This window comes from Falco cherrug, unplaced genomic scaffold (assembly GCF_023634085.1).
Source record: "Falco cherrug isolate bFalChe1 unplaced genomic scaffold, bFalChe1.pri scaffold_35, whole genome shotgun sequence".
Lineage (NCBI taxonomy): Eukaryota > Metazoa > Chordata > Aves > Falconiformes > Falconidae > Falco > Falco cherrug.
In genome coordinates, this window is record NW_026599480.1 from 1196807 (window position 1) to 1257754 (window position 60948).

Below are 60948 nucleotides of genomic sequence, written 5' to 3' on the forward strand. Positions count from 1 at the left end.
GTGCAAAGTCTGAAAACTACAGGACATTCTCTTCCTAGCACAAAATAATCAACTTTTTCCCACTTCTCTGCAAACCCCAACCCCGGTGTTTTGTGTTTTTCACACTGCAGCACAGAAAGCCAGTACCCACAGCTGCACAAGGACTTCCAGTGCCAGTGTGCAAAGCATCGAGGAGTCTGGGCTCAGTCTTGGCAGTACAGGAGCGATCCACCTCAAACGCACTGCACAGTCTGCACCTGGGGGTATCACAGGTCAATAGTTAATCACTGCTTTTCCTCCCAGTAACAATAAGGAGAGAAAAAAAGAAAATCTCCTTACATCCATGGCTCTTCTTTACAGGCTAGAGGTTTATGGAAGTGATGACCCATTTCACCCAACATTCAAGACACCTTCTGAACAATTTTCAGAACTGTCCCAAAACCCCCAGATCTTACACAACAATCAGTCCAAAGAAAGTACAGAGGTCTCTGCGCTACTGGACACATGCAGGAACACTTGTGTTTACTGGACACCTTTGTAAAGGGAAAAGGCATTACACCAGCGTACCAGATCCTTGCCCAAAAGACTTTTCAAACCACCTGTTTGTTGACGCAGTCACTGCACTTCAACCCTTCCACCCACGACAACATCCTCTCAGGGGGCAGACTTGCCTGCTCTTGATCACAGAATCAGTCAGCAGAGCTCATATTGAACCAAGCTAAAAACTGGGCCCAGCCTCTACGTTCACGGTTGGGATACACGGCTCCTATCACAGGGCTCACATGGCAGTCCCACCTGGCTTACGTATCTGAAGTTGCATTTCCCACGGGTCAAATATTCCTCTTCACATCTGCCTTGAAACTGAGGGCTCATGGTCAGCGAGAGAAGGGAGTTCCTTGCCTCCTGTGCAGTCAGGTCACGTTCCCCTGCTAAAGGCAGCCTGCTCAGGCCTCCCATTTGTGTACAATCTGTTAAAAGAGTAAAATCAAGTCTGAAGGTTATTCATTTGCTTCCTTAAACATTCTACCATTTGCAGCATTCGGCCCCCAGAAGATGACTTCTGACATAGCAACTTCAACCAAGCAACTGGCAGTTCAACAGAATCACCAACAGCCAGGTCTGTACCCTTGGGGAGACACTTTCAAAGCTCTTTGGAGGATCGCACTGGATCTGTGTGCTTTAGACCCCACTGCGTGGATTTACTGTTTTACTGGCAAAGGTTTTATGTACCACACGTGAACATCTTCAAAACACCTGCTGTAATGGTCTCATGCGTAAACAGACACAATGATCCTCTAATATCACACACGAAGAACTCAATGGATGCCCCTACCAAGGCAGTGGTTCCCTTCTGTAGCCACTGAACAAGCAAAAGGATGGATCAGAACGACATTATCAAGCTCTGAAGCAAAATTTCTGTCCTCCTTTAGCTGTAATTTAGAGCTTCATTGAGTGCTGAAGAGTGTCAGCCTGACAGCTCTGAAGCAGGAAGCGCTTGATCCTCTGTGCCAGAACCACACCGGCACTGGCCACACAAGCTGCCTGCGTACTCGCAGGGTCAGGGTCAGGGTCCGGGTCCGGGTCAGGGTCTGTACTGCCCTGCCACCGCAACACAGAAGTGAGGAAAGTGAAATGGAGATAGAAGTGTTCATTTTCCACGTAGTTGATGCTGGCAGCTTCTTGCCTCCAGATTCCTGCACCTCAGGAGCCTGGGAAATGACAACAAATGTGAAAGTTCCTAAAAATAATTTGCCTAACACACCACAGCGTAGCACTTCCATATGCCCACACCACACTTCTGGCTCCCAGCTGCTCTCCTGTGCTTCCCTTTAGCTACCTGGGAGGCACCTTTTCCATCTCCTCAGATCTCAGAACACCCAACTCATGGCTCTAACATTCTTCCCCTTCCTCTCAACATCTTCCTGGTGGTCTCCGCTTTCTGCCCTCCAGATTAGGGCCTTATCATAACAGGACAAGGATAGCACTGGGGGTTTTTTCTGTAAGGAAGCCAAATACTTAAAACTCTTAATTAAAATATAAATTTTAAAGAGGAAGGGAAAAGCCAAAATGACAGCCAAGTGGAAGTTTCATTTGGTGCTCAAACCACCTGAACACTTCTGCTGCAGCTGCAGCCGAGAGCTGGCCCTTAGATGCCTGATCAGGATAAAGCCCCAAATCCTGCCACTAAGGTTTCAAATGACAAAATAACATCATCTAAGGGAAGGCAAAATGGATAAACACAAACATCGCCGTATGTTTACAGGGCCTTCACAGCACAGTGGTTCTCTGATGGCACCCAGAACTTAGCAGTATGAAGAATTACAAAGGTCAAGTGCTCTTTATAAGCGATGCACCCTTAAATCAACACTAGTGACAAAAGAGCCAAGCACTTGACTTGCAGAACGGCAGACGATTCCTGACTTTCTCCACAGCTTCTACTACTGATGAAGCTTACAACCACCTCACCATTTGGGAACAACATCCGTTGCTAGTGTTGCTCTGGTTGGAAACTCAGCAGGCTGGCACGTTCCTTCCTTCAGAGCCAGAAGGAATTTGTCGTTACAGGAATTCTCATGCCACTGAACTGGCAGCAAGGTACACAAGCCTCTTAATCCCTTTTTATACTTCTGCGCTTGTGCCATATAACCATTCTCCACTCTCCATCTCACCACCTCTCCAAGCAGAAAAGTCCCATCTGCCACACACTTGTCACAAACTACGTAGGATATGACACAGGTTTCAAATACATCAGAAAGTATCAAATCAGACACTTTAAAACATAAAAGAAAATTAAAAAAAGGTGGCAGTGGGAAATTATTTTCTACCTTGACTGTTAGGTTCACAAGCTGCTAGTAGTTAACATTAATGGTGCACTATTTCAAGGTCGCTGCTAGTAGTTAACATTAATGGTGCACTATTTCAAGGTCGTGATGGCAACCTGCAATGTGTGGGTATCAGCGAGAGAATTGCTGCCTTGCACCAGTTCAGGTGCTCCACCTATACCTTGTCACAGATTTGAATTTTTTGTTTGCTTGTTTTAAATGCTTATCAGGGTAGGATTTGCCTACCAAGACCAGATTTTAAGTGAAGTTACATTAAGCTGCTCTTGCTTTAAATACAGCAAGATAGCTCCACTGCTACATTCAGCCACAAGAACGTAAACACCTCCAGCTTCATAGACACCCATACATTATTTTTGTAAGGAACAAATGACTAAACATGGAACAACACTATGGAAAAAGCAAAAGAATGCACACAATCAGCATTTCCCTATTTGGACCAAAACCCAAACATCTCTAACAGCAGATAAGTCTGAATTAAAAATCAACCACATCCAGATCCCAAACGGGGTAGGGGTTATTGTATGCCACAGACCTGGACTTGACTGTTGAAGGAAATCACGCGCTACGGAAAATTTGAGGTGGTTCTGCGGAAGGTTAACTACAGCCTTGGCAACTTCCTTGGGACATGAAAGGTACGTGCGCTACAGTACCACCCGCAATAAAGGAAACCAGTCTCGCAGTTTGAGTTCAATACCACATCCGCAAACCAAATGAGGCTGCTACGTTTGAGGAACACTGATGGAAACCTCACCTGCCATCCCAAAGTTATGCTACGGCATTTCTTCCCTTTTTGCCACTTTCCTCAGCCTTGGTACATCTTTTGCAGAATCTGAAGCAAGGGCCCATAGCTTCTTCCTGTTTCTAACAGTGAATGTCTGGGTTTCACACGTTGGTTTCTTGTGCGGCGCCAATAAGACCCAACACTCGCCTTCAGAAATGCATCCGTACACTAGGCAAGAAAAGGAAAATTACCAGTCACGACATTGTACTGCCCACAGGGCAACAGAGTGCCCCACTCGTAAGAGGATTTAAGGCAGTAAATAACCCTCAAATATCTTCATGAACAAGCACAGTTTAATCATGTGCTTTTAATCTGACTACCGACACAATCTAACAAGAAGACACATTAAGGGAAGCAGAGCTGTAGTTAAAAAAGTGGGGCTTCTCTTTCCTCTCCTGAGGGTTTACCATCCAGAGCTGGCTGAAGTTCTGAACCTGCAAACCGCTCCCCCATGCTTGTATGCTCGCTCTGGGAAACAAAGACGGCTGTTTGAATTCTTTTGCAGGTACAATCTTTCTTTACTTTTGAGTTGGAATGAAATGAAAAGCTGCCATCAGTCCCACTTACGGCACAGAGACACCCCTATGTTCCACGCACACGCCTGCCCAGAAACGCATGCAGAGGGAAGCCATCCCTTGGGTATCAAACACAGAAACAGCACTGAAAACCTTGACTTCTGAGAGTCCCTGCAGCGTTCTCCCAGGCCAATACACAGCATGCTTGTGGCAGGATCACCACTGCGTGTGCGTCACTTGCTTTCATTTCCATCTTCATCTCTAACCTGGCACTTGCCACCTCCAGAATGCAGCATGCATAAAAGCAATTCCGTTTACTACAAGCACAGCACCGTGTGAACCTTCTGCATGAAGCCCGGTATTTAAAGGAATTGCTATAAAGAATAAAAATCTGCCGGCACCACTGACACACAGACACGCTGTGTTTTCTGAAGAGGGCCGATACATGAAACCTGCAAACTAAGGACTGCGACAAACTAAGCTCGCTCCTTGCCCCTCTTCTTTTGCCCTCAGGCTGGTGCAGGAGCTCCTTTCACCAGAGCAGGCACACCACAGACACAGCCTCACCGAGGGGAAGGGTGGGGAGGGGATAAGGGCAGAGGGGGAAAGGAAAGACCCACAGAAGCAGCTTTGCTGCCCACTGCCAAAGTCACAAGCCGCTCACGGATCCTGTCCCCTCGCCCTGCCTCTGCTGGTCTGTGCCTCCGTCCCCCTTCCCGCCCCTCCGCTCCTCTCCCTAGCCCTCTCTCCTGCTGCTGATCCTGCATCCCTTGCAGCACCCCCCTGCCCCTCTGTCTCTGTCCCGCTGCATCCCTCTGCCCGCTCCTCGTCAGTCCCTGTCCTTTCTCCATCCCTGCCCAGCCCCCCCCGCTCTCCCTGCCCCTCTCCGGCCACCCCTCCGCCTTGACCCACCTCTCCCTGCCGCTCAGTGCCTCCCTTCCCCTCGTCTCTGCCCACGGGGGCTCCGGGGCCGGGGCCTGTGCTCGGGCAGTCCCGGGAAGGGGCCATGGCGCCTACAGGGCCCGGGCTGGGGGCTGGTGTCCTCCCAGGGCCTGACTGCTGGGCAGGGATGTCCCATGGCCTGCTGGGAGAAGGCGTGCCCCGGGGCATGCTGGGAGCTGTAGGCCCGGGGCCGCCCCATGGCCAGGTTGTTCCCGGGGCATGCTGGGAGCTGTAGGCCCGGGGCCACCCCATGGCCAGGCCGTTCCCGGGGCATACTGGGAGCTGCCACTGCCCACCCTCAGCCTCCTGGCAGCCATGTTGGGCTGGGCAGGCACAGCCTGTGCTGGGGCTGTGGCCCGGCTGAGGGGACCTGTGGCCGGCCGTGGGGTGAGGGATGCCCCTTGGGCTGGCACAGGGGTGTCTGCTGCCTGCTGGCTGCCCGGGGGTTCTGTGGGGAGGTTCCAGCCCCCCGCTGTGCCAGGCCCCGGGGCAGCTGGAGTCAGGGTTGGCCGGGGCAGCCCTGGGGGGGAGCTGAGAGCTAAGGAGGGAAAGAGGCGCCGGCAGGTGCCCCGGGCACGGGCACCGGGCACCCCGACTTGCAGAGCCCCCTGGAGCCGCCCCGGCGTCTGTAGGTCCTGCAGGAATAGGGCTAGCGTGTTTTTCTGCTGACTCCGACGGGGCTCTGGCTACACCTGTCCTGCTGAGGGACTGGGAACATGCAGCTGCCTGGGAGGGTCACCAGCCAGAGTATGAGTGCTCAAGCCTTGTTTCCCTTGCTGGAAAACACTTCATTTTTAAATACAGCCTCTCAGCGGCGAGATCCAGGCAGTCGGGATTGCTTCCTGTAGGGAGCAGCCTGGTGACTCGAGGCTGCTGCCTTCAGTGGCAGAGCTGGACGCTTCTCCTCGCTGACAGGATTAAGTTATAAAGAATCACTCGGAGAGGCTGCAGCTAAAGCAGTGCACTCAGCCAGAGCCAAAATGCTCCATGGCACCACCCATACACAGCTCCACCAGAGAAGGTGCCAGGAAGGACTTCTGTTTGTGGTTCTCACTTCATGTTGTTTACAGGCCTGGCTGTAGGCGATGGATACGCAGCCTCCCAGCGGGGTGCCAGGGCTGACGGGCTGGGAGACGGCATGGGTAGGTGATGGCTTTATACTTGGAGAGCTGCCCGCTCAAAGCCCAAATGTGAGCGAGGGCTCTCTTGCAGATGGGGGAGTATAGACCCTCTTCACAACTTCCTCACATGCTCTCACCCATAATTTCAATACAATGGGTGTGGGGAGCATGTCTGACTGGCCTGTCAGAAACCCCATGCCTCAGCCCAGACTACAGCCCACAACTTGCAAGTTCCTGCTTTTGTTGTTGTTAAGACCGAGGCAATTGTGCTACTGCTCTGTGTTTATTTTTGTGCTGTTCTTCAGCAATACATGGTTGACCACTGAAGCCTGGTGGCTGTGCTGAACTGGTAGGGGGCCAGTTCCCTGGTACTCTGTGGCAGATGGTCCAGTTTTCCAGGCATGGATGATGGGTGCTGGTGCCGGGTCTGGCTCTCAGTACATGCTGGGATGTGCAGGACGGCTGTCTGAGCGCAAGGGTCAGCTGCTGCTGTTGGCCTGTTTTCTCGCAGCGAGGCGCCTGTGGAGAGAGGAGGCTGCTGAGACCCTACGGCAGCTGTGGTGCTGTATGGGGGTTAGGGTGGGGGCAGTACCCGGGGCACTGTGGGGTGCACATGGGAGCTGTGGGCACAGAGAGCTCTCTTCAAAAAGTGGGCTCCCTGCACCCGTCGGCTGGGGCTCTGCTCGCCTGCCCATGGCTTGTCTCCTCTCGGCCCTGACCATCCTGACCTGCCTGCTCTGCCCACGCTGGAAAGGAGACCTGACTCCAGCAGACTGAGGGGAGCAAAGCTGGGCACGGCACTGCAGGGCTAGGAGAGCCTCCTGTTCTCTCTCTCAGCATGCTTGTGGAGTCCAGCACTCAGCTCCCCTGTCCATCCCTGACCAGACAAGGGGACAGCCTCGGCTCTCTGTTCGGTGGGGTGCTCTGAAGAGAGGATGCTCTCTGCAGAATACGTATCCAGAGCCCTGCGCAGGCAAAACCCCTGCCCGTGCTGACAACACGCACACTGGCAGTGCTGGAAAGCACATGGGACAGATTGACTCTCTTTCTCCAAAGAAAACTTGACAGCTTCCTCACCAATCCCAGTTGCTTGGACATCTTGGCTGAGGTGAACACCTGGGATCTAAGGCATCACCTAGCAGGGTGATTTCTTCTCCTAGGCTCACTGGTAGGGAGAGAGATGCCGCTCTGGCATTTCTCCCTTTCTGGGGCAGCCTCATCCCTCGTTGTTTTGACTTTCTGACCTTGCTCTGCCCATATCTGTCACCTGGTCTGCTCTTGTCGAGGCAGGGTTGCTTCTAGCAAACACTTGCTTAGCAAGTTAGCAAGGTAACACGTAGCTAACCCAAGAATTGAGAGGCCCGGTCAAACACCTCACCGCAGAATTCTCAGCGGACTTTGGCCAGTAACTAACTCGGCATTCCAGAAGACCCTACCACGAAATGCTTCATGGCTTAAAGCAGCCAGCTAATATGGAAGTCTGGGGAAAAAAACCCCAACAACTCACCGTCTCCTCTTCCTCCACACAATGATGACACAACACAACACCATCCCATATAGGACGGAGCCCAAAACTGCCACAGCACCTTCAATGCAGTACTTCCGGAAACTTTTATGATCCTCAGCATCTGAGCTGCTCTGGCCTTCTACTCCTGTCGAAAAAATCTGCACGTTAGTGAGTCCTGCACAGTCACGGCAATCTCACAGGAGGTTAGAAATGTCCAAAAAATGATCAATCCCTTTCTGCTTGTGGAGGCTACGGCTTCTCCACACATGCCTCTGCCCTCAGCTTCCCAACTTCTCTGGTTCAGAGGGACGTATACCCACCTGGTGCTGCTTTATACAGCTCTTTTATGAATTCATCTAGGTCTGGCGATGACACGTGGGGAGGCTTCTCTGCATTGTCCGCAGGTTTTCTTCCTTGAGGCACGTGAAAGAAAGTATCAAGTTAAAGCTCTCACTAATAAGATACTTAGCAGGAGTGCTTCGTCTGTGAACTCAGCCAGGACTGACGATGCGCCCCTGGCATACCAGGTGAGCTCCAGCACAGGATCCAGAGCAGGAGCTGGAGCCACAGCTGCAACCAAACACCCATGAGAAGTTTGTGACATGCACTGTGACAGACGCTGGCACAACGGAAGAGCAGAACCTTTGAGGGGATCATGTCATGACATGGCACACGCAATGACAAAGGTCTATACTGCCACACCTGCAAGGGACGCCTCGCTCACATTTGGGCTTGGAGCGGGCAGCTCTCCAAGTAAGAAGCCATCACGTACCCATGCCGTCTCCCAGCCCGTCAGCCCTGGCACCCCGCTGGGAAGCTGCATATCCATCGCCTGCAGCCAGGCCTGTAAACAAACAGAACAGAGAAGCTCCCATGAAATCACACACCTCCGCCCCAAAGTCACCCGCCTCCCAGGTACTGCCACACCTCACAGGGCACGCAATACCAATAGTGACTACAATGGGTAGGGCTGGAGTCACTCAGGCTCCACCTGAGTGTCAAGAAAACGCACTGGTCTGGGACCAAAATAAGCCCAAAAGGGGGAAGTTGTTGTCTCAACTCCCAAATTACTACACTCTGGTTTAGAGGGTAACTACACGTGAAACAAATCTGTGCACAAAGTTCAGGTCAAGCTGACCCACTCTCTGAAGCAGTTATGCATGAAGGGACTTCTCATGAAGGGAGGCAGCCTTAGGAAAGCCGGGAAACAAAGACCAGAGAGCAGTAAGAACACCATTATCTAAGCAATGCAGAACAGAGCCTTCAAGTGAGGAAAGTTTTGGTCGCGAGAGAATGCAAGCTGACAAGACCTTGCCATCCGCTGACATCAACAGAAAATTAGGTGAAAATAGGACAAAGACAAATGTGGCAGTGGGAGGTCACGACCTCCCACCCAAATAGGTCCCTCCAGAAGAGGGCAAAACCCTGCCTGGGAAGCACGCGTATTTAGTAAAGTCCTTCACCAGTGTTAGCTGAGGCATAGAAGAGCCCACGGTCTCCCAAAACAAGAGGAAAAGCATGACCAAGGTACCAGAACCACAACTAGAAAGAGGTAAAGCACCACTGACTCAATGCACAGCCCTTCAGTTTAGCTGCCTTCAAGTCAGGCGTCCTGCCTGAAGCTGGGTGTCCAGCCCCCACCTCTCCCTGCCCCCAAGGTGTCACGGAGAGTCTTCTACCCGTCAGGGACAACAACGGGCATGAACCAGGCTGTGAAGCTGGGGCTGCTGCGATCCTGGCCAGGGCATGCCTACAGACGCAGCAAAGGCTGCCAGGCTCAGTGACCCCAAGCTGCCTGTGCATCCTCTCGGCCACCCACGGGCAGTCTCCCCTCCGGCAACTGGCAGCAAGGCACGAGCATCTCCAGTTCCTGCCAGCTGGGTACCAACAGCTGCCCACAACAGCTCTGGCCGGGAACGGTGTCACCAGGGCCGCAGCTGTGCCTGGGACTCAGCCTGAACCACAAGCCGCAGCAGAGACTCCGGACCATCTCTGCAGCTCACCAGTGCTTGCAAGGCATGAAATCCAGCATCAGTGCAGCAAGGCTCTGATCGATCCCTTTCTGCTTGTGGAGGCTACGGCTTCTCCACACATGCCTCTGCCCTCAGCTTCCCAACTTCTCTGGTTCAGAGGGACGTATACCCACCTGGTGCTGCTTTATCCAGATCTTTCATGATTTCCTCTAGGTCTGGCGATGACACGTGGGGAGGCTTCTCTGTATTGCCAACACGTTTTCTTCCTTGAGGCACGTGAAAGAAAGTATCAAGTTAAAGCTCTCACTAATAAGATACTTAGCAGGAGTGCTTCGTCTGTGAACTCAGCCAGGACTGACGATGCGCCCCTGGCATACCAGGTGAGCTCCAGCACAGGATCCAGAGCAGGAGCTGGAGCCACAGCTGCAACCAAACACCCATGAGAAGTTTGTGACATGCACTGTGACAGACGCTGGCACAACGGAAGAGCAGAACCTTTGAGGGGATCATGTCATGACATGGCACACGCAATGACAAAGGTCTATACTGCCACACCTGCAAGGGACGCCTCGCTCACATTTGGGCTTGGAGCGGGCAGCTCTCCAAGTAAGAAGCCGTCACGTACCCATGCCGTCTCCCAGCCCGTCAGCCCTGGCACCCCGCTGGGAAGCTGCATATCCATCGCCTGCAGCCAGGCCTGTAAACAAACAGAACAGAGAAGCTCCCATGAAATCACACACCTCCGCCCCAAAGTCACCCGCCTCCCAGGTACTGCCACACCTCACAGGGCACGCAATACCAATAGTAACTACAATGGGTAGGGCTGGAGTCACTCAGGCTCCACCTGAGTGTCAAGAAAACGCACTGGTCTGGGACCAAAATAAGCCCAAAAGGGGGAAGTTGTTGTCTCAACTCCCAAATTACTACACTCTGGTTTAGAGGGTAACTACACGTGAAACAAATCTGTGCACAAAGTTCCGGTCAAGCTGACCCACTCTCTGAAGCAGTTATGCATGAAGGGACTTCTCATGAAGGGAGGCAGCCTTAGGAAAGCCGGGAAACAAAGACCAGAGAGCAGTAAGAACACCATTATCTAAGCAATGCAGAACAGAGCCTTCAAGTGAGGAAAGTTTTGGTCGCGAGAGAATGCAAGCTGACAAGACCTTGCCATCCGCTGACATCAACAGAAAATTAGGTGAAAATAGGACAAAGACAAATGTGGCAGTGGGAGGTCACGACCTCCAACCCAAATAGGTCCCTCCAGAAGAGGGCAAAACCCTGCCTGGGAAGCACGCGTATTTAGTAAAGTCCTTCACCAGTGTTAGCTGAGGCATAGAAGAGCCCACGGTCTCCCAAAACAAGAGGAAAAGCATGACCAAGGTACCAGAACCACAACTAGAAAGAGGTAAAGCACCACTGACTCAATGCACAGCCCTTCAGTTTAGCTGCCTTCAAGTCAGGCGTCCTGCCTGAAGCTGGGTGTCCAGCCCCCACCTCTCCCTGCCCCCAAGGTGTCACGGAGAGTCTTCTACCCGTCAGGGACAACAACGGGCATGAACCAGGCTGTGAAGCTGGGGCTGCTGCGATCCTGGCCAGGGCATGCCTACAGACGCAGCAAAGGCTGCCAGGCTCAGTGACCCCAAGCTGCCTGTGCATCCTCTCGGCCACCCACGGGCAGTCTCCCCTCCGGCAACTGGCAGCAAGGCACGAGCATCTCCAGTTCCTGCCAGCTGGGTACCAACAGCTGCCCACAACAGCTCTGGCCGGGAACGGTGTCACCAGGGCCGCAGCTGTGCCTGGGACTCAGCCTGAACCACAAGCCGCAGCAGAGACTCCGGACCATCTCTGCAGCTCACCAGTGCTTGCAAGGCATGAAATCCAGCATCAGTGCAGCAAGGCTCTGATCGATCCCTTTCTGCTTGTGGAGGCTATGGCTTCTCCACACATGCCTCTGCCCTCAGCTTCCCAACTTCTCTGGTTCAGAGGGACGTATACCCACCTGGTGCTGCTTTATCCAGATCTTTCATGATTTCCTCTAGGTCTGGCGATGACACGTGGGGAGGCTTCTCTGTATTGCCAACACGTTTTCTTCCTTGAGGCACGTGAAAGAAAGTATCAAGTTAAAGCTCTCACTAATAAGATACTTAGCAGGAGTGCTTCGTCTGTGAACTCAGCCAGGACTGACGATGCGCCCCTGGCATACCAGGTGAGCTCCAGCACAGGATCCAGACCAGGAGCTGGAGCCACAGCTGCAACCAAACACCCATGAGAAGTTTGTGACATGCACTGTGACAGACGCTGGCACAACGGAAGCGCAGAACCTTTGAGGGGATCATGTCATGACATGGCACACGCAATGACAAAGGTCTATACTGCCACACCTGCAAGGGACGCCTCGCTCACATTTGGGCTTGGAGCGGGCAGCTCTCCAAGTAAGAAGCCGTCACGTACCCATGCCGTCTCCCAGCCCGTCAGCCCTGGCACCCCGCTGGGAAGCTGCATATCCATCGCCTGCAGCCAGGCCTGTAAACAAACAGAACAGAGAAGCTCCCATGAAATCACACACCTCCGCCCCAAAGTCACCCGCCTCCCAGGTACTGCCACACCTCACAGGGCACGCAATACCAATAGTAACTACAACGTGTAGGGCTGGAGTCACTCAGGCTCCACCTGAGTGTCAAGAAAACGCACTGGTCTGGGACCAAAATAAGCCCAAAAGGGGGAAGTTGTTGTCTCAACTCCCAAATTACTACACTCTGGTTTAGAGGGTAACTACACGTGAAACAAATCTGTGCACAAAGTTCAGGTCAAGCTGACCCACTCTCTGAAGCAGTTATGCATGAAGGGACTTCTCATGAAGGGAGGCAGCCTTAGGAAAGCCGGGAAACAAAGACCAGAGAGCAGTAAGAACACCATTATCTAAGCAATGCAGAACAGAGCCTTCAAGTGAGGAAAGTTTTGGTCGCGAGAGAATACAAGCTGACAAGACCTTGCCATCCGCTGACATCAACAGAAAATTAGGTGAAAATAGGACAAAGACAAATGTGGCAGTGGGAGGTCACGACCTCCCACCCAAATAGGTCCCTCCAGAAGAGGGCAAAACCCTGCCTGGGAAGCACGCGTATTTAGTAAAGTCCTTCACCAGTGTTAGCTGAGGCATAGAAGAGCCCACGGTCTCCCAAAACAAGAGGAAAAGCATGACCAAGGTACCAAAACCACAACTAGAAAGAGGTAAAGCACCACTGACTCAATGCACAGCCCTTCAGTTTAGCTGCCTTCAAGTCAGGCGTCCTGCCTGAAGCTGGGTGTCCAGCCCCCACCTCTCCCTGCCCCCAAGGTGTCACGGAGAGTCTTCTACCCGTCAGGGACAACAACGGGCATGAACCAGGCTGTGAAGCTGGGGCTGCTGCGATCCTGGCCAGGGCATGCCTACAGACGCAGCAAAGGCTGCCAGGCTCAGTGACCCCAAGCTGCCTGTGCATCCTCTCGGCCACCCACGGGCAGTCTCCCCTCCGGCAACTGGCAGCAAGGCACGAGCATCTCCAGTTCCTGCCAGCTGGGTACCAACAGCTGCCCACAACAGCTCTGGCCGGGAACGGTGTCACCAGGGCCGCAGCTGTGCCTGGGACTCAGCCTGAACCACAAGCCGCAGCAGAGACTCCGGACCATCTCTGCAGCTCACCAGTGCTTGCAAGGCATGAAATCCAGCATCAGTGCAGCAAGGCTCTGATCGATCCCTTTCTGCTTGTGGAGGCTACGGCTTCTCCACACATGCCTCTGCCCTCAGCTTCCCAACTTCTCTGGTTCAGAGGGACGTATACCCACCTGGTGCTGCTTTATCCAGATCTTTCATGATTTCCTCTAGGTCTGGCGATGACACGTGGGGAGGCTTCTCTGTATTGCCAACAGGTTTTCTTCCTTGAGGCACGTGAAAGAAAGTATCAAGTTAAAGCTCTCACTAATAAGATACTTAGCAGGAGTGCTTCGTCTGTGAACTCAGCCAGGACTGACGATGCGCCCCTGGCATACCAGGTGAGCTCCAGCACAGGATCCAGAGCAGGAGCTGGAGCCACAGCTGCAACCAAACACCCATGAGAAGTTTGTGACATGCACTGTGACAGACGCTGGCACAACGGAAGAGCAGAACCTTTGAGGGGATCATGTCATGGCATGGCACACGCAATGACAAAGGTCTATACTGCCACACCTGCAAGGGATGCCTCGCTCACATTTGGGCTTGGAGCGGGCAGCTCTCCAAGTAAGAAGCCGTCACGTACCCATGCCGTCTCCCAGCCCGTCAGCCCTGGCACCCCGCTGGGAAGCTGCATATCCATCGCCTGCAGCCAGGCCTGTAAACAAACAGAACAGAGAAGCTCCCATGAAATCACACACCTCCGCCCCAAAGTCACCCGCCTCCCAGGTACTGCCACACCTCACAGGGCACGCAATACCAATAGTAACTACAATGGGTAGGGCTGGAGTCACTCAGGCTCCACCTGAGTGTCAAGAAAACGCACTGGTCTGGGACCAAAATAAGCCCAAAAGGGGGAAGTTGTTGTCTCAACTCCCAAATTACTACACTCTGGTTTAGAGGGTAACTACACGTGAAACAAATCTGTGCACAAAGTTCAGGTCAAGCTGACCCACTCTCTGAAGCAGTTATGCATGAAGGGACTTCTCATGAAGGGAGGCAGCCTTAGGAAAGCCGGGAAACAAAGACCAGAGAGCAGTAAGAACACCATTATCTAAGCAATGCAGAACAGAGCCTTCAAGTGAGGAAAGTTTTGGTCGCGAGAGAATGCAAGCTGACAAGACCTTGCCATCCGCTGACATCAACAGAAAATTAGGTGAAAATAGGACAAAGACAAATGTGGCAGTGGGAGGTCACGACCTCCAACCCAAATAGGTCCCTCCAGAAGAGGGCAAAACCCTGCCTGGGAAGCACGCGTATTTAGTAAAGTCCTTCACCAGTGTTAGCTGAGGCATAGAAGAGCCCACGGTCTCCCAAAACAAGAGGAAAAGCATGACCAAGGTACCAGAACCACAACTAGAAAGAGGTAAAGCACCACTGACTCAATGCACAGCCCTTCAGTTTAGCTGCCTTCAAGTCAGGCGTCCTGCCTGAAGCTGGGTGTCCAGCCCCCACCTCTCCCTGCCCCCAAGGTGTCACGGAGAGTCTTCTACCCGTCAGGGACAACAACGGGCATGAAGGAGGCTGTGAAGCTGGGGCTGCTGCGATCCTGGCCAGGGCATGCCTACAGACGCAGCAAAGGCTGCCAGGCTCAGTGACCCCAAGCTGCCTGTGCATCCTCTCGGCCACCCACGGGCAGTCTCCCCTCCGGCAACTGGCAGCAAGGCACGAGCATCTCCAGTTCCTGCCAGCTGGGTACCAACAGCTGCCCACAACAGCTCTGGCCGGGAACGGTGTCACCAGGGCCGCAGCTGTGCCTGGGACTCAGCCTGAACCACAAGCCGCAGCAGAGACTCCGGACCATCTCTGCAGCTCACCAGTGCTTGCAAGGCATGAAATCCAGCATCAGTGCAGCAAGGCTCTGATCGATCCCTTTCTGCTTGTGGAGGCTACGGCTTCTCCACACATGCCTCTGCCCTCAGCTTCCCAACTTCTCTGGTTCAGAGGGACGTATACCCACCTGGTGCTGCTTTATCCAGATCTTTCATGATTTCCTCTAGGTCTGGCGATGACACGTGGGGAGGCTTCTCTGTATTGCCAACAGGTTTTCTTCCTTGAGGCACGTGAAAGAAAGTATCAAGTTAAAGCTCTCACTAATAAGATACTTAGCAGGAGTGCTTCGTCTGTGAACTCAGCCAGGACTGACGATGCGCCCCTGGCATACCAGGTGAGCTCCAGCACAGGATCCAGAGCAGGAGCTGGAGCCACAGCTGCAACCAAACACCCATGAGAAGTTTGTGACATGCACTGTGACAGACGCTGGCACAACGGAAGAGCAGAACCTTTGAGGGGATCATGTCATGACATGGCACACGCAATGACAAAGGTCTATACTGCCACACCTGCAAGGGACGCCTCGCTCACATTTGGGCTTGGAGCGGGCAGCTCTCCAAGTAAGAAGCCGTCACGTACCCATGCCGTCTCCCAGCCCGTCAGCCCTGGCACCCCGCTGGGAAGCTGCATATCCATCGCCTGCAGCCAGGCCTGTAAACAAACAGAACAGAGAAGCTCCCATGAAATCACACACCTCCGCCCCAAAGTCACCCGCCTCCCAGGTACTGCCACACCTCACAGGGCACGCAATACCAATAGTAACTACAATGGGTAGGGCTGGAGTCACTCAGGCTCCACCTGAGTGTCAAGAAAACGCACTGGTCTGGGACCAAAATAAGCCCAAAAGGGGGAAGTTGTTGTCTCAACTCCCAAATTACTACACTCTGGTTTAGAGGGTAACTACACGTGAAACAAATCTGTGCACAAAGTTCAGGTCAAGCTGACCCACTCTCTGAAGCAGTTATGCATGAAGGGACTTCTCATGAAGGGAGGCAGCCTTAGGAAAGCCGGGAAACAAAGACCAGAGAGCAGTAAGAACACCATTATCTAAGCAATGCAGAACAGAGCCTTCAAGTGAGGAAAGTTTTGGTCGCGAGAGAATGCAAGCTGACAAGACCTTGCCATCCGCTGACATCAACAGAAAATTAGGTGAAAATAGGACAAAGACAAATGTGGCAGTGGGAGGTCACGACCTCCAACCCAAATAGGTCCCTCCAGAAGAGGGCAAAACCCTGCCTGGGAAGCACGCGTATTTAGTAAAGTCCTTCACCAGTGTTAGCTGAGGCATAGAAGAGCCCACGGTCTCCCAAAACAAGAGGAAAAGCATGACCAAGGTACCAGAACCACAACTAGAAAGAGGTAAAGCACCACTGACTCAATGCACAGCCCTTCAGTTTAGCTGCCTTCAAGTCAGGCGTCCTGCCTGAAGCTGGGTGTCCAGCCCCCACCTCTCCCTGCCCCCAAGGTGTCACGGAGAGTCTTCTACCCGTCAGGGACAACAACGGGCATGAAGGAGGCTGTGAAGCTGGGGCTGCTGCGATCCTGGCCAGGGCATGCCTACAGACGCAGCAAAGGCTGCCAGGCTCAGTGACCCCAAGCTGCCTGTGCATCCTCTCGGCCACCCACGGGCAGTCTCCCCTCCGGCAACTGGCAGCAAGGCACGAGCATCTCCAGTTCCTGCCAGCTGGGTACCAACAGCTGCCCACAACAGCTCTGGCCGGGAACGGTGTCACCAGGGCCGCAGCTGTGCCTGGGACTCAGCCTGAACCACAAGCCGCAGCAGAGACTCCGGACCATCTCTGCAGCTCACCAGTGCTTGCAAGGCATGAAATCCAGCATCAGTGCAGCAAGGCTCTGATCGATCCCTTTCTGCTTGTGGAGGCTACGGCTTCTCCACACATGCCTCTGCCCTCAGCTTCCCAACTTCTCTGGTTCAGAGGGACGTATACCCACCTGGTGCTGCTTTATCCAGATCTTTCATGATTTCCTCTAGGTCTGGCGATGACACGTGGGGAGGCTTCTCTGTATTGCCAACAGGTTTTCTTCCTTGAGGCACGTGAAAGAAAGTATCAAGTTAAAGCTCTCACTAATAAGATACTTAGCAGGAGTGCTTCGTCTGTGAACTCAGCCAGGACTGACGATGCGCCCCTGGCATACCAGGTGAGCTCCAGCACAGGATCCAGACCAGGAGCTGGAGCCACAGCTGCAACCAAACACCCATGAGAAGTTTGTGACATGCACTGTGACAGACGCTGGCACAACGGAAGAGCAGAACCTTTGAGGGGATCATGTCATGACATGGCACACGCAATGACAAAGGTCTATACTGCCACACCTGCAAGGGACGCCTCGCTCACATTTGGGCTTGGAGCGGGCAGCTCTCCAAGTAAGAAGCCATCACGTACCCATGCCGTCTCCCAGCCCGTCAGCCCTGGCACCCCGCTGGGAAGCTGCATATCCATCGCTTGCAGCCAGGCCTATAAACAAACAGAACAGAGAAGCTCCCATGAAATCACACACCTCCGCCCCAAAGTCACCCGCCTCCCAGGTACTGCCACACCTCACAGGGCACGCAATACCAATAGTAACTACAATGGGTAGGGCTGGAGTCACTCAGGCTCCACCTGAGTGTCAAGAAAACGCACTGGTCTGGGACCAAAATAAGCCCAAAAGGGGGAAGTTGTTGTCTCAACTCCCAAATTACTACACTCTGGTTTAGAGGGTAACTACACGTGAAACAAATCTGTGCACAAAGTTCAGGTCAAGCTGACCCACTCTCTGAAGCAGTTATGCATGAAGGGACTTCTCATGAAGGGAGGCAGCCTTAGGAAAGCCGGGAAACAAAGACCAGAGAGCAGTAAGAACACCATTATCTAAGCAATGCAGAGCGAAGCCTTCAAGTGAGGAAAGTTTTGGTCGCGAGAGAATGCAAGCTGACAAGACCTTGCCATCCGCTGACATCAACAGAAAATTAGGTGAAAATAGGACAAAGACAAATGTGGCAGTGGGAGGTCACGACCTCCCACCCAAATAGGTCCCTCCAGAAGAGGGCAAAACCCTGCCTGGGAAGCACGCGTATTTAGTAAAGTCCTTCACCAGTGTTAGCTGAGGCATAGAAGAGCCCACGGTCTCCCAAAACAAGAGGAAAAGCATGACCAAGGTACCAAAACCACAACTAGAAAGAGGTAAAGCACCACTGACTCAATGCACAGCCCTTCAGTTTAGCTGCCTTCAAGTCAGGCGTCCTGCCTGAAGCTGGGTGTCCAGCCCCCACCTCTCCCTGCCCCCAAGGTGTCACGGAGAGTCTTCTACCCGTCAGGGACAACAACGGGCATGAACCAGGCTGTGAAGCTGGGGCTGCTGCGATCCTGGCCAGGGCATGCCTACAGACGCAGCAAAGGCTGCCAGGCTCAGTGACCCCAAGCTGCCTGTGCATCCTCTCGGCCACCCACGGGCAGTCTCCCCTCCGGCAACTGGCAGCAAGGCACGAGCATCTCCAGTTCCTGCCAGCTGGGTACCAACAGCTGCCCACAACAGCTCTGGCTGGGAACGGTGTCACCAGGGCCGCAGCTGTGCCTGGGACTCAGCCTGAACCACAAGCCGCAGCAGAGACTCCGGACCATCTCTGCAGCTCACCAGTGCTTGCAAGGCATGAAATCCAGCATCAGTGCAGCAAGGCTCTGATCGATCCCTTTCTGCTTGTGGAGGCTACGGCTTCTCCACACATGCCTCTGCCCTCAGCTTCCCAACTTCTCTGGTTCAGAGGGACGTATACCCACCTGGTGCTGCTTTATCCAGATCTTTCATGATTTCCTCTAGGTCTGGCGATGACACGTGGTGAGGCTTCTCTGTATTGCCAACACGTTTTCTTCCTTGAGGCACGTGAAAGAAAGTATCAAGTTAAAGCTCTCACTAATAAGATACTTAGCAGGAGTGCTTCGTCTGTGAACTCAGCCAGGACTGACGATGCGCCCCTGGCATACCAGGTGAGCTCCAGCACAGGATCCAGAGCAGGAGCTGGAGCCACAGCTGCAACCAAACACCCATGAGAAGTTTGTGACATGCACTGTGACAGACGCTGGCACAACGGAAGAGCAGAACCTTTGAGGGGATCATGTCATGACATGGCACACGCAATGACAAAGGTCTATACTCCCACACCTGCAAGGGACGCCTCGCTCACATTTGGGCTTGGAGCGGGCAGCTCTCCAAGTAAGAAGCCGTCACGTACCCATGCCGTCTCCCAGCCCATCAGCCCTGGCAACCCGCTGGGAAGCTGCATATCCATCGCCTGCAGCCAGGCCTGTAAACAAACAGAACAGAGAAGCTCCCATGAAATCACACACCTCCGCCCCAAAGTCACCCGCCTCCCAGGTACTGCCACACCTCACAGGGCACGCAATACCAATAGTGACTACAACGTGTAGGGCTGGAGTCACTCAGGCTCCACCTGAGTGTCAAGAAAACGCACTGGTCTGGGACCAAAATAAGCCCAAAAGGGGGAAGTTGTTGTCTCAACTCCCAAATTACTACACTCTGGTTTAGAGGGTAACTACACGTGAAACAAATCTGTGCACAAAGTTCAGGTCAAGCTGACCCACTCTCTGAAGCAGTTATGCATGAAGGGACTTCTCATGAAGGGAGGCAGCCTTAGGAAAGCCGGGAAACAAAGACCAGAGAGCAGTAAGAACACCATTATCTAAGCAATGCAGAACAGAGCCTTCAAGTGAGGAAAGTTTTGGTCGCGAGAGAATACAAGCTGACAAGACCTTGCCATCCGCTGACATCAACAGAAAATTAGGTGAAAATAGGACAAAGACAAATGTGGCAGTGGGAGGTCACGACCTCCAACCCAAATAGGTCCCTCCAGAAGAGGGCAAAACCCTGCCTGGGAAGCACGCGTATTTAGTAAAGTCCTTCACCAGTGTTAGCTGAGGCATAGAAGAGCCCACGGTCTCCCAAAACAAGAGGAAAAGCATGACCAAGGTACCAGAACCACAACTAGAAAGAGGTAAAGCACCACTGACTCAATGCACAGCCCTTCAGTTTAGCTGCCTTCAAGTCAGGCGTCCTGCCTGAAGCTGGGTGTCCAGCCCCCACCTCTCCCTGCCCCCAAGGTGTCACGGAGAGTCTTCTACCCGTCAGGGACAACAACGGGCATGAAGGAGGCTGTGAAGCTGGGGCTGCTGCGATCCTGGCCAGGGCATGCCTACAGACGCAGCAAAGGCTGCCAGGCTCAGTGACCCCAAGCTGCCTGTGCATCCTCTCGGCCACCCACGGGCAGTCTCCCCTCCGGCAACTGGCAGCAAGGCACGAGCATCTCCAGTTCCTGCCAGCTGGGTACCAACAGCTGCCCACAACAGCTCTGGCCGGGAACGGTGTCACCAGGGCCGCAGCTGTGCCTGGGACTCAGCCTGAACCACAAGCCGCAGCAGAGACTCCGGACCATCTCTGCAGCTCACCAGTGCTTGCAAGGCATGAAATCCAGCATCAGTGCAGCAAGGCTCTGATCGATCCCTTTCTGCTTGTGGAGGCTACGGCTTCTCCACACATGCCTCTGCCCTCAGCTTCCCAACTTCTCTGGTTCAGAGGGACGTATACCCACCTGGTGCTGCTTTATACAGATCTTTCATGATTTCCTCTAGGTCTGGCGATGACACGTGGGGAGGCTTCTCTGTATTGCCAACAGGTTTTCTTCCTTGAGGCACGTGAAAGAAAGTATCAAGTTAAAGCTCTCACTAATAAGATACTTAGCAGGAGTGCTTCGTCTGTGAACTCAGCCAGGACTGACGATGCGCCCCTGGCATACCAGGTGAGCTCCAGCACAGGATCCAGACCAGGAGCTGGAGCCACAGCTGCAACCAAACACCCATGAGAAGTTTGTGACATGCACTGTGACAGACGCTGGCACAACGGAAGAGCAGAACCTTTGAGGGGATCATGTCATGACATGGCACACGCAATGACAAAGGTCTATACTGCCACACCTGCAAGGGACGCCTCGCTCACATTTGGGCTTGGAGCGGGCAGCTCTCCAAGTAAGAAGCCATCACGTACCCATGCCGTCTCCCAGCCCGTCAGCCCTGGCACCCCGCTGGGAAGCTGCATATCCATCGCTTGCAGCCAGGCCTATAAACAAACAGAACAGAGAAGCTCCCATGAAATCACACACCTCCGCCCCAAAGTCACCCGCCTCCCAGGTACTGCCACACCTCACAGGGCACGCAATACCAATAGTAACTACAACGTGTAGGGCTGGAGTCACTCAGGCTCCACCTGAGTGTCAAGAAAACGCACTGGTCTGGGACCAAAATAAGCCCAAAAGGGGGAAGTTGTTGTCTCAACTCCCAAATTACTACACTCTGGTTTAGAGGGTAACTACACGTGAAACAAATCTGTGCACAAAGTTCAGGTCAAGCTGACCCACTCTCTGAAGCAGTTATGCATGAAGGGACTTCTCATGAAGGGAGGCAGCCTTAGGAAAGCCGGGAAACAAAGACCAGAGAGCAGTAAGAACACCATTATCTAAGCAATGCAGAGCGAAGCCTTCAAGTGAGGAAAGTTTTGGTCGCGAGAGAATGCAAGCTGACAAGACCTTGCCATCCGCTGACATCAACAGAAAATTAGGTGAAAATAGGACAAAGACAAATGTGGCAGTGGGAGGTCACGACCTCCCACCCAAATAGGTCCCTCCAGAAGAGGGCAAAACCCTGCCTGGGAAGCACGCGTATTTAGTAAAGTCCTTCACCAGTGTTAGCTGAGGCATAGAAGAGCCCACGGTCTCCCAAAACAAGAGGAAAAGCATGACCAAGGTACCAAAACCACAACTAGAAAGAGGTAAAGCACCACTGACTCAATGCACAGCCCTTCAGTTTAGCTGCCTTCAAGTCAGGCGTCCTGCCTGAAGCTGGGTGTCCAGCCCCCACCTCTCCCTGCCCCCAAGGTGTCACGGAGAGTCTTCTACCCGTCAGGGACAACAACGGGCATGAACCAGGCTGTGAAGCTGGGGCTGCTGCGATCCTGGCCAGGGCATGCCTACAGACGCAGCAAAGGCTGCCAGGCTCAGTGACCCCAAGCTGCCTGTGCATCCTCTCGGCCACCCACGGGCAGTCTCCCCTCCGGCAACTGGCAGCAAGGCACGAGCATCTCCAGTTCCTGCCAGCTGGGTACCAACAGCTGCCCACAACAGCTCTGGCTGGGAACGGTGTCACCAGGGCCGCAGCTGTGCCTGGGACTCAGCCTGAACCACAAGCCGCAGCAGAGACTCCGGACCATCTCTGCAGCTCACCAGTGCTTGCAAGGCATGAAATCCAGCATCAGTGCAGCAAGGCTCTGATCGATCCCTTTCTGCTTGTGGAGGCTACGGCTTCTCCACACATGCCTCTGCCCTCAGCTTCCCAACTTCTCTGGTTCAGAGGGACGTATACCCACCTGGTGCTGCTTTATCCAGATCTTTCATGATTTCCTCTAGGTCTGGCGATGACACGTGGGGAGGCTTCTCTGTATTGCCAACACGTTTTCTTCCTTGAGGCACGTGAAAGAAAGTATCAAGTTAAAGCTCTCACTAATAAGATACTTAGCAGGAGTGCTTCGTCTGTGAACTCAGCCAGGACTGACGATGCGCCCCTGGCATACCAGGTGAGCTCCAGCACAGGATCCAGAGCAGGAGCTGGAGCCACAGCTGCAACCAAACACCCATGAGAAGTTTGTGACATGCACTGTGACAGACGCTGGCACAACGGAAGCGCAGAACCTTTGAGGGGATCATGTCATGACATGGCACACGCAATGACAAAGGTCTATACTGCCACACCTGCAAGGGACGCCTCGCTCACATTTGGGCTTGGAGCGGGCAGCTCTCCAAGTAAGAAGCCGTCACGTACCCATGCCGTCTCCCAGCCCGTCAGCCCTGGCAACCCGCTGGGAAGCTGCATATCCATCGCCTGCAGCCAGGCCTGTAAACAAACAGAACAGAGAAGCTCCCATGAAATCACACACCTCCGCCCCAAAGTCACCCGCCTCCCAGGTACTGCCACACCTCACAGGGCACGCAATACCAATAGTAACTACAATGGGTAGGGCTGGAGTCACTCAGGCTCCACCTGAGTGTCAAGAAAACGCACTGGTCTGGGACCAAAATAAGCCCAAAAGGGGGAAGTTGTTGTCTCAACTCCCAAATTACTACACTCTGGTTTAGAGGGTAACTACACGTGAAACAAATCTGTGCACAAAGTTCCGGTCAAGCTGACCCACTCTCTGAAGCAGTTATGCATGAAGGGACTTCTCATGAAGGGAGGCAGCCTTAGGAAAGCCGGGAAACAAAGACCAGAGAGCAGTAAGAACACCATTATCTAAGCAATGCAGATCGAAGCCTTCAAGTGAGGAAAGTTTTGGTCGCGAGAGAGAATACAAGCTGACAAGACCTTGCCATCCGCTGACATCAACAGAAAATTAGGTGAAAATAGGACAAAGACAAATGTGGCAGTGGGAGGTCACGACCTCCAACCCAAATAGGTCCCTCCAGAAGAGGGCAAAACCCTGCCCGGAGAGCATGCATAAAGACCTTCAGCACTGCTGTCTCAGGATGGGTACAATTTTGCTGTAGAAGCAAGAAACATGTAATCAGTCCTGTGTATGATAAGGAAGGTTCAATATACTATGAGGTATAAGAAGTGTGCACTGGACGGGGGAAGGGAGGGAAGATTCCATCGTATCTTCGGGGATCTGTCGACAGGCTGAACCTGTCTTCTCCCACATAGAGATGCCAACTGGGTAAGAACTATATTCAGTGACTATCTCATACCAGCTTTTATTAGGTGCGTTGTTTTAAGCTTGATTTGCAGTTACTATATTATCACCAGCAGTCTTTGAACCTTATCCTTTCATAAACTAGCAGTTTGTATAATAAAAATCTTGAGCTTGTGTAAGTCTCTGGAGATCTGAATAACTGATATAAGGATCTGGCTCAGTGACGTTGAATAGGTTAGTTGAATCACTCTCGTCTACAGTGGGCTGTCAAAACGCAGGTAGCGGGCTAGCTGGTCGGCCATGAGGGTATCGTCTGTCTGGGGAAATTGACAGGTTGATCAAATATGAAGGGTTTGAGGAATCCCCCTTCTTAATGTGACACACCTGTTGGCTGGGACCGGAAAGCTTTCAAAGTACTGTTTCCAGGCCACGTGCAACACCCTTCAAAGACCAGGTGGACAAACATACAGCCTCTTAGGAATTCTTACTGGGACAACTCTACTGGGCACTAAAGAAGCCCACAGGAAAGGACTGGAGGGAAAAAAAAAATCACCTTTTTTTTTGTCTCATGGAGAAGTGCCTACTTCTGAGACTACTGAGAGTCTGCTGCACCACAGCTGCCCTGTTACTTCCCCTGGCCTGCGAGATGGGGCTGTGTGTTGGGGACCTGGGGTTGCCCAAGGAGAGCACTGCAGGGCTAGAGCAGGAATGCTCCCGCCTTCCTGAATGGACATCTCCCAAGGACAGATGTCCCCAAAGCTGATAGCCAGAGCGCAGCCCAGGAGCAGTGGAGTCACGGCACCAGGCACGGCTGTGACCCAGCCAGAGGACAAGCACTCCCGTGGACTAATGCCTGGCCCTGCTGTGCAGCTCTGGCCCCGACTCGCAGGCCGGGGAAGGCTGCCACACCACACTGCCCAGGGTTGGGTTCCAGCCCTCACCCGCCAACCTACCTAATCGCCACGGAGCAGCCCAAGTGTCCTGGGCTTGCAGGGCCACCAGGAGGAAGAGGATAAGGATGCAGGAGAGGGACACAGCCCCCTGTGCCTGCACCATGCTGCTGCTGCTGCTGCTGCTGCTGCTGCTGCTGCAGTCACCACTGCTGCTGCTGCTGCTGGCACTGATGGACCACGCCCACGGCACAACGTATCATGGTGTGGAACACTGGGGCTTGTGACCTCACAGCCCAGCCTCCTCAGGGCAGCCATGCCCCCGGCATGCTGCCACCCACCCAAGCACCCCCCTGGCACACCCCACCCCAGGAAGGCAGGGCTTCCAGTGGAGACCGAGACTGACACTGCGCTAAGGAGTGTTTTGACTGTCTAGAGCTTGATGATAGTGATGAAAGGGCCGAGTGTTTATGGGTACGAACGAGGGGAAAGGCCAGCAATGCAGATGTCATGGTGGGAGGCTCTTAAGACCACCACAGCAGGATGAAGAGGCAGATGAAATATTCTATCAATCAGCAGCTGGGAGAAATCTCACCATCGCTACCCTTGTTCTCATGAGGGAATTGAGCTTCCCAGATGTCTGCTGGAAATACAGTACAGCAGAGAGGAAAGGCTCTAGGAGCTTCCTGAGCTGTGCGGACGAGACCTTCCTGACCCAGCTGGTGAGGGAGCCTGCTAGGGAAGGAGCACCCTGCAGCTGTTGTTTGCTAACAGAGAAGGACTTGTGGGTGATGTGATGGCTGGAGGCCATCTGGGCCATGGCCATCGTGACATGTTAAGAGGTTTGATTCTTGAGAAGTAAGGAGGGGGGGCAGCAGAACTGCTCCCTTGGACTTCCAGAGAGCAGACTGCATCTGTCCTCTTTTTGAATAAAAATGCCGCGGTTTAGATATACGACTTATTTATAGAATTACAAGCATGGAAAACCAGTCTTTTCCATAAGAAAGCAACTACGGAACCTCTTCACTGACAGTAAATACCTCAATACGTGAGTACCCCATGCCACATGCCAATACCAACTCCAATGCAACATAACTGAAATACCTCCACTGGAGATACCAGTTCTGCAATTAAGTCTTGAGCTTTCCTCACAGAGCCTGCCACACCACCCGCTAGCATGTTCCGTTAACCTCCCAAACACTGGCCTTGAGAACCTGAGCGTGAAGCTGTTCTCAAGCACAAGCATGGAAATCCAACCATCAGTGGTCCGAGAGGTACGCAAAGATGAACATCTATGTCTCCCCTGTTGACACTCCTGAGGATAGGAAGCCAGAAGAGCTGTTCAGTTACCCAAGTCTAAATAGGTTTAGTATCTTTACTGAAAGCTGGCGAGACACAAGCCTAAGAAATCTTTGCTCCATATCTAACCATCGCTGAAACACTGAATCGAAAGGAAGCAAAGGAAGACAGAAGACACGCCAGGTCTGCCAAGCAAAGAACATGAGGAAGTTTCTCACCGCACAGAAGCACAGCTGCAGACAGAGTTCCTGCTGACAAGCAGGCAGCAGGAGTGAACTTTATCCATTTGGGACCCTTTGAGAACACCAGGCACCCAGATAGTGCTGAAGGATGCTTTGTACATAGCGGACCCTCGGAGAGAAGCAGACATGTCCAGTTTTATGCCCTGGGGAAGTGCCCTGACACTGTCCTGCCCCTCGGGTGGCGTAGGATAATTAAAATACAGGAACTTATTAGTAAGCATGGGCTAATTCCTGGCCCACTGTGATGCTAACAGTAGCCCACAAATCTCTCAACTAGTTTTGCTCAGCCTGTATTTATGACAGTTACATTGCTCTATGTTGTGGGGGAAAGCAGGTGACACAGCTTGCCCCCTTGATGCACAGGGCTGTGTTTCAAAGGACTACGACAAGCCCAGAAGATCACAGCATAGAACAGCTTATACGTAATTGAGTATCACATCACAAAACATACTGCATGCATCTATCCATGAAAATGGGGTTTATGTAGGCACATGCAAAATGGGTCTCCTGCTCAAAACCCAGCAAATCCTGATTTTAAAAAATCATATACTGAAATGTAAGACGACATACCTTTGGGTTTGTTGCTAAATCCCCATGTCGATGTAATTCCTTCACTGCCATCTGAAATCGTTCAGCTTAAGGCACTTTCCACGCCAAGCAAAGAAAGCTCAACTCAGAAGGGAAAGATCCTTCTTGATGGGACGCATCATCTGTGACAACCGGACACCTTCCCGCCCACTGAAACATAGCAGCAGAGTTAAAAGCAGCTTTTAAATTCCAAGTGGAGAGGTGCAAAGTCTGAAAACTACAGGACATTCTCTTCCTAGCACAAAATAATCAACTTTTTCCCACTTCTCTGCAAACCCCAACCCCGGTGTTTTGTGTTTTTCACACTGCAGCACAGAAAGCCAGTACCCACAGCTGCACAAGGACTTCCAGTGCCAGTGTGCAAAGCATCGAGGAGTCTGGGCTCAGTCTTGGCAGTACAGGAGCGATCCACCTCAAACGCACTGCACAGTCTGCACCTGGGGGTATCACAGGTCAATAGTTAATCACTGCTTTTCCTCCCAGTAACAATAAGGAGAGAAAAAAAGAAAATCTCCTTACATCCATGGCTCTTCTTTACAGGCTAGAGGTTTATGGAAGTGATGACCCATTTCACCCAACATTCAAGACACCTTCTGAACAATTTTCAGAACTCTCCCAAAACCCCCAGATCTTACACAACAATCAGTCCAAAGAAAGTACAGAGGTCTCTGCGCTACTGGACACATGCAGGAACACTTGTGTTTACTGGACACCTTTGTAAAGGGAAAAGGCATTACACCAGCGTACCAGATCCTTGCCCAAAAGACTTTTCAAACCACCTGTTTGTTGACGCAGTCACTGCACTTCAACCCTTCCACCCACGACAACATCCTCTCAGGGGGCAGACTTGCCTGCTCTTGATCACAGAATCAGTCAGCAGAGCTCATATTGAACCAAGCTAAAAACTGGGCCCAGCCTCTACGTTCACGGTTGGGATACACGGCTCCTATCACAGGGCTCACATGGCAGTCCCACCTGGCTTACGTATCTGAAGTTGCATTTCCCACGGGTCAAATATTCCTCTTCACATCTGCCTTGAAACTGAGGGCTCATGGTCAGCGAGAGAAGGGAGTTCCTTGCCTCCTGTGCAGTCAGGTCACGTTCCCCTGCTAAAGGCAGCCTGCTCAGGCCTCCCATTTGTGTACAATCTGTTAAAAGAGTAAAATCAAGTCTGAAGGTTATTCATTTGCTTCCTTAAACATTCTACCATTTGCAGCATTCGGCCCCCAGAAGATGACTTCTGACATAGCAACTTCAACCAAGCAACTGGCAGTTCAACAGAATCACCAACAGCCAGGTCTGTACCCTTGGGGAGACACTTTCAAAGCTCTTTGGAGGATCGCACTGGATCTGTGTGCTTTAGACCCCACTGCGTGGATTTACTGTTTTACTGGCAAAGGTTTTATGTACCACACGTGAACATCTTCAAAACACCTACTGTAATGGTCTCATGCGTAAACAGACACAATGATCCTCTAATATCACACACGAAGAACTCAATGGATGCCCCTACCAAGGCAGTGGTTCCCTTCTGTAGCCACTGAACAAGCAAAAGGATGGATCAGAACGACATTATCAAGCTCTGAAGCAAAATTTCTGTCCTCCTTTAGCTGTAATTTAGAGCTTCATTGAGTGCTGAAGAGTGTCAGCCTGACAGCTCTGAAGCAGGAAGCGCTTGATCCTCTGTGCCAGAACCACACCGGCACTGGCCACACAAGCTGCCTGCGTACTCGCAGGGTCAGGGTCAGGGTCCGGGTCCGGGTCAGGGTCTGTACTGCCCTGCCACCGCAACACAGAAGTGAGGAAAGTGAAATGGAGATAGAAGTGTTCATTTTCCACGTAGTTGATGCTGGCAGCTTCTTGCCTCCAGCATTCCTGCACCTCAGGAGCCTGGGAAATGACAACAAATGAGAAAGTTCCTAAAAATAATTTGCCTAACACACCACAGCGTAGCACTTCCATATGCCCACACCACACTTCTGGCTCCCAGCTGCTCTCCTGTGCTTCCCTTTAGCTACCTGGGAGGCACCTTTTCCATCTCCTCAGATCTCAGAACACCCAACTCATGGCTCTAACATTCTTCCCCTTCCTCTCAACATCTTCCTGGTGGTCTCTGCTTTCTGCCCTCCAGATTAGGGCCTTATCATAACAGGACAAGGATAGCACTGGGGGTTTTTTCTGTAAGGAAGCCAAATACTTAAAACTCTTAATTAAAATATAAATTTTAAAGAGGAAGGGAAAAGCCAAAATGACAGCCAAGTGGAAGTTTCATTTGGTGCTCAAACCACCTGAACACTTCTGCTGCAGCTGCAGCCGAGAGCTGGCCCTTAGATGCCTGATCAGGATAAAGCCCCAAATCCTGCCACTAAGGTTTCAAATGACAAAATAACATCATCTAAGGGAAGGCAAAATGGATAAACACAAACATCGCCGTATGTTTACAGGGCCTTCACAGCACAGTGGTTCTCTGATGGCACCCAGAACTTAGCAGTATGAAGAATTACAAAGGTCAAGTGCTCTTTATAAGCGATGCACCCTTAAATCAACACTAGTGACAAAAGAGCCAAGCACTTGACTTGCAGAACGGCAGACGATTCCTGACTTTCTCCACAGCTTCTACTACTGATGAAGCTTACAACCACCTCACCATTTGGGAACAACATCCGTTGCTAGTGTTGCTCTGGTTGGAAACCCAGCAGGCTGGCACGTTCCTTCCTTCAGAGCCAGAAGGAATTTGTCGTTACAGGAATTCTCATGCCACTGAACTGGCAGCAAGGTACACAAGCCTCTTAATCCCTTTTTATACTTCTGCGCTTGTGCCATATAACCATTCTCCACTCTCCATCTCACCACCTCTCCAAGCAGAAAAGTCCCATCTGCCACACACTTGTCACAAACTACGTAGGATATGACACAGGTTTCAAATACACCGGAAAGTATCAAATCAGACACTTTAAAACATAAAAGAAAACTAAAAAAAGGTGGCAGTGGGAAATTATTTTCTACCTTGACTGTTAGGTTCACAAGCTGCTAGTAGTTAACATTAATGGCGCACTATTTCAAGGTCGCTGCTAGTAGTTAACATTAATGGCGCACTATTTCAAGGTCGCTGCTAGTAGTTAACATTAATGGTGCACTATTTCAAGGTCGTGATGGCAACCTGCAATGTGTGGGTATCAGCGAGAGAACTGCTGCCTTGCACCAGTTCAGGTGCTCCACCTATACCTTGTCACAGATTTGAATTTTTTGTTTGCTTGTTTTAAATGCTTATCAGGGTAGGATTTGCCTACCAAGACCAGATTTTAAGTGAAGTTACATTAAGCTGCTCTTGCTTTAAGTACAGCAAGATAGCTCCACTGCTACATTCAGCCACAAGAACGTAAACGCCTCCAGCTTCATAGACACCCATACATTATTTTTGTAAGGAACAAATGACTAAACATGGAACAACACTATGGAAAAAGCAAAAGAATGCACACAATCAGCATTTCCCTATTTGGACCAAAACCCAAACATCTCTAACAGCAGATAAGTCTGAATTAAAAATCAACCACATCCAGATCCCAAACGGGGTAGGGGTTATTGTATGCCACAGACCTGGACTTGACTGTTGAAGGAAATCACGCGCTACGGAAAATTTGAGGTGGTTCTGCGGAAGGTTAACTACAGCCTTGGCAACTTCCTTGGGACATGAAAGGTATGTGCGCTACAGTACCACCCGCAATAAAGGAAACCAGTCTCGCAGTTTGAGTTCAATACCACATCCGCAAACCAAATGAGGCTGCTACGTTTGAGGAACACTGATGGAAACCTCACCTGCCATCCCAAAGTTATGCTACGGCATTTCTTCCCTTTTTGCCACTTCCTCAGCCTTGGTACATCTTTTGCAGAATCTGAAGCAAGGGCCCATAGCTTCTTCCTGTTTCTAACAGTGAATGTCTGGGTTTCACACGTTGGTTTCTTGTGCGGCGCCAATAAGACCCAACACTCGCCTTCAGAAATGCATCCGTACACTAGGCAAGAAAAGGAAAATTACCAGTCACGACATTGTACTGCCCACAGGGCAAGAGAGTGCCCCACTCGTAAGAGGATTTAAGGCCGTAAATAACCCTCAAATATCTTCATGAACAAGCACAGTTTAATCATGTGCTTTTAATCTGACTACCGACACAATCTAACAAGAAGACACATTAAGGGAAGCAGAGCTGTAGTTAAAAAAGTGGGGCTTCTCTTTCCTCTCCTGAGGGTTTACCATCCAGAGCTGGCTGAAGTTCTGAACCTGCAAACCGCTCCCCCATGCTTGTATGCTCGCTCTGGGAAACAAAGACGGCTGTTTGAATTCTTTTGCAGGTACAATCTTTCTTTACTTTTGAGTTGGAATGAAATGAAAAGCTGCCATCAGTCCCACTTACGGCACAGAGACACCCCTATGTTCCACGCACACGCCTGCCCAGAAACGCATGCAGAGGGAAGCCATCCCTTGGGTATCAAACACAGAAACAGCACTGAAAACCTTGACTTCTGAGAGTCCCTGCAGCGTTCTCCCAGGCCAATACACAGCATGCTTGTGGCAGGATCACCACTGCGTGTGCGTCACTTGCTTTCATTTCCATCTTCATCTCTAACCTGGCACTTGCCACCTCCAGAATGCAGCATGCATAAAAGCAATTCCGTTTACTACAAGCACAGCACCGTGTGAACCTTCTGCATGAAGCCCGGTATTTAAAGGAATTGCTATAAAGAATAAAAATCTGCCGGCACCACTGACACACAGACACGCTGTGTTTTCTGAAGAGGGCCGATACATGAAACCTGCAAACTAAGGACTGCGACAAACTAAGCTCGCTCCTTGCCCCTCTTCTTTTGCCCTCAGGCTGGTGCAGGAGCTCCTTTCACCAGAGCAGGCACACCACAGACACAGCCTCACCGAGGGGAAGGGTGGGGAGGGGATAAGGGCAGAGGGGGAAAGGAAAGACCCACAGAAGCAGCTTTGCTGCCCACTGCCAAAGTCACAAGCCGCTCACGGATCCTGTCCCCTCGCCCTGCCTCTGCTGGTCTGTGCCTCCGTCCCCCTTCCCGCCCCTCCGCTCCTCTCCCTAGCCCTCTCTCCTGCTGCTGATCCTGCATCCCTTGCGGCACCCCCCTGCCCCTCTGTCTCTGTCCCGCTGCATCCCTCTGCCCGCTCCTCGTCAGTCCCTGTCCTTTCTCCATCCCTGCCCAGCCCCCCCCGCTCTCCCTGCCCCTCTCCGGCCACCCCTCCGCCTTGACCCACCTCTCCCTGCCGCTCAGTGCCTCCCTTCCCCTCGTCTCTGCCCACGGGGGCTCCGGGGCCGGGGCCTGTGCTCAGGCAGTCCCGGGAAGGGGCCATGGGGCCTACAGGGCCCGGGCTGGGGGCTGGTGTCCCCCCAGGGCCTGACTGCTGGGCAGGGATGTCCCATGGCCTGCTGGGAGAAGGCGTGCCCCGGGGCATGCTGGGAGCTGTAGGCCCGGGGCCGCCCCATGGCCAGGTTGTTCCCGGGGCATGCTGGGAGCTGTAGGCCCGGGGCCACCCCATGGCCAGGTTGTTCCCAGGGCATGCTGGGAGCTGTAGGCCCGGGGCCGCCCCATGGCCAGGCTGTTCCCGGGGCATGCTGGGAGCTGTAGGCCCGGGGCCGCCCCATGGCCAGGTTGTTCCCGGGGCATGCTGGGAGCTGTAGGCCCGGGGACCTGAGTGCATCATGGTGCAGGGACGTGGCAGTGCAGTAGAAGCAGATACTGTGGTGTCGCTGGGATGCCCGGAGAACTACAGGGAGGTCAGAGCTGGGACCACCCATCTCATGCCCTCTCCTCGCTGCCCGTCAGTTCTACTGGGGAAAGACACCCTGGGTTCAGGCTTCTTGTTCCAGCTTTATTGAATTGCAGCCGTTCTCTGGAGAAGAGCTGCACCTCTGCCTGGCTTAGCAGCACCAGCAGCACAGTGATCGCAGGGTGCATCGTGTCGTTTGCCGCACCCTTGGAGTGCTCAGGATGGAGGTGGTCTGAGCTGCCAGGGAACAGATGGAGGGTCCACTGTCTTCCTCCAAGGCCTGAAGGGCTGTGATGGAAAGAAACGGAGCAGAGATGAACTGCCGTGTCTGCGAAAACCACCAGGCATCCCCTCCAGCCCATGCTCCCTACTCACTGCTGCAGATCTCAGCCAGCTTCTCCTCCCTTTGGTCCCTCAGGAGCTGCCCAGCAAGCCCTAGGGACAGAGCTACATCAGACCCCCCACTCCCCAGCGTGCTCCCAGCAGCACAGCCCCCAGCTCAGCTGGCTGGGCTGCACGCCCTCCTCCCCCTCACCGGGCTGACCCCAGGGAAGAGCAGTAGCTGAGGCCGGTGGGACTGAGCAAGGCAGCCACCGAGCCCACCTGCATGGTCAAGGGTGGGAGAGAGTGGCCAAGGCCCTGCACGGGGCAGCCGAGGCTCTGGCAGCCACAGGGCTGCTCCTTGCTGCCGGTGCAGCAGCGGGACTGGGGCTGGGCTGCCAAAAGCGGGACCCTGGGGGCTGTGGCTCACCGATGAACCTGACGGCCGTTGTTCGCAGGGTGGCCTGAGCATCCTCCAGGTATGGCAGGCTCTGATTCAAGTACCCTTCGGTCCTGCGCCTGTCCCGCCGTAGCTGGAGAGAGCACAAGGATATGGGCATGTCACACAGCCTCCCCAGCTGGCCAGAGCAGTCCCGCCTGCCAGCACCCGCCGCTGCCCAGAGCCCTCCCTCCCGCTGTGTGCAGGGAGAGGGGTGTGGAGAAGAGCCCTTGGGGCTCTCTTCTCGAGGACAGGGAATAAGGATGCAGCTCCAGGCTGTGGGCTGCGGGCTGCAGCAGGGCAGGTGAGGCACAGCTGCAGAGCGCACAGGGCAGACCCGTGGGGCAGCCCTCCTCCAGGGGTTGTCCTCACCAAGCACTCTGCGATCCTCCATGTCTGATGGCTCTGCAGCAGGTTTTTGAGCTTTTTCCACTTGAGGAGCTCTGCTGCAGCGAGGAGGGCTTCCCTGGAGGCCTGCAGAACAGCAGAAACTGGGAGGTGGCACCACGGCCTGGGGAAGGAGATCTGGCATCTCCCTGCCTTTTCCTTTCTTCCTGGGGTCATCCTGCCCTTAGGAAGCTGGGAAGTACCCTGGCCCAAACATCTCAGGTTTTCATCCCTATATCTCTGCTTAGCTTTGGAATCTGTGCCTTGGCCACGCTGTGGATTTGGTCGCTCATGTGAAAGATGAGAGGGAACAAGCCCACTTCCACTTTTGTCTTCACCTGCCTCTTGTTTTTCCTCACCACAGTCTTCATTAGGTCTCTGAAGAGGCTGATGGAGAGCTCTCTCAGCTCGCTGAAGCCCTGGTAGGGAGAAGCAGAGTAGGACTTGCGTCCTTGTAGGTAGCTGTCCCCAACCAGCGCCTGCCTGCCCACGAGGCTTGGGCTCCCCCATCAGCCTTACCACAGCAAAGAGGGGCAGGAGCTTCTCCAACAGCTGGACAGCGATGGGGCTGGCCTTTGTCTTCTTCAGGTGACCCACGACGTTTTGCGAGACCGCCAGGGACTTCATCTTGATATATCCACAATGCACATCACACCAGTGTCTCCGCTCGTGTGACTACGTCCTCAAACTGCTGTTTTTTCTCACCACTGGCCAGTACTCTCCCCATTGATGACACAGTCAATGAACACACCAACCATTTTCACAGTGAGCCTGTCAGCAGCACCTTATCGTTCCTGGCGATCACCTTCACCTCCACCAAAGGCCCTCATGGGCAGCAGAGACAGCACTGTCAGCAACCTCTTTTCTTGTCAGGGCTGTGCTTCCCAGTCGTGTTTCTCTCTGCTGTTGAGGACAGCAGCGTTTGCTCACGTCCTTGGCATCCAGTTTCAGCTTTAAGATTCCAGGTGCCATCCCCTCGGCCTCGTCTGCTGCTGCTGATCATTTCCCAGTAAGGGACAGACCTTACGCACTGCAGGTGCTGCAAACTGTGCCTTGCACAAAGGCACAAAATCTGTCTACAGCGCTGTCTGGGGTGCCCTCTACCCTGCCTGGTGAGGCTGCATCTGGAGTGCTCTATCCAGTTCTGCAATTCCTAGTTCAAGAGAGATGGGGAACTACTGGAGCAGGTCCAGTGTATGGATCCAAACATGAGGGGACCTGGAGCATCTCTCTTGGGAGTAAAGGCTGGGAGCTGGACCTGTTTACCCTGGTTTTCACCCTGCCCTGGTAGCCATGTGAAAGACATGATAAAAGTTTTGCTACCTGCTTTCTGTGTTGAGAAATTTAAGTGCTCCCTTTTGCATTCGTACAGAGCCCAAATGCTCCGTGGAAACCTCCAGCCACAGCTCCCCCAGAGAAGGTGTCAAGAAGGTTTTCTCTTGCTGGATCTCACCTTGCCCTGGTGCCTATGTGCAGGACACCACAAAAGTTTGGCTACCTGTTTTCTGTGTTGAAAAATTCAAGAGCTCATTTTCGCACTCGTACAGAGCCCAAATGCTCCACTGAAATATCCAGCCACAGCTCTGCCACATAAGGTGCCACAGAAGAATTCTCTTGCTGTTTCTTACCCCGCCCTCCTAGCCATCGAAAGGCACACCACAAAAGTTCTGCTACCAGCTCTCTGTACTGAGAAGACTGGCCACTCACCTTTGCACTCATGCAGAACCCCAAAACACGTTGGCAAAGTGCAGCAGTGCTCTCCTGGAGAAGGTGCCAGGCAGGAATTCTCTTGCTGCTTCTCACCCTGCCCTGGCAGCCATGTGAGGCACAGCACAAAAGTTCTGCTCCCTGCTTTCTGTGGTCAGAAAATTGACCCAACACTTCTGCACTCATGCAGAGCCAAAAAAGTACGTCTTGGGCAAGTGCAGCATTGCTCCCCTGGGAGAAGGTTTATTACTTTTGCTACAGAAAGGAGGCGATACAGCTGGTCCTGGGAAAGGAGAAAGCCGACAGCTTAAAACAGGCAGGGGAAGGCAGGGCAGTTAGGACTGCCTTTATGGAGTTCGGTGTTGTTCGCGTAGGCACATACACCTTTTGGCACGTCAGTGAGTGTAGGGAGTAGGGTTATGGCACTGGCTGCATGTGCACAAACTCGTGCTCTCCGTTATCTATGGGTTGCTTTTATGGCGTGTAGAAACTAGGTTGCAAAATTGAGCCTTGGAGTCCAGAACGAGGCAGCACTGTATTTGTGGGAGTCCAAGTAGCGTCTTCTCTCCCGAGAGCCACACCTCACCTGTCCCCCTTCAAACCTTGCAGCCGGTCACTTGGTTCACATGTTATCAGAGAATACCAAACAGGTGCAAGAACATGCTGGTACCTACTCCCTGTGAGAGCTTGTTCAGCACTGCTGTCTTTCTCAGCTGCTGGTCAGCCAAGACGACTGCATCTGTGTGTGACAGCTGGCATTCCAGCGGTGACCTCTGCACGCCGCACCAGCTCCAGCAGTGCCGTCTTAATGGCAGCTGGCTGTAGCCCATCCAGCTGTGTCAACAGCAAAGTGCCGCTACACAAAAAAGTCAAATGCCATGAAGCAGTCAGCCACGAGTGGAGCTGACAGCAAGCGCCAGCCCTGCCAGGCAGCCATGGATGGGAGGAAGCCCAGACAGAACCACCTGTGAATGCCCGGAAAAGCAAGCGAGGCTCTTGGCAGTGCCGCAGCCCGGGCGGGTCTCTCCTAGGGAACCTGTGTCCCCCCAAAGCCTGCCGGGGGGAGAGGCTGCGAGTGGGGGTTAAAACCACCACAGCCCCCCCGCCAGCAGGGCCACAGGCTGTACCCTGCAGCACAGCTGGTGGGGCTGCCCTGCAGCAGGGAAGGGCTGCGGGTTTCCCTGGAGAAGTGACCCCAAAACGTGAGGCACATCCCAGCTGGGGCTGCTTCTCCCGCAGGCAGCTGCCCTTGGGCAGGCGGCTGTGCCAGGGCTGCCTCCCCCAGCCCTCAGCAGCACAGGGGTGTGGGGGCAGGAGAGGAGAGGAGGGTCTCCCTGAAACCCCCATCTCAGCTGCTTGCCTCGCCCTGGCCCTCAGGACAGCAGGCACTGGCCCCTTCGGGGATCTGCTGGCAAGAGTCCCAGGGCACTCCCCCTTCCCCTTCTGGGGATGCATCCCATCCGCGCAGCGATGAGCAAAGCAGCAGAGAAGAAGCCAGCAGTGGCCCCTCTCCCCCAGTTCTGACACCCACATTCCTCCCTCCCTCCCGGTTCTTGAGCCATATGCCAGCCTCTTCCCCAGTTCCCAGGGCCATACCCCTCTCACTCCCCGACTTGTGCAGCGATGAGCAACCAGACACAGAAGAAACCAGGTGTGGCCCCTCTCAGCATCCCCAGTGTTTTTATTTCAGAGGGGCCCTGGGGGGCCCGGCCGCCTCACTCGGTAGCAGGGCAAGGGGAGGCGGCGCGCATGGTCCCCTGAGCCCGGCTCATCCTCCAAGAACCTGCGCAGCCACTGCAGACCTTCGCTGATGTCTGGCAAGCGGCGGAGGGGGCTGCGGTCTCTGTCCTGCGGGCTGGACATGCTGCGGATGCGCTGGTGGGGCTTGGGGAGTCTGTGCTCCCCAGAGCTGTCAGAGAGCCTCCGGCGCCGGGGACCTCCGGGGCCCCGCTGCTGCCACCGCTGCCACCGCCCCTGCCACCGCCCCAGCTCTACCTGAGGATGGAGACGGCCGTGATGATGGCGGGCTGCCCCACTGTGGTCCACCTGTCCCTGCAGGCGGTGGATGGCCACAATGCGCCCCCGGCAGATGGGGCAGGTGGCAGCGACGGTGGTGTCAGCCCAGTGCTGGATGCAAGCATGGCAGAATGCATGCCAGCACGGATCCACAGCAGCGGGGCCCTCAAGGGGACCCAAGCAGATGGGGCAGGTGTCCTCCCGCCGGGAGATCCTGGTGGCTCCCAGTGCTGCTGGCTCATGCCTGGACGCCTCCATCGCTGGTGCTGGAAGTTGGTGCCCTGTCAGCTGCTGGCGGCACTTACTATCTCACCTGCCACTGGCAGGGCTGGATGGGTGCCGCCGGCAGGACTCGAAGGCTCGGGTGCTGCTGGTGGGACTTGAAGGCTCGGGTTCCACGGGCAGGACTCTCTGGCTCCTCAGCTGCTGGCAGCTCTCAACGTCTGGCGTGCTGTGGCAGGACTCGATGGCCTGGGTGCTGCCCACAGGACTCCACGTCTCCCACGACGCTGGCAGTACGCGACACTGGCAGTGTTGCTGCGCAGCCCAAGTGAAGTCAAGGGGTGACTGTGACCCTCTGGTGACATCACAGTGGTCTCAGGGGTGCACCTGCAGGCGCACCCAGGCACTCGCCCAGCCTCAGAGACAGACCCTGCGATGCAAAGCCCCTCCGGCAGCGTTGCTTCACACCTCCGTGTCTGCTCAGGCCCCTTTCAGGCGGTCCCTGCTGCTGCTGGTAGTTGTGCCAGCATCACACGCTGGTGCAGTGTGTTGGGCTGGCAGAGCCCTCCGGGGGCCACCTGGTGCCAGCCCCTGTTGAAGGAGGGTCACCCTGAGCCGCATGGATGCTGGGCACCCCTGGAAAGAGCCAGGCTCCAGCTTCTTCGCGCCCTGCCTTCAGATAGTGACCTATATGGAGAAGGTGCCCTGGGCCTTCTCTTCTGCAGGCTGAAGAGTCCCATCTCTCTCAGCCCCTTCTCACCGGAGAGATGTGTTGTCCAGATGGTTGGCATCAGAAAGTTTGTGAGAAATATCATGGCCCAGGCCTTCCCTAGAGCCACACACCCACCACAGAAAGCCTTTGGAGACAATTGATGGAGACAACTCTCTCCCACCTCTGCCGTGGGCCAGAGGCAGTGCTAGACCTTTGCCTCCCACCAGTGAGGGACTCCAGGACACATTTCACAAAGGTCAAAGGCTGCATCATGACTCCCATGCTAGAAAAAAAGAGCTGCCGAGATCAATCCCACTGTGGGCAGTTTCTCTTCTGTCTGTTGGCTCGCAGTTCTCACCCAAACTCTCGTGCTGTTCTGCACTGAAGCTAGGCAAGGTCTGGTCCTGACTTTCAGGACTGCCCCAAGTCCTCTCAAGTCAGCTGGACGGCACCATCAGAACTGGGTCCTGTGACAGGTCTCCCGGTCCCACAGCAAGATGTAGGTGCTCCCTCCGAACATTTGAGCCAAGTTTCATTAGGCAGGAGCTGCAGTTTTCAGGGTATGTCCCTGCCACGCAAATCCATTCCTGACCCTGCTGCTTCTTGCAGCGTTATTCAGGCGGCGGAGAAGGGTCCGGGAGCTTGGATTGCAACCCAATGCCTACTAATGAACAGGCACCACAAAGCCCCTCTCTAACCACTGCCAGAGCAGAGGGATGCACAGACCACTCTGCAATCACACCCAAGGACACAGCCAGAAAAAGAAAAGCTTTTTATTTCCTTTTTTTGGGGTTGGGGTTTTTTTGTAAATATACAATCACAGAAACCTCTGCATAACATTCTCAACAGGACAGGCAGCTCTGCGGCCCTTAATATGACATTACAGTGATTATTTTAAGCAGTGAAAGCCTTTAATCCTCCCCTTTTACCTAGCATAAGGGTTGCTCGACTGAAATATCTACTTTCTTCAGTGAATATAGCCAGGGCGTACCAGAGGTTTGAGCAGTGTTTTGGACTCAGTCATTCTTTGGCTTAACTTCAGGACCCTTCAGGGTGAAACAGCCCTTTGCTCACCATCTGTTCGGAGCAGAGACACAAACCCACTGCCCCTCCAAAACGCTTTACAGAGTGAGAGCTTCATTCAGGGCTCTGAATCAGTCCCTGTGGCTTATTGATGCACGGACTCTGAGAGCAGATTGAAGACTCGAAGACAATCAAAGACACCTCAAAGACACTTTACTAAAATCAAGCAAGCCTTTTTGCCTTTACAGTGGGCTGACGTATCAGCCTGTGATTGTGCTCAGTAATTTTCCACTGTAGCTCTTTTTTCTATTGCAGACACAGCAACTTAGCAACTGCCTTTACCTACAAGGCCACGAGCTCTGCAGACAACTCCGTATCTTGAAGTTTCTCTTCTTGCTCCCATGACTTCCTCCCAACAAGCATAACTGTGTCTCTCTCCCAAGGTCAGTTTTTTGCTCACTGATGCTGTCGAGCTAGCTCGAGAAATATCCACAAGTCCCTGGGGAAACTTATATTCACCATCTATGTTCAAGGTTAATCATAGATTAATAGCAGTATTGTCTAGGTTAAAGTAGTAAGATTAGTTGTTAGCAGCAGTTAAAACACAGGTGCAGCAATAACAATATAACCACGTCCATTGTACAATTCTTTCCATGATTGATTTAGCCTTCAACTGAGTTAATCGGTAGTTAAAAATAAATGTGTATGTTAAACAGTAAGCAATAATCAAATAAGCCTGTCAGATGATTATGATTAGATATAAATGACTTTTATGATTTTGAGTCAAGAAGAGAACAGCATGACCTACACGGCCAACAATTGGATTGAATGATGAGGATCAGCTGACGGGTGAGAATTCAAAGTACTTTCCGGCTGACCAAGAAGAACAGAAGAATCGGAAAGATGATGAAACTTTAAGTGGACTCATATGACTGGACTTTAGGGATTATGTAATTGCTTTAAGAAATCTATCTAAGATGCAAAATGAAAAATTGCAAGTTGCCACTCACTGAGGTGATGCCCAACTCTGTATTGTGATTAAAAGCAAACCTAGAGAAACCCATTCGGCTTGTGGAAATTCTTTAATAATCCATCTATGAAAGCTGAATTCATACCTCTTGCATATACATTCAGTGGCTGATGTTAAACGGCATGAATACCCAGCCAGAGGCTTCTGGAGTTAAAACTGACAGATGCTCAATAGATGGGGTCAACAGAAACCTCTTGTTTTTAGAGGAAATACCAACAACTTTGAACTGTCATTAGACAGAGTTAGAACCAGGAAAATTTCCAGTGCTATTGAAATAGATGCAAATATGTATGAAAGTTCACTGAGAAAGATCTATGGACATCTTTAATGTCTGTGACCTAGAGAAAAAAAAGTTTCACATTTAGAATTCCGGGTTTCCCTTGAATTTGGAAGGGCTTTGCAACATTGCCATGTAACATTTCGCCCCGAGAGAAACGGTTCTTACTGGGAGTGTTCATGTCTTTGTCACATAAATGCCAAGGTAAAAAACCCTAAAAGCTCGGTAACACCAGAGGCCTGCCCCAATCTTACCCTATTTACCGGGCAGTTCTTGGCGTAGTGGCCAGGTTTTCCACAGCAAAAGCAACTGGATGACGGTGGAGGCAGATCCAAGGGTTCCCTCAAGTAACTAGAAGGTTTGGGGAAAAAAAGGAAAAGGTATGCATGTGTCTCTCTTCTTAAAAGAAACATCTCCATACTTTTTCCATGACCTTTGAAGATCACATTTGATACTTACTTGGATGGATCGTATTCATGGCAGGACTGTATCATCATCGCCTTTATCTTATCCTCTTCGGAAGCATTGGCTTCAGCCAGGTTGGCAGTCTGTTTAACAGGTAATGGTTATTTGACACACACATTAGGCTACAAATAGGCTCTCTTTGTACCTTACATAAAGACTTGTGAAGCCAACCCAAGTTTTGTCCAAGCGGACTGAAGCTATGTGTAGAAAAAAGCCCACCAGCCAGCATTTTGAAGCTGGTCTTTAAGCTCCAGACTAGTTGAAGAAGCTAGCCATAGTACATTTAACTGAGAAAGATGTGTGCAAGTAGCATTATTTACATTCTGCAGCATCAAAAGGACACACAACCTCAGAGTCGTGGCAGTTGGTTTTGCTTGCTGAAATTCAGCCTCAGACCCAGAAGCATTAAAAGGAATCAAGCTTTCTGTAAGCCCTCAGCAAGAGAAAAGATTCTTTTCAGCAGACATCTGACCACCATGTGCTGTAGGCAGTCCAAACCGCACGGTTCCGCCCCCTCCCCCGCCGGCACTCGCTTCTTCATAGGAAGTGACTGAACTACAATTTTTTTCCAGTTGGCACTGTCCTTTTAACACGCAAATTGTAATATAAACCTTACGCAGAACTAGATCTTCGAACTATGGAAGCCAGATGTGGTTTTTTTTACACAGTACTTCTTCAAATGTTTCTATTACACACTAGTCCAGATACAAGCAGGGTCGAAGGGGGTGACTGTAAATTATTTGGAACTTCAAGCACCTATCCTACAGACCAGCTGCTCATGTTTTTCTTTTTACATGCATTCACTCACAAAAGCAACCAACTAGTTTCCACATGTTATTCCATCTAGCTGTTCCATAGACGCAGGAACATAATCCAGATCGCCATCTATGAAATCATTTCCAGTAACATTTGCAGAGAACTTTTATAGACACTTGGCTGATTTGTTTGAACCCAAATGGTTTACAAAACACATCCAAAACCCACAACACATTTCTAGGAACAGACCACCATTCAAATATGGCATTCAATACATAGTCATAACAAAGCAGAAAAGTTCTTACTACACATTGCCTCCTGTGCCAGCCTGCACTAAAGAGGTTAGGGTAACAGTTCGGAGCTGCTTTGTTACCTCTCTCCGTATTTCTGAAATCTTTGAATTTCTCAAAAGCTTGGACAGTTTTCCACATTTTAGAGTAAATTTCACATGACTTTACAGAACCAAGGGACAGCCCTGAGGGAGACCAATGTCTTTTGGTGGCTGCTTCCCAAACTAATTCTGCACACACCACCACCACCACCACCACCCTGCCGCAAAATGTTAATTAACACAATTAAATTTAATTAAAAAATAAATTAAATAAATGCAGTGAGCGAGGGAAGATGTTCCCAGTGGGAAGGATTTCTTGCTCCTGGAAATGAGCTCTGGCCTTCATTTTCAGAGGAAAGAACTAGCTCCTCTGCGTTAGGCCCTGCCTTCTCTAGTCTTTGTAACTTTAAAGACTATGTTTTTAATCACTTCTGTGGCTAGCACTACGCCTCTTCACCAAGTGCAATCACTAGTGTTTCCCCAGACAGTGTTACACGTTGCTGAGCACAAAATACAAGCAGTTCCATTACAAAACATGCTTTCAGGCGGTCACATCTGCTGGTGTGCCTCGCATAAACACTGACACAGTCCTATCAACAATTAGGTGCACTTGCACACTTTTCACAGTCTGCACGTAAACAAATTAGGTTGCGTCGTCCTCTGTCTGTATGCCACAATTCAAGCAGTCCCGCACCATTCAAAGAATGGATCTGTAACTGTAATGAGTAGAAATTCAAAAACAGCCATGCAATTGTCCGTGTTCCAGAAACACGTCTGTTCTGGCTGTTGCAAAGGCCACAGAAATGTCCATAACTTAGAGCAAATTACATCCTTCTGTAAAAATTGTGTTAGGTTCCAAAGAACAATTAACGGGACGTATGAAAAATGGTAAACAGCTTCTGAAGTGCTGCTTCTTTGTGTCTTGCAGATGAGTAACACTGCAGCATTACGCTGAGGCCAATAAGGTGCTCCCCTTCCATCTTCCCAAGCTGGGAACTACTCTCTACAGGATAGTATCAAAGTATACGCACCTTTTAAAGTTAGGAGAAACACTCTGAATTATTAACAATTAATGTTTTGCTCATATTACGGCAGATACCCAGCTAGAGAGCACAGTGTAAGGTTTAAAAACACTATTTCGCAAGAAAGTACATCTAAGCATACCTTAATAAGCTGGGCCAGAGAAAGAGGTGCGGAAGGGTCGCCAATCTATTCAGAAAAATTAAACACATATTCAAGTTCTACAACCAAAACATAGCAATAGTTCCCCCCTACTGCTGTATGAAAGCCTGCGCTATATCCTCTGAGTGTCACCGGAAGAGCCACCTCCAAGCCAGTGGAATTTATACTTGTTCAAAACAAAGTCCAAACCTTAAACAGCTTAAGTTGTTTAGGTTAAGTTAAGGTTAAACAGCCTACGTTGTTAATGAGAAGAAACTAAAGTAACCAACCCTCTTGAGATCAACCTATTGCTCAGAATACCTCAGAGGGGGACCCTTGTCAAATGCTCACAACTGCTTAAAAGACGGAGGGTTAAGGAAGCTGTCCATTTGCAGCTCAAAAGGATCTAAAAAAATTATTTCCGTTTATTTCAGAAGGAAGTGTCACTACAGGAAACATTGTCAGTGCAGTTTATAAATTAATCAGTTAATAGCTCAGCATTTACTAAATGCACACAGGTATGGTTCATGAACGCAGTATAGTTTTTGCGCTGTCTTTCATTTACTTTCATTAGACCCCAAGTTCACGAATTTCTAGATTAAGTTATCCTAAGAGCTTACAAAGTGATCAGATCCAGTGACCTAGAGCTCGTGTAATGCCTCACTCCATGCTAGTGAAGAACAAGCAGTTATACTTACAGATGAAAACCAAACACCACCGCAAAGTAATGTTTGTACTATGAGGGCTATTTTGAAATGCATCGTTGCACGCAGCATTCCCCCCAAGGGCCAAATGGAGATCTAGGCCATTACTAGTCAAGTATCTCCTCGAGTTACTTATTCATGTTTTAGCAGCAGAACAACAGTGTTTCCTGACCGGAAGAAAAATGCTGCCCCTTCTCCAAATGTAAATTCAAAGTGGTGGTGTACTGAAGAGTGGCACCAAGTTCAGCGGTGCAAACCTTGAACCTGCAAGCTCTACAAATGAGCATACATTATTGGTACAACACACAGTCATACAAGAAATAGTCTAGCCTATTCAGTACGAAATGCAATGCGTTACCAGGCACAAATACCATTATTCACATTAGAACCGCGCAAATGTTGGCATTGCTCAGTTTTCACTATGCTGAATCAAATGCATTGGATTTACAGCATACACTATGTTTCGCTGGAAAATATGTTTGAGATATATATATTATAAATATCATAGATAAAACATGTATATTTTATATATTTTTATATATATTAAAAAATTAGTACAAGGCTACATTTCTTAGACTTAGGTGCAGCATGTAGAAAAAAGTTTCAGCTTGTGTTTTTACATACCTCTTTTGATGTTCTACTCGCTGGCTCAGTTTGACTTCTAGAAGAAGAAAGAAAGATGATCAGAACTTAAAATAAAGCACTTGTAACCAACATAAAGCAGTGAAAACAGTTTATAAAACCTGAAAATCAAAACATTGTGTACTGGTAGTCTTATGAATATGGAAATTTATTTCGATACATAAATGTGCTCTCCCGGTACATTCAGTGCAACTGAAATAAAACCCCAAATCCCATTCCTTCTTTGTCCCCAATGACTCTAAGATACAGAATACAGCAGTGCAAGAAGAAGTCCTCAGATATTTTCTTTCTGCTCTCTAAGTACCAAAACTGTGAAGACTGTGCTACATTTTTCTGTTCTTAAATAGTCAGCCATCCAAATACGAAGGCACCTTCAGGCAATCTGTATAGCCCCACTATCACAAACAGGTACCCGATAGAGCACTTTGGTTTCTACACTCCCCTGACAAAACAAGAACAGTTGTCTGTAGAAAAGTGCTTCTTTGTGGAAGCCCAAGCACTGTGTTCAGGTACCTACCATACTTAGCCTAAAGTGACTACCAATAGCAGTAGAAACATCACCTGAAAGCAGTTCCTAGGATTTTCTGTGGTCGAGGAGGCCTGTGTTAAAAAAATAAGAAAAAAAGTCTTGATTACCAGAACTTGCTTTAAGATCATCTGGAACATGCTACAGTATTTTAGGAAACACTTATGACACACAAGCCCTTGCCGAGATTCCACATACTCATTGGTCCGTACCTGCATGCTACTCATGAATCACACATGCAACCGTCCATCAGTTAACAAACAATTCGTACATCATCCAAAGCGTCCCACGAGCAGAGGCAACCCAAAGGCTGCTGTGCAAGCCCTGCACAAATAGAAAGGCTCATACTTCCTGCCACTGCTACACCACCACCAGGCTCGCAAGTACAGCCACGTACCTCCCGAACATGAGGAAGCGCGAGGAAAAGCTTTAGATTACCACACCATGGTTTCTTCATCCACTTGCCTTGAGGAAGATACTACAAGGTGACTAACGCATTTCTGAATGGTGGAATAACATCCACCATGACAGCATGCATTCACCATTCCCAAACACTAACGACTCTACCAGTTGTTTCCACAATGGTTCCAGCTGAAGGAATAGAAAGCTGACCTGCCCGATCCATTTGCAACTTTAGCAGAGCAGCGGCATTCATCCCTTATCCCCACGTGCAGGTATTTCTTGGATCTTTGATGCTAGTGGCACCTAGCCTCTCGTTTTAGGGCAGCATTCCAACACCAGGAGAGGGTGCCATCCAACCACAAATGGAGGCTCTATTGACAAGACAGCACTAAGCATCCCGATCTAAATTAACCCCCCAAACAAGGCCATGCTTAGCAGCACAGTGCTGTGGCATCCAGAAACTCTTGGTAGTGCCTGGAAGCACTAATACGCCCAAAGCTTACAGGAGAGCCACATAAGTTCAGGGGGGTTTGCTTGCAGATGCTTCATGGGTACTAGGATGCTGCTGTACTGTTTGTTTGAGACACGCTGAAACTCGCCGGTATACTTTATTTATTGAGAACTAACATTAGAAAGACACGGCAAAACCACAAGTCAGTAATATCTACTAATGGTGGAGGAGAGGTCTATCTTGAAGAAGGCTGGAAAACATGACCATTCAAACCGTGCTGATGCAGCTGATACAGAACTGGACTGTACGAATACATCGATGACAGCAACAATGCTGTAGTCAGGCTTACATTTGAGTATCTGCAATTGTAATCAGATCTCTGTCCTCCATAAATCTGAGGAATACAGCAGTAATACCTGGAGCACAGAGAGCAGCTTAGGGGGAAATCAAACTTAGAAAGGTAACTACTAACATTTGGGAATGTGCTCAACTGCTTTCTGAGCTTCAGGTTTGGAGAAGATCAACTGTTCCTTCACCGTCCTGGCACAAAAGGCAATGCGCTTTAGGACGTTGCTCTTTTTCTCTTGCCCGACACAGGCATTGTCTTTAGGAAACTAATAGGAACCACTGAAGAATGAAACTTCTTGTCTGCACGGTTTGCCAGCTGGCCACTCTCAGTCTTTCCTCTGGAGACAGCATGCAGCCCCGCCACTCCCACCCCTTTGGGGTGTAAGAATACCCTGCCCCCCCGCCCCCAAACAAAGGAAGCAGTCAAACACGGAGACTCGGACTGCTGGCAGATGGGAACAAATCACCGGTTCACACTGCAACGTGTCTCTCCGTTTACTCTAAAAGCACTACAAGCAAAAGCATAAAATAAGGAATCTCTCTGCTTAGAGGAAACAGGATGGAGAACTTGACTCTCAGAAAAACCAACCCCAAGAACAAACTCAATTCAAACATCAGAACAGCTACCACTGTTGGACTTTGAATGCCACGTCCCAGCGGGCTGAAAAATCTAAGTCTGCTTTGGGACAGATACATTCAAATCTGCCCTGTCACAACACAATTTAACAGCAGCTTTAACAAGAAAGAGACAACCGGAATGCCTCCGTAAACCAACAGCCACAAAGAAGGTGAACACACTGAAACCCCTCCCACAGAACACAACGCGTTATGGCTACTTACCCAAGGTCTGTCTTGCCGGTAGCTTTAACTCCTCTAACGGGGACTCCCCTAACAGTTACCGATGAGTTCCCCGGAATCAGGGCATTATCATCTGTGTATTCTGGAAACAACATCAATACAGAGAAAGCATCAGTCAGCTCCTAAGAGTGATATTAATATGTCATGACACAGCACTTCAGGGAATCCCTTTACAGATAGAAAGGCAACATTTTACACACAGCGTCATGCTTTTATCATCTCCACACACTCACGGTACCTTTCCAGAAATCTGCAGGTCTGATAGTCAAACACAAGCAGCAAAATCTTTTCCATTTGTTTTGAATCGTTTCAATGCCAACAGCAAAATGGTCTCTAAAGTCACTAAAGCAGAGTCTGCTAAAACATGAGGCTCTTTCCTGATCTAACTTTCATTGCTTTTGCTCCTGTTAGCTTACAAAACCCTAGAACATGTCTCTATAATAGCGAGCACGGAAGAGGACACCCCCACCCCGGCTCCCACCTTTTCAAACACATCCCAACCATCCATTTTGCCTTCCCACCATCTTCAAAAAGATTCCACCATCTCTTTTTTTTTTTTTCCCCCAGTGATGTGTAAAATCCTGTTTACTTTTAGCTTCTATTAGCATTGCTTCTATTACGAGATTTCCGTGATCACGCGGCCCCGAAAAATCTGAACAAGTTGGCCATCTTCACTCAGGGTTCACTGAAGGGTCTTTCCAAGATCATGCCAACATTTAGTCAGGACTCCTGCACAAAGTTATAAAACCCACTACCATATCTCCACAGGGAAGATCTCCAAGAACCCCCTTTAGGCAGAGCATCCTGGCCTAGTTCTTTCCTTCGTCTTCTGAAGGTGACTTTAAGCACGTAGATGCTGTTCAATAAAAACGGAAATTCACGGTTATGTATAAAACCCCAAAATCTGGCATACATGTGTATGACACTGAATTGTATTCCTTAGCTTTGCTCTGACAACCACTGGGGGATTTTTGCATTTTCACAGGGAAAACACCCTTACAAAAGTTCCAGTAAGCATCTGTGTCACAACCTGTACATCTGCCTCTACCTGCATGTCTGTCTCTACTGCTGTATATGACACGCGATCCCGTAACACCCCCAAGACCCCTAACACCGTGCTGTTAAGTCTCCTCACAGATACTCTCCTGAACATGCTTTACCTATCTGTAGGTAAACAGCGTGTTTAGGTCCAACCACTTGAAAGGCTGGGGCCAAAGTTACAGTTACCGCAGCAGGCATGTTATTCTGTTTACGTTTTAATACATCAAAGAGGAAGAGGAAAAAATCCTGTGAGCACACATTGTCAAGAAAAGACTGTTGTGGGAATGTCACAGAACCACAGGAAAAAAGAAAAAAAACCCAACCGATAAAATTTGAATGTTTAAGGAATGGAGACGGTTTCCAAGTCTTTGTATTTCTGACAAGTCATATCCCAAAGTCTTTAATCACATGCAAGCTTTGCCAGACGGTAGATTACCAAACTGAAACAGCACACTCAGTAATACAAAACCATTACCGTCTCTGAGAATCAAGCACCATTTCTCAGATTCAAAAGAACTGAGGGTTTCTCTAAGAACATTTCTAGGTATATTCACCATAACTAATCTGCCATAAAACTTCAGTACTGCCCTGACACCGTTTGACAGAAATGAAGAAATGATGCTCAATAGCATCTGAATGAAAATGTCTTTGGTGTAGCAAAGAAGCTGTATTAGCAAGAAATGCCAAGTATACTTTAGACAGAACACTCGTCTACAAGATGGCTTGCCAGGGTCTGCATAGATTCTCACTCACAGATACACTCTTGATCCAAAACGTTGCTACTGAGCACTTTCTGCAGCAGCCAAGCACCACTTTTCCAATGCGGTGGAGTGAAAGTAGCTGAAGACAAATTTCAGTCACCAAACCCACTTTTTTTTCCCCTTTAAATTAGCCACCCACTCCTTTTCTATCACGATCAGCCTTCTCTGCCGGCTTTCAAAGAAATCTGGCAGGTCTGTGATGACAAGGCATTGTCCCACATTCCCTTATCGTTTTAGCTAGAAGGGTTCCCAGAAACCAAACCTCTTCCACGCGCGGTGTCGCACACGGACCCCGTACGCTGCTGTGCCTGGCTGCGCACACAGCCCTCATGCCAGCTGCCAGCGCACAACCACCCAAGAGCAGCTCTGAGGCCCCAGCACAAGTCACCGCTGCCGGCCGTGGCCCAACCGCCTCACTGGCCGCCGGCGCCACCACCAGCTGGCCGGTCCCCGGTCCCCGCGCCCGCCGCCCCCACGCACCTTCCATGGTCTGGGCGTTGGTGACCTGCAGGTCGCAGTGGGTCGCCTTCAGCCTCTCGCGGCCCATGATCTGGCGCCTGAGGTGGCGCAGGGAGATGTGGGGGCCGTGAAAGGTGACCACATCGGAGTTCAGCCTGGAGGAGAACTTGTAGTGGACACACGACATGGCCGGGGCCAGGCGGTGCCCGCTCCGCGATGGCACCTCATGCAGCAGCTGGCCTCGCGGCCCCCACAGCAGGTCAGGGCCCACCGAGGGGCTGGGGCCAGCAGCGCGGGCTGAGCCCGCCGGCTCCTCCTCGCAGCCCCGGTGGGAGGACGATGGGGACAGGCCCTGGCTCGGCCTCCGCTCCCTCCTCGCACCAGCGCTGCCAGGCCAAGCTGCTCGCTATGGCAACCCAGGCGGCTCCGCATTGTGACAGAGGGGCCCAGGGGGCCACTCAGCGCCCCTGGGGGAGGGGCCTTCATCAGCCCCGCCTGGGCCGCCGGTGTCCCTGCTGTCCCCCAGCCTGTCACCGCCCCGTGCCCTGTCACCCCCCAGGGCTGCGGTGTCCCTCCTGTCACCCCCTGGGGCCTTCACCACCCAGTGTCACCTGTCAGCCCCTGCGCCTGTGGTGGCTCTCCCAACAGCCCTGGGCACATCACCGCCCCGTGCCCTGTCACCCCCCAGGCTGTCACGGCCTGCTGTCCCCTCCTGTCACCCCCCAGCCTGTCACAGCCTGCTGTCCCCTCCTGTCACCCCCAGGCTGTCACGGCCTGCTGTCCCCTCCTGTCACCTTCCAGGCTGTCACTGCCTGCTGTCCCCTCCTGTCACCCCCCAGCCTGTCACAGCCTGCTGTCCCCTCCTGTCACCCCCCAGGCTGTCACGGCCTGCTGTCCCCTCCTGTCACCCCCCAGGCTGTCACAGCCTGCTCTCCCCTCCTGTCACCCCCCAGCCTGTCACAGCCTGCTGTCCCCTCCTGTCACCCCCAGGCTGTCACGGCCTGCTGTCCCCTCCTGTCACCTTCCAGGCTGTCACTACCTGCTGTCCCCTCCTGTCACCCCCCAGGCTGTCATGGCCTGCTGTCCCCTCCTGTCACCCCCAGGCTGTCACGGCCTGCTGTCCCCTCCTGTCACCTTCCAGGCTGTCACTACCTGCTGTCCCCTCCTGTCACCCCCCAGGCTGTCATGGCCTGCTGTCCCCTCCTGTCACCCCCAGGCTGTCACGGCCTGCTGTCCCCTCCTGTCACCTTCCAGGCTGTCACTGCCTGCTGTCCCCTCCTGTCACCCCCCAGCCTGTCACGGCCTGCTGTCCCCTCCTGTCACCCCCTGGCTGTCACGGCCTGCTGTCCCCTCCTGTCACCTTCCAGGCTGTCATTACCTGCTGTCCCCTCCTGTCACCCCCCAGGCTGTCACGGCCTGCTGTCCCCTCCTGTCACCCCCAGGCTGTCACGGCCTGCTGTCCCCTCCTGTCACCCCCAGGCTTTCCCCAGCCGCTGACCCTTCCCGTCACCCCCAGGCTTTCCCCAACAGTTGTCCCCTCCTGTCACCCACCAGGCTGTCCCCATCAGCTGTCTCTCCTGTCACCCCCCAGGCCTGTTACTACCAGCTGTCCCCTCTTGTCACCCCCGGGCTGTCCCCACCTGCTGTCCCCTCCTGTCCCAAGGCAGCCTGGGGGAGATGCTGGGGCTCTGCCAAGTGGCACTTGGCTGCCTGCACCGCAGGGACAGCGCAGGGAGGGGACATCTCGGGGTGTCGCAGTGTTGTCCTTGTTGTACTCCTCCATGGTATTAATGATGGTTCCTTTTGTAACTGGCTTTTATTCACTCCGTCTGACGGGGCTTCCTCTGGTAGAACCAGTGCCAAGAGGAAAAAAGGGCGCAGTCCAGTCGTAACGGGCAAGGTGCACACTGTCATCTTTTGTAATGCTTCATAAAATAGCTTTTATTTAAATTCTGTATCCGCAGTTTTTTTTCCAAAAATGTTCAGTTAAGGGAAGATGAGAGAAAGGGTGAGTCCACTAGCACGAGCGGGGAGAGCCAGGTGACCTTGACCTTGAGCGGGGATAACCACGTGACCTTGAGCTAGAATGACAGCCCCGACTCTTCTCTCTGCCTCTTCTTGGATATGGTGGTGATCGTGGGTAGGAATGAGAGGGGGCACGACTAGATGATTGAGAGCAGCAGCGAGGGTGGGAAGGGCCTGATCTTGACTTGCAGTAGGTATGCGAACTTCTAGAGCGAGAGGAAGTGGCATAGGGAGACCTGGACCTTAAAAAACAGAACGCAACACAAAGGAAATGAATGAAGTTAATTCAAAACAGTCACTCACACCATTTTTTTTTTTCCCAGATTTTTTTGGGTTTGGGTTTTTTTCCTCTCCATACGCTTATGTCAAAGCTTCTTTCAGCTGCTGATATACTGCGCTGCAAACCAAAGAGCACGGCGGCATGTAAAGGTTTCTGCTTACGAGCCAGAACGGCTGCTGCTGTGGTAGTGTAAAAACATGCAGGAAGGGTAAGTCTGTTCCCACTCACTTCTATCGCATGGACTGCCCTAGCTATGGATGGATTCCAGGGGTGTCTACTGGTCTCTGCTGGTACATGGACATGCAGATGTCTCACTACCCAGCATCCACCTGCAGCGCAAATCACTCTTGTTGCCGTAAGATGCAAAACAAGTGAGTCTCAATGGCTACAGCGCAGTATCAACTGTCAGGAAAGCAGGGTTTAGCCTGGAGGCAGTAAAGCTCCATTTGAAAATGCCAGCTTAGTCTATTTAACTTCACTACGTATTTGGCAATTTGTACAGGATGCAAAATGCCCCACTTCTAGCCAGTGGTAGCCAAATTCTGCACATACCTCTAGCTCCAACCAAGGCCAGTGACTGCATTTCAAGAAAAATCCTAGCTAAAAGCTTCTAAACTCAGTCTCTAGTAAGCTGACGGAATGCCACTACTCTGGGAAAGATACTGACAGCATTACTACAGAGAGCTCTTCAGATTCCTGCCCAAGGGCTTTTTAAGGACAGAAGACAGCAGCTATCTTTAGATTTTTCTTCACAAGTTATTCCACGTATGTTCATTCCTCCTCCAACTTAAGATTTCCTTACGCAAGTCTGATCTTTTAATTTGTAAGAAAAATTTAAGGATGTCAGCAGAATCTGAGCCAAAGGCACCAGTTTGCAGTCCAGGTTGCAATCCGTCTGTGTGAGATTAGATGACAGAGGCAACAAAGGCAATTCCTCTCACGGATCTCCTCCAAAGTGCTTTGAGGTAACAGTTACAGTCAGAGCACGGAGGCGCAGGAATCCACACCTGTCCAGTTTCTAGCCTCCTCAGGGCTGTCAGGAGGCGAAGGATGTCACTGCAGAGAAGCTCTGGCAAAGAGACACCCGTTCCTTCTCAACTGCTGCCCAGTTATAACTATCAGTCGCCTCCCTAAGGATGGCTCTAAAGTCGCTGAAAAGGAAAAAAAAGAAGGTAAGTTCTTAGCCTGGAATGCAAAGGCACCATCTTGGCTCCCAGGCAGGTGGCACAGATGGCCCAGCAGGGTCATGTCCCCACATTCCAGGGAAGATAAAAAAAGCGCAGGACGTCTTAGTGGGGTGGGTTTGTTGCATCCTTTCCGTTTGCTGAAAGCCTGAGGAAGGATGTATTCCACGGTAGGACCAGTGGCACATTAGACCTGAGGTTAAAAAAGTGCTGCACTTCAGTGACGCTCCCCAAGCTGCTTTCACCACCAAACAGAAAAAGATTTGCTTTCTCCACTGTGGTGGGAATGATACCATAAAGTCTGTCAGGGAGAAAAACCCTCTAAGACTTGCTTGCAAGTTTCAGAAGGCCGGCATTCTTTATGGCAGTGCTGGGAGCACGGGGGAATGTTTCCTCTGAGCGTGCTCACCCAGTTCCTCGAGGGCACGCACTATGGACAGCAGAGCACTTGCACACTCATAGCGCATTACACATGCATTTTCAGTCAGGCACGGGATGGGTTACAAGTTGCTTGCTTTAATGCAAACGAGCACACACCCTCAGACAGCACTGCTGAGGTTTTTTACTAGCTCCCCGTGCTCCCCAAGCGGGGCCTTGCCCTCTCTCGGGGGGCTATCTGAGTCAGAGGTCATGATCTCCCCCCACAACAATTACCTTTGTCCGAATTCCAACCAGCGTTCTGCGGATCGCAGCACTCTATCGGCTTGTCTCCTCCTGCGGCCACAACGTCCTCACCCAGAGGCGCTTTCTGCATCACTGAAGAGAACGGAGATCTTTTCCCCATCCATTCCTTGATCCCCATCCTTCCCAAGGCTGACTCCCTGGATGAGAGGTCCCTTAATTCGTCACTTCTAACAGCTTTAGAGAGTCAGCTTGGCCTAACCTTTGTGCGCAGGTGTGTTTAACGTAGAGCTAAACACACCAAATCAGTGTGGTAACTGGGGAGCTCAGACATCTTGTCCCTTTGCCGAGCCAGCAGCCTTCCCTTAACAGAATCCCTGGACACAAACGTATATACAGTGGAATCTATACAGTGGCATCAAAGGTCTCCCCAGACACCACATCCGTCCCTAAAATCCTTCCCCCCAAACAACCCTGAAAGACTTCCCTTGACCCCCTCCTCCACCCTGGCTGTTCCTGAAATCATCCCCCACCTCCACCTCCCCGCCCTGGCCCTAAAACATTTCCCCTGGACCCTGGTGTAGCCCTAAAGTCCCTCCCCCAGACCCTCGGTCTAGCCCTAAAGTCCTTCCCCCAACCCCCCCGTCCTTCCCTAAAGGCCTTCATCAAACCCCTGTCCGTCCCTAAAACCCTTCCCCCAGACTCCCGAATCTGTTCTCTAAATAACACACACACCCTCCACCCCCCACCCCCACCCCCACCCCCCACCCGGTTTATCAATACACACACACCCGCCTCCTCAAACCTCCCCCACCCCCCATACACCCACTCCCACAAACACACATCCTTGCCCCACCCCCCACCCCCGCACACCCCGCTCCATCCCTAAACACCTTCACCCATTCCCACCCATCCGTCCCTAAACCCCTTCCCCCCGCCCCCTCCCCTGCCCCCGTCCCTCTCTCCCTGGCATGGCCCAGCTGCCCAGCACCACCAGACCACTCTGGCCCAAACACCGTAAGGCAATGGTTCCCACCTGACAATAGCAAGTCGAGGAACATTTTTTTTTCCCTAAATAGAGAGAGTTTTACTTCGTACATTGCCAACTATGCCAAATTATGTTTTGCTGACTGACTGGATACACAGCAAAGCTGAACTCCACATCAAATATAATCAAGTCTATCAAGTATATCAAATAATGGAATACATCAAATGCAGTTTCTTATATTACAATAAAAGAAAATAGCATGCAATATAATAAAAGGAACCAGTAGCAGTTACTGTGAGCGATATGATAAAAGAGCAATAGGAGCGAAGCATCCATTTGTTATCCCAAAGTGTTAACGTGACTAAGGAATGGAGGCATCACTGATTCCCACCCCAACAACACCCAGGCCCACCCTTCGGCTGGGAGCCCCCTTGCAGCCGGTGCCAGGAGTCTCTCGGGAACTGGGAAATTCCCCTGGAGAAGGTACCAGGAAGGAATTCTCTTGCTGCTTCCCACCGTGCATGGCAGCCATGTGAAGCACAGCACAAGAGTTCTGCTCCCTGCCTTCTGTGGTGAGAATATTGACACAGCACTCTTGAACTCATACAGAAGCAAAAAACATGGCTTGGGAAAGTGCAGCGCTGCTCCCCTGGAGAGAGTTCCAGGCAGGAATTCTCTTGCTGCTTCTCACCCTGCCCCGGCAGCCATGCCAGGCACAGCACAAAAGTGCTGCTCCCTGCTTCCTGTGGTGAGAACATTGACCAAAACCTTCTGCACTCATGCAGAACCAGAGCTCACCTTGTGAAAGTGCAGCACGGCTCCCCTGGAGAAGGTGCCAGGAAGGAATTCTGTTGCTGTTTCTCACCATGCCCTGGCAGCCATGTGAGGCACAGCAGAAAAGTGCTGCTCCCTGCTTTCTAAAGTCAGCAAAATTGACTGTCCACAGTTGCACTCATGTAGAGATAAGACTTTCTTACTCAAAAGCAAAACCCAAAAAGCCACGTAGCATTAGGAGCCCCCTTGTCCTTCCATGTGGCTGGTGACTTCCCATGGCTTTTCTGCAAGACAGGAGAAATAACCATGGATTTGGAAGCCCACGTAAATTCAAGTACACTTAGTCCTCTGACAGTCACTACTTATGGGCCAGCGGTCCTCTCACCCCTCCACAGATCTGCCTCTTAGTCCTCTAGCAGTCATCCTCCATGGAGGGACCACAAGTCCTCCATACCTACCCACCAGCTCACCAGAAATGAGTCAGACCACACCAGAAGTGACACTGCCTGACCTGCAGGAGATATATTAGGCCTGTAACGATGGTTTCAAGACAGAAAAAACACCACCATCCACCAGCACAGCAGAAATACAACCAGAAGAAACTACGTACACTAACCAAAGGCCCCCATGCAAACCCTACAAAGGCAAAATAGCTGAAAAAGGGCACTCTCCACAAAAAAAACCACCGCACGGAACACATGTTAAAAATGCCCTAACCCTAGGAACGCAGGGCCAACAAACACAGATTCTGTCCGTAACAATAACACACATTGACACTAACTCGCCTGACCTCTGGCATACCATAACCTTGTTGCCCCCAAACCACAGCACACTGTAGCCCTAAGGCAACACAAAATGGAACGCAAAGTCCCTGAAGATCTCCGCCAGGGCGAAAGCAAAGCACAGAGCCACACAGGAGGGTGGGGTTGGAAGGGACCCGTGGAGGTCCTCTGGGCCAAGCCCTCTGCTCCAGCACGCTCACCTAGAGCAGGTCACAGAGAACTGTGTGCCCTTGGTCTTCGAAGATCTGCAAGGACAGAGACTCCACAACCTCCTTGGACAACCTCTGCCAGCCTTTGACCACCCCGAGGGGGAAGATTTGCCATTTCTATCTCTCCTTTCACTGTACCCCATTCCAGAACAGCCATGACATGACAAGCTCAGGCTTGAAACCAAGTGCTGTGGCTGGCCTGAAATTCTGTCCCCCTATTTTTCATCCACTGGTAGCTAAAGGAGGACAAACAAGGATTTCTTTCAAAGGAGAACTTCTCTTTTCCTCTGTCCTTCTTCTCTACCAGTGATCTGGATCCTGAGTGCTGTGCCACTGTCCTAATGGCTGGGATAGGGATACTTCTTGTAGGACAGGGAGGAGGTGACAGTGGAGATGATCAGGCTGGGGAAGCTGAAGGAAAACGCAAGCAACTGGAGTTGCCTGGAGCACGAGTGGCCAGCTTCAGAGCTAGGTCACCTCGTGTCCTCAGCTCCCATGCAGGAGCTGAACCACACACATGGACTGCAAAGCAGTGTGGCCCATAGAAAAAAACCTGCTTTTGGCTCGGGATCGCCCAGGGGCATTTAACTGCAATTCCGCCCTTGTCAGCAGGAAGGAAACATGCCCTGCAAGCACACACTGAGGCACGACACCTTGCCCGGGGCTAAAGGGTACCTCAGGAGACCTACATGGGACCCCCCGGCACCTGGATTGCTGGCTGGAGGATGGGTAGGTCAAAGGACCCTGATGGGAGCCCTGCAGGCTCCATACATTGGACCAACGGGCACCTTCCCTGGTCACACAGAGCATCCTCTCGGACACTCTGCACAGTTTCTGGTAGATCTCTGGAGAAGAGCTTCTCCCCAGGCCTCTCCCATGGGCTTGCCCACCCCCGGTGCCCTTCCCAAGCACAGCCCCAGCAGGTGGATGCAACTGGCGTTGCAGGGAAGAACAAGCAGCAGGCACCACAGTCAGCACTGTGGGAAAGCTGGGACCCCAGACACCCACCCAGGCTCTCCAATCCCAGCCTGGCCCACAAGAGTGCCTTTATATCCCTTTCCCAGAAGCGCTGAATTCCCCTTCCAGCATTAGCCACTGGACCCACGCTGCTTCTTGCTGCAGTGTACAACAGCCAACAGAGAACTTGCTACATGTCTCTGATTTCCTGCATTTTTCCTGAAAAGGGCGGGTGTGTAACTCTCTGAATCGCTTCTATTTGAAGCAAGGAATTGCTTAGGGTCAACAGTGAAACGAGCCACGGGCCATCAAAAGCTCTTCCCCTTCTTTGCCATGGTCATGGCCTACCCCACAGACTCGCCCCTGGCCGTGTCGGCCACCGGCTGGGTGAAGGTCATGGCTAACAGGGCAGGGGCTCCTGTGTGGCGCTCATCCAGCCCTGATCGCCAAGGGTGAAGCCTTAGCACCCAGGTGGAACAAAGCCTTCCCAAGCAAGGGCGGTGCTCCAGGGGCACCACAATTCCTGCCGGAGCTCACCACACATTTCATTTCCCTGTGGCGCCTGGCAGGACACGAGCGGCTCTTGACTGCTGCTAGTCCCCCCGTCTTTTGGTAAAAATGGAAGTTTTTCCTCCCGGTGGGCCTGCTCCAGTTCCAGCGCCTTGGGGCCTGAGGCCTGGCACGGCCTGTGTGCCAGAGGCCTTCCAACCGCTAGGCCGGCCTCCACCAAGAGGAGTCTGCCTCAGGCCACAACGGTCACCTCTAGGAAAAACGGCTTCTTTTATCGAGCAGGACCCTGTCCAAACCCCAGGGCAAAGCGCTGGCCGCAGGCGCAGGGAGGTGGCCCTTGCCCCCTGCCCTGTCCTGCGCGGGGCTCCCCGGGGCGAGGCAGGCCCGGCCATACTGGAGAGGGCCCCAGCCCCGCCCCGCAGGCCCCGCCCACTTTCCGTTGGGCTCAGACCGTTGGTCACGGGGAGCCCACGGCCACCACAGGCAGCAGGGCAGAGCCGTGCTGGCACGCAGCGGCGCTGGCAGGAGGCAGCCTCTGGCCCAGCAGCGCTGCCACAGCACCAGCACCCCGCTTCCCAGCCTCGCCGTCGCCGGCTGGGCCCCCTCCTCGCTGCACGGCCAGGGCCCTCCTCTCCCGGGCAGGATGGGCCAGGCCAGCTGCTGCTGCGGCTCCAGGTGGGCTCCCCCCGGGCTCGGGGACACGCGGGCACAGCTGGGCCACGCAGCACTGGCGTTGCTCACGCCCGCCGCTCTCTGCTCTGCAGGGAGGCTCTCAGCGACGCCGAGCCGGTGCTGAGCGCGGACGTGCGGCTGACCCAGGGCCGCAAGAGGAGCGAGAGGCGCCTTCTGCTCCTCCACGAGGAACTGGTGGTCGCCAAGTTGCGGTAAGACCCTCAGAGCCCAGATCCTTGCCCCCAGCCCCGGCCCAGGGACACCCTGGCACCAGCCCCAGGTCCCGGCCCCTCGGTGCTGGAGGCACCAACGTCCGTCCCAAGGGCAGGTGGGGGACAGGGCTCTGCGCGTGGGGACCCAGCCCAAGGAGCCCCCCTCCAGCTCAGTGCCCGCCTCTGCTCTCTGCAGACATGGCACCCGCCTGCGCCCACAGCTCCGCCTGGCGCTGGACCAGCTGTGGGTGCTCAGCAGCGGGAAGGAGGCTGCGGGGCAGGAGGGACAGGAGGAGGAGGAAGGCACCGATGAGGACAGCACCTCTGTCATCCTCGCCTGGCCCACCGGCTCCTGCATCGCCACTTTTGGGTGAGTCGTGGTCGGGCAGCAGAGCTTCCCAGCCGTGCCCACGCCATCCCATGAACACAGGCCTCTGCCTTGCGTGCAGAGCTGGGCAGGGAGCAGGCAGCTCGGTGGCAGGGAGGGAGGGACGGGGGTTGTTTCCCCATCCTGCATCCCCTGGTCACCTTTTGGTCCCCAGAAGGGAAGGGCAAATGCAGCCACTCAGGCAGGACCGAGCGACCCAGGGCTTGGACAGCGCCTCTGTCCTGCCCCACGGGGCAGGGCTGCGCAGGCCCCCACCTTTGCCCAGGGCTGGGGGCAGCAGGGCCTGACGCTCTCTCTCCTCTCTTTCTGCAGCTCCCAGGCACTGAAGGAGCTGTGGGTGGCCACGCTGCTGGGGTAAGCCGGGGGGATGCTCCAGGAGAAGCTGGATGGACGGATGGGGGAACACAGCCCCCAGCTGGGGAAGGTGCCCCCGTGGCTGCAGGCAGCTCTCGGGCACAGCTGCCTGACAAGAGACAAGAGACGGCTTGGGGCTCACCCAGCTCCCTCCCTCTCCCTTCCCGGTGCACAGGACACCAGAAGGACGCACGGGAGCCCGCGTCACCCATCTGACATCCATCAAGCTCCTGGAGAAGGAGCTGAGCCGCCGCCACGCCGTGAGTGTCTCTCTGCTCTGGGCCCTGTCCCCAAGCACTGCTCCTGCAGCCGAGCAGCAGAGCCATGGCTGCTCACCTTCTTCCCCTCCTTCTCTCCCACCCAGTGGAGGACAGTGCGCACCAGGAGCCTGGAGAGGCTGATGGAGGCACAGGCAGAGGTGAGAATGGCTGCCTTGCACCTGCCTCTGGCTGCGCCGGGATGCGCAGGGACTGGGGTGACCTTGTGCGGGAGGGACAGAGGGTCTGATGGTGCCACTCAGGGAGCAGAGAGTTTTGGGAAGCCAGCAGCACGCCAGCACGTTCTGACTGGTGACACTGGGAGGAATCCTGCCACATGGGGAAGAGAGCCCGGGAGGGCAGAGGGTCCCAGCTCTGCCGCGCTCAGGCTGCTGGTGGCCCTTTCTGCTGCGGGGCTGCTCTGCAAGCACAGCCTGATTCTTGGCTCTTGCAGGCTCATCCCAAGCAAGGGCCTGCGACGGCCCCATCTGCAAACGCAGGGGGACTTTGCCCCACACCAGGTGAGTTTGGGAAAGCAAGGCAACCTCCTGCAATGCTGTGCTCACTTGTCCCGAGTGTCGCCATGCAGGTTGGGCAGCCCACAGAAGGATGTCACCTGGACGGACAAGGACAACTGCTGGGCCGCGGCTGCTGGACGTGCTTCTGCGGGGACACGGAGACTCTGCTGCAGCCCGCAGCTTGCAGGAGGGCAGGGCGAAGGCTGGCACAGGCTGACCCCGTGGCACGATGGCTCTCCAGAGCCTCTAAGTCAACACCTCCGAGCCACAGCCGCGGTTCCAGCTGCTGCCTCCCTGCCCATCCTGCCGCACCACACAGCACCGTGCTGCAGGATGGGCAGCGCAGGGCAGGGCAGGCGCTGGGACCGCTGGCCTGGGGTCTCCATTGGTGGTGTCTTACTCTGTTTTCCTTTGCAGCAGGAGGGAGCAGCAGCGGGAGCA

General features: G+C 52.5%; 1 protein-coding gene and 2 long non-coding RNA genes across 3 annotated transcripts in view; all 3 read right to left on the reverse strand.

Moving 5' to 3' along the window:
• LOC129735113 (uncharacterized) overlaps positions 1-5158 on the reverse strand; it is a 5367-nt gene extending 209 nt beyond the window's left edge. Inside the window, exons 1-3 of the long non-coding RNA XR_008730566.1 lie at positions 5031-5158; positions 3574-3771; positions 1-947 (exon numbers count right to left, since the gene is read on the reverse strand). The exon at positions 1-947 is cut by the window's left edge and continues 209 nt beyond it. This is a non-coding gene — a long non-coding RNA (uncharacterized LOC129735113). The remainder of the gene's footprint in view (positions 948-3573; positions 3772-5030) is intronic.
• A 13855-nt stretch (positions 5159-19013) lies between these two features.
• Positions 19014-23090, reverse strand: LOC129735108 (uncharacterized). The gene is made up of 4 exons (XR_008730561.1): positions 22617-23090; positions 21243-21314; positions 20791-20883; positions 19014-19488 (listed from the first exon to the last, which is right to left on the reverse strand). It is a non-coding gene; the product is annotated as an uncharacterized LOC129735108 (long non-coding RNA).
• A 17802-nt stretch (positions 23091-40892) lies between these two features.
• On the reverse strand, positions 40893-49963 carry LOC129735100 (E3 ubiquitin-protein ligase RBBP6-like). The gene is made up of 5 exons (XM_055700481.1): positions 49798-49963; positions 47498-47597; positions 44913-44949; positions 41331-41419; positions 40893-40932 (listed from the first exon to the last, which is right to left on the reverse strand). The coding sequence occupies exons 1-5, from the start codon at positions 49961-49963 to the stop codon at positions 40893-40895; spliced, it is 432 nt and encodes a 143-aa protein (XP_055556456.1).
• Between the last annotated feature and the right edge of the window lie 10985 nt (positions 49964-60948).

Excerpts from the sequence above, each read along its gene's own strand:
- LOC129735100 (XM_055700481.1), bottom strand. The coding sequence starts at position 49,963 with ATGTCGTGTGTCCACTACAAGTTCTCCTCCAGGCTGAACTCCGATGTG. Across the intron at positions 44,950-47,497 it reads ACCGGCAAGACAGACCTTGG|AAGTCAAACTGAGCCAGCGA; the intron begins GTAAGTAGCCAT and ends TTCTTCTTCTAG. Across the intron at positions 41,420-44,912 it reads CGAGTAGAACATCAAAAGAG|ACTGCCAACCTGGCTGAAGC; the intron begins GTATGTAAAAAC and ends CCTGTTAAACAG.